Source organism: Rana temporaria, chromosome 9, assembly GCF_905171775.1.
Source record: "Rana temporaria chromosome 9, aRanTem1.1, whole genome shotgun sequence".
NCBI lineage: Eukaryota > Metazoa > Chordata > Amphibia > Anura > Ranidae > Rana > Rana temporaria.
Window position 1 is genome coordinate 113,170,076 of NC_053497.1, and position 72,089 is coordinate 113,242,164.

Genomic DNA, 72,089 nt, shown 5'->3' on the forward strand with positions numbered 1-72,089 from the left:
ACCATTCAAGAGCATGAGACCGCAAGCATAAGCCAAAAGTTTGGCTTGAAGTTGCAGCACATTAGTCCCACTGAAAATTGTCCTTTGGCAAAAAAATACCAAATCGCCTTCTGAATGCCTGCCACACTAAAAGGTGATCCACCATGGATTGTTTTCCAGAGAATAAACAATGGTCTATTTTATAGGTAAAGTTGATGCAGGTAATATCCAATTGCTTGTTAGAGGATCAGGAAGGATTCCCCCCCCCCTGCTGGAGCAAATAGTCCATTACCAGGCCCTTTTGGTCTGGTATGAATATTAAGGGGAACCTCGAACCAAAATTAAAAAACAAAAAATTAGTGGGGGTCCCCCCCAAAAATCCATACCAGACCCTTATCCGAGCATGCAACCTGGCAGGCCCCCCCCCGAACAGTATACCAGGCCACATACCCTCAACATGGGGAGGATGTCCCCATGTTGGCTTCATCCCCACAACCCTTGCCCGGTGGTTGTGGGGGTCTGTGGGCGGGGGGCTTATTGGAATCTGGAAGCCCCCTTTAACAAAGGGGACCCCCAGATCTCGGCCCCCCTATGTGAATTGGTAATGGCGTACATTGTAACCCTACCATTTTACAAAAAAAAAAGTGTCAAAATTTTAAAAACCACAGGAGACAGTTCTTTATTAAAAAAAAATAAAAAAGGTTCCAATGATGTAATCCAGTCTCGAGCGATACAGAAAAAAAAAACGCAGATACGAACAATACCGCCTCTATAGGAGGCGCCCGGCCGAATGACGCTCTCCTGGTGTGACAGCTCTTTTATAGCTGAGGGCAAGGCCACCCGTCACGTGCGCGGGTGACCCCGTCCCCTCTCTAATACAAGGAGAAAGCCCGGGGGTTTCCCAAGACACGTCAGAGGGGGCGTGGTCACCCGTACACGTCAATGGGTAATCCTGGCCTTTCTCCTTGCGTCAGAGGGGGCGGGGTCACCCACGCACGTGACAGGTGGCCCCGCCCTCAGCTATAAAAGATCTGATACACCGGGTGAAAGCGTAAATTCAGCCGTGCGCCTTATACGGTATCGTTCGTAGTGGCGGGGATTTTTTTTTACATCGTTGGAATCTTTTTAATAAAGGACTTGTCCCAAACTGTGGTTTTCAACATTTTGACACTTTTTTTGTGAAATGGTAGGGGTTCAATGTACCCTGTTACCAATTCACATAGGGGGGGGCGGGATCTGGAGTTCCCCCTTGTTAAAGGGGGCTTCCAGATTCCGATAAGCGCCCTGCCCACAGACCCCCACAACCACGGGGCAAGGGTTGTGGGGATGAGGCCCTTGTCCCCATTAACATGGAGACATCCTCCCCATGTTGAGGGCACGTGGCCTGGTACAGTTCAGGAGGGGGGCGCTCTCTCACCCCCCCCCCCTCTTTTCCTGCGGCCTACAAGGTTGCATGCTCGGATAAGGGTATGGTATGGATTTTTGGGAGGGAACCCCACACCATTTTTTTTTGATGCAGGGTTCCCCTTAAAATCTTCAGGTCTGGTACGGATTTTTGGGGGAACCCGCCATTTGAAAAAAGAAATGCCGCAGGGTTCCCCTTAATATCAATACCAGACCAGAAGGGCCTGGTAATGGACTAAGGGGGGAACCCATGCAGGTTTTTTTCAAAGACTTATCTGTATTGCCGGGACCCGACAATTCATTATAGCCGCGAGTAGTTTTAAATGACTTTTTTTCCTTTAGAAATTTCATTTTGTGCAGGGAATTTTCTAAGCACGGGAAACATGTGCTACTTTACAGGCATACTATAGACACCCCCTAGGTACGAAATTGAAAGGAATTTTTTACTTTTATTGTTTCACTTTAAGCACTATTAACCTCCCTGATGACGGTATGATTATTTCAGATTTTAGGTGCTGAAAGCAGTACCATTATTTTGCAAGGAAATTTGGCGTTTTACATTGTAGTCCTGTAATTCTTAGGAATAACTCACTTAAATCTGTCCGAACAAGAGTCATGTAGACATCCCGGGTATGAAAAAGTTTGAAAAACAAAATCATAAATTATAAATAATAATTATAAATAATTATAACAAATAATAATATAATTATAATAAAAATTATTCAATAATGTAATCAACTCAAAATCACTGAAATTTTTTCAGTTGCAGAACTGTCAATACTTTTATTTTTTTATGACAAATTTCCCCACAAATCGCTATCGCTCAATTCTGCAAGTGATTATAATTTATTATTGCCGTTTTCTAGCTGGTCTAAAACCACTTTTGACATAAAAGGGACACTTTTTGGTTGCTATGGACAATCTACAGTTTGCAGGCAGAAAGAACAGTTTTTATTATATAAAAGTACATGCAGAACACTGGGTATTTTTTACATACAGAACTGTAATCTGTAAGATTACAGTATACTGTATGTATTGTGTTTATTTACTTTTTTTATTTGGCGCCGTTCTCCGCCCCTGTGCGTGGTAACAGCGCAGGGAACGGAGATCGGCGGCACATAGGGACACTGTGAATCGAGCGAGGAGACACCGCTCGATCACACAGCGCGGCGGCATCACAGGATCCAGGGAGAAGGTAAGCAAACCATGCCTGTGGCTGCTGCGAGGTGATCCCGAGTCTGGCTCGTGGTTACCGCTTTTGGTAATGAAATACCACCCAGAGCCAGACTCGGGAATACCGCCAGGGGGGTTAAAATCACTGCTCCCGAAAGACGGACATTTTTAAAACTTTTTTTGCATTGATACATGTCCCCTGGGGCAGGACCCAGGTCCCCAAACACTTTTTATGACAAAAACTTGCATATTAGCCTTTAAAATTAGCACTGATTTTTCATGTTCCTGTCCCATAGACTTTAACGGTGTTCGAACAAATTTTTTGCCTGTTCGCATGTTCTGCTGCGAACCGAACCGGAGGGGTGTTTGGCTCATCCCTATATACAAGTCACTGCAGAGACATAAATCTTAGATCTTATGGGGGGGGGCTGAAAGTGTTAAAGGGGTTCTAAATCCAGAAGGTTTTTTATCTTAATACCTTCTATGCATTAAAATAAAAAACCTTCTGTGTGCAACAGCCCCCCTCATATTTAACTGAGCCTATCACAATGCAGCAATGTTGCACAAGAGACTTGGCTATCCGGCACTCTCCCTCCTCATTGGCTGAGACAGCAGTGGGGCGTCATTGGCTCCCGCTGCTGTCAAAGTCAGTGAGCCAATGAGGACAAAAAGGGGGGAGGGGGGGGGGGCAAACCGCGTCTCAATGTCTGAATGGACACACCAAGTAGTGGCTTGGCACTCGGCAGGAGGATGGAGCCAGGAGCGCTGGCGAGGGACCCGAGAAGAGGAGGATCTGGACTGTTCTGTGCAAAACCATTACACAGAGCAGATAAGTATAACATGTTTGTTATTTTTAAATGAAAAAAAAAAAAACAAGTCTTTAGTATCACTTTAACCACTTGCCGCCCGCCAATGACAAATTGACGTCGGCAAAGTGGTTGTAGAATCCTGACCGGACGTCATATGACGTCCTCAGGATTCAGAGCCGCTGCGCGCCCCCGGGGGCGCGCATTGCGGCGATCGTTGTTGCAGGGTGTCAGTCTGACACCCCGCAACACCGATCTCGGTAAAGAGTCTCTCACGGAGGCTCTTTACCACGTGATCAGCCGTGTCCAACCACGGCTGATCACGATGTAAACAGGAAGAGCCGTTGATGGCTCTTCCTCACTCGCGTCTGACAGACGCGAGTAGAGGAGAGCCGATCGGCGGCTCTCCTGACAGGGGGGGTTCGCGCTGATTTGTCTCATCGCTCCAAATGACTTTGTGCCAGAAGGTTTGCGCCTTGTCTCTGTGCTGTTTGGCGTATTGTAAGTGGGATACTTTGTGGCATTTGCGTAGTTATGGCTTACTTCTGGTGACTCGACCATGCAGCCCCATCTTTCTTCAAGTGCCTCCTTATTGTGCATCTTGAAATGTCACGTACCAGGCTGGAGGCTGAAGTGACGAGAGGGCCCCCCTTGCGGCTGAGTGCAGAGAACCTCTGGAGTTGGAAACAGAGGGTGCACAGTTTGCCTGTCTGTGAAGCTGCCTGATGGTTCCAGAAGCGGGACACCCAGAATCAGAGAAGGTGGTCACAGACGATAATTCTCTGGGGGTACTGGCGGATCTTGACAGATGGATAAGCAGAGACAACATCAAAAGCCAGGCCAATGGTCAAACACAGAAAGGCAGTCAGAAGCAGAGGCAGGAAGAGTAGTTGAGATCAAGCCAGGGTCAAACACAGAAAGTCCATCTGGAACAGGCAAGAGCAGGTCCAAGAAACAAGCTGAGTTCAGAGCCAGGAGAGAAGTCAGAGCAGGTCAGGGTAAGTCAGGTCAGTAACAGGTAATCAAACAGGAGCAAGGAACACATGAACACAGGATACAGAGCTGACGATAATCTAGCGATTTGTGAGAGCCGCTGGAGTCCTTATATAGACCAGCAAATACTGGTAATTAGGAAGTTTTGTGTATGTACGTTCGTCGTCACAAACGTACATTTGCCTTTGCGAGCCGGTTACTAATGCGCATGCGCAGACTGGCACGCCCATATTGGATATATATAGAGTTGCCGATGAATGCACAAACTACAACTACTGTCAACCTTTGCGGCTGATGGCTTGTAGTTCTGACTGCCAGTTTGCTGATGAGCGGCCTCATAGTTTATTCACAAGCCCTGCAGCTCGTAAACAGTCAGCCCGTATGGAGGTGCAGGCTGAAAGCTGCAGGGCTTGTCTGCAGAAGTCTGGCATTGCATTCCTGATCCACCGATCACAACTGTAATGTTTTCCAGGCTACTTCAGGAAAAAATATTAATTGCACTTTTTTTTTCCTGCAAAAATATGTGCATTTATAATTTTGGCCCAAAGGGTCTGTACTTATCCTTTAAATTATTCTTTTTTTTATTTGGTACATGTCACCCTTGGCAGGGCTTAGCTACCCGTGCCTTTTTTAACAAAAACTTGCAAACTGGCTTTGATAAAGGCTGTAAACAAATTAGTAGATTTGGCTCCTATAGACATTAATGGGGATGTTCAGGATTTGTGGATTTTCTTGCTGGATTCGGTGAACATCCAGTGAACCAAGCTTTTGGTTGGTTAGTTACATATTCCTGACCCCTATACCCTATATGCTACATTGTTCCTCACATACTCCTGACTGAAGTGTTAATTTTCTAGTTGCTGATTGCTAAATAGTCCCCAACCAGTGGCGGCCCATTCATTAGGAGTGCCGCCCCCCATCCTTGCATCCAGCCCCCTGATACAGGGCTCCAAATGGGCTTGGGCACAGAGCACTGGGCTCTAAACCCACCCAGTTATGTGACAACTGGGTTGTGATCCTATTGGCCGCCTAGCTCCTAGGAGGAAAAGAGAGGAGACGCACGGCGGAAGCCTCCACACTGAAGGAGATGACACAGAAGCTGCTGCCCGCAGACCGCCACCTAGATGGGATAAGTGCCGGACCCACCGGCAGACAGCCGCCCTTAAAAAAAAAAAAAAAAAAAACACACACCAGCCGCCACTGTCCCCAACTATTTTAAAGTGGTTGTAAAAGCTAAAAATAAAATTTTCTCTAAAATGACAAACATGATACACAAAACAGCTCTGCGCAATGGTATTGCACAGAGCAGCCTCAAATCTCCTCTTCTGGAGTCCCCCGCTTGCAATCTTGGCCCATCCTCTTCTGTGTGTACCACAAAATCAAGCTGCTTGCTCTTGATGCACTTGTGTAGACTGAATCCCGAGCTGGGCTGAGTGCGTCCTTAAACACACACAGTGCAGTTTGGTCCTCTCCCTCACAGGATTTGATTGACGGGAGCAGGAGCCAATGGCTTCTGCTACTGCCTCTGTGTCCCGTGAATGCAGGGAGAATGTCCTAGAACAGTGGTCATCAACCCTGTCCTGCAGGGCCCACTAACAGGCCAGATTTTATGTATTACCTTGGGGAGATGCAGTCTAGAATATTGCAATCACTGAGGAGCAAATGATATCACCTGTGATTTATTTCAGTTATCTTGCAAACCTGGCCTGTTAGTGGGCCCTGCAGGACAAGGTTGATGACCACTGTCCTAGAAGACAGGCACAGAGCTGGATCAAGTGAGGTAAGAATTTCTTAAAGGTGGGGGGGGGGGGGTAAAAAATATCTCAACTTTGCAATCACTTTAATGAGGTAGTTTTTAATGGAGAAGTAGGGCCAAAGCTATGACATCACTCAGCCGGCAGGCTGGGGAAAGATTACAACTTTACAGACAAGATCCACTCAGATGCATGGACCGGCTGCTGGCTCAGCCTCCCTTAGGAAAGAACTAAGCAATCAGCGGTGTTTGATCGCCCAGTTCTCAGTGCAGAGGCAGCAGGGGACAGATGCAGCCCTGGATCAATGCTGCATCCACAAAGGTGAGTATAAAGTTTTTTTTTTCTAACACCATACTTCTTTTTTAAGGTAGGCTCAGACAAAGCATTAGCTCTATATTCTGGGTGTACAAAAGCATATGTAATAAGGTTTTTTATTTTTTGAAATCATGATTCGTGTGTCTGAAACACTTGCTTGTGGCAAAGCTTTTATAACTACAACGCTATGCACATATAGCGCCCTTTAGTGTGTGCTATACACACTATGCATATATAGCGCCCTTTAGTGTGTGCTCTTTTCTGGCCAGAGATAAACCTGAGTCACTGAATTGGGTCAGGGTTACTAGAGGCCAGGACTGGGTGACACATCCTGGAAGCTCTAGTGCCTGCCCCTGGTATCTGGAATGTTAGAGAACCGTCTAGTACTAGTGGGTGGAGGTTAGGAGGGGCTGCCCTGAATATTTTCGGACTCTCAGCCAATCCCCAGAAGTGGGCTGGCAGGGAACGGAGATAACCCATAAATAGACATGCCAGCGAGGGAAGTGGTGTGGAAGATGGAGAAACATTGCTGAGGAGAGGCCGTTGGTGGCCCTTGAGGGACCACTGCCGGTGAGGGGTTTTACTGTGGGCTGGGAGCTCAGGAAAGCTGGCCTGGAAGGATCCTAACACAGGAGGCAGTGGAAGGATTCATGCCAGAGAGGCAGTGAGAAGGAGCCAGCAAAGACAGTGAGTAGATCAACATGGTGCAGGGACAAGACAAGGGGAAAGCTTGTAACAGGTCAGTTGTAACAGTGCTTTCTTGAAGACCGCATTGTGCCAAGTCTTTATTAAACCTTGCCCTTGGAGGTCTCCATGTGTGTGTGCCAGTTGGACAGGACTGGGGCAGTCAGTCGGGAGGACTGGAAGGAAGACCACCAGGCGTATCTGGTGGCAACCAGGTGGGCAGCATTCTGCAGGCAAGTGGAGTTGGGATCAGTGGTCACAGGAACGCAGAAGGAGAGATTTTATGCTGTTCACTTCATCTGTGCTATTTTGTCAAGTGGCTGAGAGTTGCTGCCTGTAACGAGTCTTTGCTGAACTAGCAATATTACTGCTAGTTCCAACAGGAGTGAGCAGCAGCTACTGTACACAGGAAACCAAGTTTGTGCAGGTGGAAGTAAGAAGTGAACTTTTTGTAAATAGGGAGAAAGTCATCGCTGGTTCAGTGTTTTTGACATTTTCAAGTTGGGAATTCCCTACCCCATCCAAGTTATCGTCCCCTATTAGAAAACAAAAAAAAGCCAAGAACTTTTTTCTGAGTTGGAGTAAATGAAGGAAATCCTATGTGACTGCCTGTGCAGCAGTGGGGACCCGGACATCAGCGACTCCTATGGGGTTAGTGCTACACATACTGGGCCAGATTCACATAGAGATAAGACGGTGTATCTCCTGATACACCGTCGTATCTCTGACTTAGGCCGGTCGTATCTATGCGACTGATTCATAGAATCAGTTACGCATAGATATGAATAAGATCCGACAGGTGTAACCGTGTTACACCGTCGGATCTTAACTGCAATTTAAAAATGGCCACTGGGGGCGTTCTCGCTGATTTACGCTGAGAAATATGTAAATCAGCGAGATACGCCAATTCACGAACGTACGCAGGCCTGACGCAGTGTTGTTACGACGTTTACGTAATCGTTTTCCCGGCGTATACTAACTTACCCCTGCTTCTATGAGGCGCAGCCAATGTTAAGTATGGCCGTCGTTCCCGCGTCAAATTTTGTTTTTTTTATGTTGTTTGCGTACGCCGATTCTCAAACGCGCTGGACGCAAGTTACGCTCACGCCGAAACCAATGACGTCCTAGCGACGTCATTGGGAGCAATGCACGATGGGAAAATTCGCGGACGGCGCATGCGCATTTAAATCGGCGCGGGGACACACCTGATTTAAATAGTACACTCCCCCTAGCCGCGGAGTTTGAATTCCGCCGGGGGATTTACGATCCGCCGCCGCAAGTGTGGAGGTAAGTGTTTTGTGAATTACCCACTTACCTCTCAAACTTGCGGCGGCGGATCTTAAATCACATAGGTCACGCGGATCTAAAGATCCGCTGATCTATGTAAATTTAGCCCACTGTATGCAAGTTTTTTATATAGTAAATAAGCTCAGGTTCTTTTCAATTATGCTCCTACTCCATTCGGGGTGCCCAAAGGTGCCACATGTCTTTCAGAATGATAGCAAAACTGCTAAGAATCAGTAGCGTGTTATACCATGTCAACCATTGATAGCAGCAGAAAGTTAAAATAGACAATAGCTTTTATTGCCCAAAATAAATACAGTTAACAAATTGCTTACTTTTCTTTCTTTCCTACTGATGAGAGTCAAAAGAGGACGGGTCCCTACCATACTAGTGCCAAGGTACCCAGGTAATGCCTACCATCAGAACTGCTTCCATCTGTTCTCTGCCCTCTATACAATAAACTGTACGTTGTTCGCACAATGTTTCCTGGCCATGTGAGATGTCTGGACAGCTGTGGCAGATACGACATGGGGCCTCTAGTGTATCTTTCAGCTGTTCCCTGTCCTGCTCGCCTAGATGACAGAGGACAGAAGGTGTAGCCCCATTCACGCAGCTGCTTCCTACAGAAAAACCTTTCTTTCTGCGAGACGCTTTCCCCTCTCTATGACTGCAGACTGGGACAGACCGTATCTGCTCTCAGCCAGAGCCGTCTGCGGACCAACGCCGAGTGTTTGCGCAAAGACACCTGAAAAGGATTAGAGCCTGTAGCGGGCTATAGACAGCTTTCTGCATTGCTAACATGTGAGGCTGTCCTGCTATTGTACATTCTTACAGACATGTTATGTAGGGATATAGACATCGACTAAAGCCGCCAAACCCCGGTCCAAAATTCCCAGCAGCAGCTACGGGCAGACGAAACGAGACGTGGCTAGGCTCCATCTTCATGTGCTGCGTCTGGCTGGAGAGATAGAAAGCTGGAAATCACCAGAATTTAAAGCAGATCTCCAGGTAACAATGAAAAAAAAAGTAGCCAAGTAAAACAAAAAATAAATCACCTTCAGGGCTGGTTCAAACCATAAACAGTGTGTCCGAGTACACATGTTTCTGCGTGACACATTTGGGACAACCTATTAATTTCAATAGCCTGCCAAACATGCAGCAACACGCGAAAAATACTGCAGACACGACTTTTAATATTGTGCCGCACCAAATAGCAAGGGACTGCGGTACCATGTGTTTTGCTGGCCGTGAAAGCACCTGTGTTTGTTAGCTGCCCCCCCAGGCATTACTAGATACCAGTCTTCTGAGTTGAAAGACAGCCAGCACTATTTAATCCTTTTCCTCTGAGCCCAGGGTGTCATTGACAACCTCTGCAGGAGCATCATCATGGTTGCCTGGGCTCAGAGTACTGCTCTAAATGGCTCACACACATCATTACATGGGCCCTATTCTGTGCAGTATTAAGGACTGCCAACCCACGTCACTGGACCACACAGAAAACCCTTGCAAAAAAAGTTTGGGGGCGAACCTCAGGGAAATAGATGAGAAAGTGGAAGGGCACAATAGGCACAGTAAATTAGTTTAGCTCTTCAATAAATTGTTGTCAGTGCCCGCTCTTTTCAAGGGTTTAAAGGGGTTGTAAAGGTTCGTTTTCTTTTCTTCAAAATAGGTTCCTTTAAGCTAGTGCATTGTTGGTTCACTTACCTTTTCCTTCGATTTCCCTTCTAAAATGTTTTTTTTTCTTTGTCTGGATTTCTCACTTCCTGTTCCTCCTCAGTAAGCTGTTCTGGCTGACTAACCCCCAGCTGATGATGGGGGCAAGCTTACTGAGGAGAAACAGGAAGTGAGAAATTCAGACAAAGAAAAAAAGACATTTAGAAAGGAAATCAAAGGAAAATGTAAGTGAACCAACAATGCACTAGCTTAACCACTTAAGACCCGGACCAAAATGCAGCTAAAGGACCTTGCCCCTTTTTGCGATTCAAAACTGCGTCGCTTTAACTGACAATTGCGCGGTCGTGCGACGTGGCTCCCAAACAAAATTGGCGTCCTTTTTTTCCCACAAATAGAGCTTTCTTTTGGTGGTATTTGATCACCTCTGCGGTTTTTATTTTTTGCGCTATAAACAAAAATAGAACGACAATTTTGAAAAAAAAACTATATTTTTTACTTTTTGCTATAATAAATATCCCCCAAAAATATATAAAAAAAAAAATTTCCTCAGTTTAGGCCGATACGTTTTCTTCTACCTATTTTTGGTAAAAAAAAAAAATCGCAATAAGCGTTTATCGGTTGGTTTGCGCAAAAATGTATAGCGTTTACAAAATAGGGGATAGTTTTATTGCATTTTAAAAAAAAAAATTTTTAACTACTATTGCCGGCAATCAGCGATTTTTTTCGTGACTGCGACATTATGGCAGACACTTCGGAAAATCTTTACACATTTTTGGGACCATTGTCATTTTCACAGCAAAAAATGCATTTAAAATGCATTGTTTATTGTGAAAATGACAGTTGCAGTTTGGGAGTTAAGCACGGGGGGCGCTGTTGGGGTTATGTGTTCCCTGAAGTGTGTTTACAACTGTAGGGGGGTGTGGCTGTAGGTGTGATGTCATCGATTGTGTCCCCCTATAAAAGGGATTACACGATCAATGACGGAGCCACAGTGAAAAACGGGGAAGCCGTGTTTACACACGGCTCTCCCCGTTCTTCAGCTCCGGGGACCGATCGCGGGACTCCAGCGGTGTTCGGGTCCGCGAGTCCCACGGTCACGGAGCTTCGGACCGGGTCGCGGGCGCGCGCCCGCGACCCCACGCCTGGGCTTAAAGGACAACGTACCTTACCTATACGTTGATGTGCCCAGCCGTGCCATTCTGCTGACGTATATCAGCGTGAAGGGGTCCTTAAGTGGTTCAAGGAACCTATTTAGAAAATAAAAAACAAACCTTTACAACCCCTTTAAACTTTCTAAAATTGGTACTTCAGTCTTTGGTAGATGATGGATAGCTAAACCACCTGATATGGTCTCCCAAAAGAGAAGAAATTATTTGTGAGATCTCCACCCAGGGTTTATTTGGTCTACATTTTTTATTTCCTTTTCCAATAATTTTATTAAAAAAGGTTTAGACAAACAATAAAATACTAAGTAGAAGAGTGGAGAGGAACATAGTTTGCCTTATATAGGGTACAGACGTCTGGGTTTATTCCTAAATAAGGGAGGGCCTGCATTTAACATAGAAAAGAAAAAGAGGCATGTATAGAAGCTAAAGTGGATGCAGGAAGGTTAATGTCCATTGCCTCCGATTTAGATTGGTAGACCTTAAGATTCAAAATAGCCCCAAAGTTGAAGAGGCCCCATTTTTAATAACACCATCACCTTTGAGCAGATGCCTTTATGATCACTACTAATAGGGCCTTGTACACACGATAGGATAGCCAGAGGACAACGGTCTAAAGGACCGTTTTCATCGGTCAAAACCGATCGTGTGTGGGCCCCATAGGTTAGTTAACCTTAGGTTAAAAAAAATAGGAACTTGCTTTAAAATTGAACCGATGGACTGCTAAGGATACGTCAAAACCGATCGTTAGTAGGCACGACCATCGGTTAAAAAACCCATGCATGCTCAGAATCAAGTCGACGCATGCTTGGAAGCATTGAACTTCGTTTTTTCAGCACGTCGTTGTGTTTTACGTCACTGCGTTCTGATACGATCAGTTTTTTAACTGATGGTGTGTAGGCACATCAGACCATCAGTCAGCTTCATCGGTTAACCTAAGACAACGGTCCTTCAGACCGGTGTCCTCTGGCTAACCTATCGTGTGTACGAGGCCTAAGTGAGCAGTGTGTCTTGTCTGTGCCACCCTCACCACCAACATCTATGACATGGGGCATTACATTTTCAGATTATATACAGCAAGCGTGTTTGTTGTTTTGTGTGTGTTTTATTTAGATATGCCCAGTTAAGATTTAAATGTTGCTTAGATAAACACGCCTGTAATAAAATCGGTAATTAAGTAAGCCTCGTAGCGGCGTGGCCTTCCATGCAAACGTCACTGTGCTTTGCTTTCTCTCTCCTCCAGGGACTTCCGGCTCAGTTTCTCGTGTCTTCTGCTCGGCAAGTTGCCCAATCTGTTTTATGGTGTTTGCAGACACTGCTCAGGGAGTCTTAATGTGTTCTGTTTGTCAGGGAAGAGTGCAGAATCCAGCTGTCACTGATATGATAGGCTTTCCTTCTAGAGAGGACTGCTAGAAATCTGTGAGGCACACAGCGATTATCAGAGAGTCGGACAGTAAGCTTAAAGTGGTTGTAAACTCTTACAGACCACGTTTACCTACAGGTAAGCCTAGATTAAGGCTTACCTGTAGGTACAACAAATATCTCCTAAACCTACACGATTTAGGAGATATTTGCAGAAAAGACTGCACCGATGTCTACGGCACGTGCGCGCCGTAGACAACAGCGCAGGCGCACTGAGCGTGCTGTTAGTGAAGGCGATCGGGCCGTCACTGATGGCTCCCGTAGATGTGCAGGAGTGACGTCATCATGGCTCCGGCCCAGGGCTCAAGTCCTGCGGGAACGCGTGGAAACGGAGTTCCTGCACTTTTTTCACAGCAGGAACGCAGTTCCCTTTGCATGACTAGAGCACCTGAGAGCAGCCGAGCCGATCCTTCACTAATCGGCGATGCCCAGCTCGAGTCACTGTCAGGGGCAGGCGAACCTTAGTAATCCTTTGTGTTACTGGCCGCTTCCTGTATATGGATTTATCGGGTAGTGTGCGGGTATGCCGCCACTTCCTCGATGCCGCAATGTCTCCTGAGAGCTTTTGTCATTGTTCCCAGGAGACATTGCAGAGGTCTGCCGCGAGTTATCGCGGAATTTAGAAAGAACGTGCTTCTTTTTTCGAAAAAAATAAAACATGCGGTTTAGTAATTATGCATATGAGCGTATCATTTTTATTTTTTTGGTGGGGTAGTGGATCTTGAGTGGGAGTTCCCACACTTTTTTCCCCCAGGACTTGACCCCTGCTCCGGCCAATCACGTCGCCAGAGTCACGATAGCCGGAAGTCACTCCGGGAGTAATAGTGGCGACGGAGGAGGCGGACGAGGGCCACCTCAGGGGCTTCGATCTCAGGTAAGTACCTCATAATGAGCTAGTATGCTATGCTATGTCAGGATTTTCTGATCATGTGTAGGTGGCATTAGACCTTTTTTATGCTGCTTTTGATTCGGTTGACCACCCCCTCCTCCTCAAAAAACTTAATTACCTTGGCCTATGCTTGTGCTTTTTGCTGGTTCACCTTTTACCTATCTCACCACACCTTCAGTGCCACAACTCTAACTCATTCCTTTTTTGTCAGGGTCCCCCAAGGTTCTGTCCTCAGACCTCTTCTATTCCCTATCTGCTCCCCCTCCCTGGGTTAGGTAGACTCCCACAATTTCTAATACAATTTCCATGCTGATGACACCCAAATCTATCTTTCTACCCCTCAGCTCACCTATCAGTCCCACCTGCAACACTAATTTATTAATTGATATATTGGTATGGATGTGACATCACTTACTCAAACTCAATCTTTCCAAAACTGAGCTTATAATATTTCCTCCTCTCCATGCCCCATCCCCTGACTTCTTCATCAAGATCAATGGCACAACTATCAGTCTCTCCTTGCATGACAAGAAGCTAGGTGTGTTCCTTGACTCTGGACTCTCCTTTTGGCCCAAAATCCAATCACCTGCCAACTTAAAGTGGAGTTCCACCCATAAATATAACATTACATCAGTAGTTTTAAAAAAATGTCATTAGTCCTTTAAGAATTTTTTTTTTTTTTTTTAGATGCCTTCAAAGTGTTGTTGCTAGGCAGAATAGTTAATCTTCCCTCTTCCTGCACCTAGGTGCTTAAGCTTCCTAACCTACACCGCACAGACTCCTGGGAATGTAGTGGGTGTAACTTTCCAGGAGTCTGTGCACAAAGAATAAAAATTCAAATTACTAACTACAACCTGAAAATCCATCCTCAACACTGCTCACAGCTACATCACCAACCTCCTCTCAAAATACCAACCAAACCATCCACTGGCATTGAAATAACCAATGACGTTATCGTGAAGGACATCGGGAGCCTGCACAGCATCCTTTGTTTGCCGCTCTCCTGCTCCTCACTGTCAGCACTGGAGTCACTTTGCAAAGGTGTTTTTGTATCTGGAAGAATAAATCACCTCTAATGTTGGGTGTCCTACTGTGTTTCCCCAAAAATAAGACCTACCCTGAAAATAAGACCTAGTGTGATTTTCAGGGATGGTTGCAATATAAGCCCTACCCCAAAATTAAGCCCTAGTTTTAAAGTGGTTGTAAAATCCTATAATCCATTTATAGTATCATATAAAGTATAATGTGTGCGTTTCTGTATTATAATTGTGCCAAATAACCTCAGTACAGTGCCGCTCAGCTGACCTCCTGCTGCTCTCCTCCTCTTCTCCCAGCTGTCAGTGGGGGATCTGGTCCCTCCCTCTGCAGTGCTCGGAGCAGGGAAGAGAGCTTTGGCTTGTCACAGAAGCACAGACCGGTGCTGTAACAAAGGTATTTGGCACAATTATATTACAGAAACGCACAATTTGTACTATGATGGAGTGGATTAAAGGATTTTTCAACCACTTTAACTTGGTTCACACTGGGGATTCCTGACAGGCAGGGAGGAAGAGGGGGAGAGAAGAGAGCACATTACATAAGACCTACCCTGAAATAAGCCCTACAGTGTCTTTTGATGCCAAAATTAATATAAGACCAGGGCTTATTTTCGGGAAAACACAGTATGTGTGTAGATGTTGCTACATTCTGTAAAACTATTAGTTTAGTTTTTAACATTTTAGGATGGGGTGCCTCGAGATTGTGCAGAATTTTAACAGGTGCCTTGACTGAAAAAGGGTTAAGAAACACTTGTTTAAACACTTCAGCCCCAGAAGGATTTACCCACTTCCTGACCAGGCCATTTTTTCCCGATACGGCACTGGGCTGCTTTAACTGACAATTTTGCGGTTGTGCGACGTTGTACCCAATTGAAATTCATGCCCTTTCTTCACACAAATAGAATTTTCTTTTGGTGGTATTTGATCACCTCTGCATTTTTTTGCGCTATAAACAAAAAAAGAGCAACAATTTTGAAAATAAAAACAATACTTTACTTTTTGCTATAATAAATCCCCAAAATAAATAAAAATGTAAGAAAAATAAATAAAATGTCTCCCTCAGTTTAGGTCAATATGTATTCTTCTACATATGTGTGGTAAAAAAATCCCAATTAGCGTATATTGATTGGTTTGTGAAAAAGTTATCGCATCTACATAATAGGGGATATATTTATGGCATTTTTTTTATAATTTTTTTTACTAATAATGGTGGTGATCTGTGATTTTTAGCGGGATTGCGGCAGACAGATCGGACACTTTTGACACCAGTGACATATTGGCTGCTTTCACACTGAAGCGCTTTGCAGGCGCTATAGCCCTAAAATTAGCACCTGCAAAGTGCGCTGAAAGAACCCCTCCTTTCACTCCTGTGTGAAAACCCTAGGTGGGTCTTATATCTAAAGCCTGCAGTTCCTAATGAAGCATCTCCCAGGGATTGCAAAACCACGTATCTCCACAGCAATGCAGAACATGTGAGGTTACCAGTGAATATCCTGAATAAAACACAAGTGACTAGCAATGCTAGACCTATGTCAGGATTGTAGGCGGAGAGGATTGTGGCAAAGCAGCTGTAATAATTTAAGGTTGAAGAAGGATCTCATGCATGTGATATGCTGGAGTCTTTATCATCATCTATATAACAGGTCCATGATAGGCCAGGACAGCCAATGGATTTTCAGGAAGCTCTCTTGTGGACACCACAAATCAGCTTGTGGCTTGGCCTAAAATAGTTTTAAATTGCACCTGTCTACAAAATATGTAGCAGAGATGGATATCTACGAAATCAAAATACAATCCATTCCCTGGGATAGAGATGGTTCTGCAGTTCCAAAGTGTGCATTTTCCCAATTCAAGTATGCTATCAGGGAGTTCTGACTTCTAAACAGTGAAATTCTTGCGAGCTACCATGTGATACCTATTAATTAATCAAGTCAGCTGCTCGCACTGATCACATGATCTCATATGATCATGCACAACAAATTGAAATATAGAGAAGAGTGCCGCGCTGTCTTAACCTAAAATTGTGATACCTTATTAACCATTTCAGCCCTGGAAAAAATTGGCTGCTCAATGACCAGAGCATTTTTTGCGATACGGCACTACGTAGTTTTAATTGACAATTGCACGGTTATGCGATGTAGTACCCAAACAAAATTGACGTCCTTTTTTTTCCCACAAATAGAGCTTTTTTTTGGTGCCATTTGATCACCTCTGCATTTTTTTTTTTCACTATAAACGAAAAATTTGCAACAATTCAAAAAAATATATATATATTTTGTACTTTTTTCTGTAATAAATAGCCCCATTTAAAAAAAAAAAAAGCCAATTCATTCCTCAGTTTAGGCCAGTGGTTCTCAACCTGGGGGTCGGGACCCCCTCAGGGGTCAAATGACGATTTGCCAGGGGTCCCCGGATCCTGGGCTGCTCCTGAAGCCTGCACCGCTCTACCAGCCTTTTCGCAGCTGCCCCTGGAGTCTGTGGCGGTCCAGCTGGGCTGTTCCTGGAACATGCGGCCGCCCACTCAGCTTCATTGCAGCCGCCCATTCAGTTCACAGCATGGCTGGGGGGTAGAGAATAGAGGTCAGCTGACTGGTGAGGAATGTGAATTTGGAGGGGCTGGAGGAGACCCTATCTCCTCATTTCGGCATAGGTGTCATTGCTACGAGACACCACAAAGTCAGAGACACAGTGAGTAACACTACCTGTGATTATAGTTGCCATTAAAAGCCCCCACTACAGTTCTCAGATCAAGAGCACCAAAGTTGGCTGATGAGAACCCCCCGCTGCACTAGTAATGGCAATTTTTATCAGGACTGCGACATTATGGCGGACACTTTTGACACATTTTTGGGACCATTGGCATTTATACAGCAATTGGTGCTATAAAAATGCACCGATTGCTGTGTAAATGTCACTGGCAGTGAAGGGGTTAACACTAGGGGGCGATCAAGGGGTATGTGGAACTGTGTTCCCTAAGATGTGTTCTAACTGTGGGGGGAGGGGACTCACTATAGGAGATGACAAATCATGGTTTCCAGCTTGTAGGAACTCACGATCTGCATCTCCTCTCAGAACAGAACAGCGCCTTTCATGCCCATGATCGCCAGTCACGAGCATCAACACCCCTGCTGTGGGCGACCGCTCCATCACACTTAAAAAGGGACTGACGTACAGCTCCGGCGGTCCGCTGGAACCAGCACACCTGCCGCAGTATGATGGCCGCTTAAACAATAGATGCTCTTATTGCAAATCATACAACTATTGCCTCGTCCATTATTTAAAGTGTCCACGTGATGAAAAGTGCTAAAGTGCAAAAATATATTACAATGTGTATGTTTGTTCAGTCCGTTACTCTGCCTTTCAACCCCATTGAACTGTCCCAGCCCCTCTGGCACACCTAGCAATGAGATTAATGGAATAACTCGTCAGGAATACACAACACAGTTCTTCTTGTAGTTTACTTGAAGAAAAGTAAAATTCAGGTTAACATTAGTCAGCCAGGACCTGTGTAAGTACCCAGGACTTGGTTGAAACAGTTTAAAGAAAACAGTCAGGAACTCTATGCAAACAACGAAAGCAATAGGTAACAATATGTACAGATTAGACTCCCCAATAACTTTTGGTGTGTGTGGAATGCTGTGGCTAAAGGGGAACTCCAGGCTGGCCTACGATGCTTCAAGTACACAACCAGTGAAATGATCTCAATACCCATGGTGTGTCCCCTTTAAGAGCAACCGCGGTAATGTCCTGGAAGCAAAGCTTTGAATTTTATTATGTTCACCGGCAACGTAGGAGCTCTTTGGACAAAATTTGGATGTGGTATTCTCTGAAAAGCATTAAAGGTTCCTGGGCAAAGACCCCTCACCAAATCCTGTACACAGTCAGCAGTCCTCCCCTGAGCGATCGATCTCAGATGCAGGTGTGTCGCAGTGGCATTCAGTCCTTGAGCTGTTGCAGGGTGTCCTTCTTTAGCATGGACAGTCTGTTCCTCTGGGCTGGAGCTGCATGAACAATCTGTTCCTCTGGACTGGAGTTGCAGGCTGTGTGCCCCTTGGTAGGCCGCAGTTCCACACACACAGATGCTCTCCTGATGGGGTGCAGGCAAAAAGAGGCTCTGGCCTAGTTCCTCTGGCTTTTTATCTCCTCCCACACAGTCCTTTGCTGCTGTCTGATGATTGGCTCAGGCTCTCCGAATAGGGAGTTTACAGACAACCTCCAATAGGGAGTTTACAAACACGCAGTTCTGAGAGTCTGTGTGTGAAGAAAGAAAGGGGGGGTGAAAAAGCCCACGCTGCTGCAGCAGACAGCTGTCCCCTAATAGATTAGATCAGTCTGGAGAAGTACCTGCATTTATATATATATAAACAAAGTCCTTATAAAAATGATATCACAAAAAATGTGTTCTAGTGCACTAAAGTGCTGCGTGCGATTTTCTTCTTTCATGTACATATAAAGTCCATTTCAATTCCATCAAATCCATAAATTCAGTTCATAAAAATCAAACGTGCACGTGTGTCCACTCTGGTGCTCCCCCTTCAGTTGTGCGCCCTTGCGGCTAAGCTTGGTCAAAACACGCTTCTGAACCACCTCTGGGTTCAATGTGCATGCTGGGATCCTGGGCTGGTTTATGGTACGTTTTTCCACATATGGGTATAATAGAAGAAACTCGATAGTGTATTATCATTTAAAAATATTTATTAATATGCAACAACAATCTATATATTAGGGTACTCACATTTAATGGGTGCTATAGTGCACCAATCTATACAGGCAACGAAAGCCGTTTGTAGCCGCTAAAGTGGCATGTCCTCTCCATGCTGAGAACGCTCTGCTGCCTTCTGCACCGTCCCCATCCCCTCCCCTACATGTTTTGATACTTGGACTTTTGTCGTATCTTCCTTTAGAGGGAATGCTATTGAACGGTTGTAGTGTCAATCATTATATGCATCATTATATGCAGTCATGGTGGTCATTTTCTGTATCGTTACCTTCCGCCCTGCAATGGTATGGAGACGGGTGGGGGCCACCTTCCCCTCACTCGTCTCCATACCTAACAGGACCTGATCGCCTCCACCGCTACCGACGGCTCCGGTAAGCAGCGGAGGGCATCGGAGCTTGGGGGGAGGGCCCTCTCCCATCGTCAATAAAAGTGATCTTGCGGCGAATCTGTCGCAGATCACTTTTATCTGAAAGCAGACCGACCGCTGAAGAAGAGAAGAGGATACCAAGATTATGGCAGCTAGCTGCTGCCATAACAATGAGATCCCTCTTAAAAGTACCGACATATAATGGCGGCGGTCGGTCCGTAAGTACTTAATGAACACCTAGGCGGCCAGAACGAAAGTGGGAGCTCGGTACCTGTCAAAACTAGGTACCCCCCCCAAAAAAAAATTGGACATACCAAAAGTGGCATTTAAGGAGGTGAGGAGTCCTTATACTGAAAGTTACAGAGAGCTAACGTTTATGGAGGAAGGGTAGCAAAGGCAGCCTCCATACATCTCCCACAACAGGCATACTTAAAGGGGTTGTAAAGGTACAATTTTTTTCCCCTAAATAGTTCTCTTTACCTTAGTGCAGTCCTCCTTCACTTACCTCATACTTCGATTTTGCTTTTAAATGTCCTTATTTCTTCTGAGAAATCCTCACTTCCTGTTCTTCTGTCTGTAACTCCACACAGTAATGCAAGCCTTTCTCCCTGGTGTGGAGTGTTGTGCTCATCCCCTCCCTTGGACTACAGGAGAGTCAGGACGCCCACTAACACACAGCTCCTTTCTCTATCTGCAACGTAGAGAGCGTCCTGAGGCCTCGTACACATGATAGGTTAACCAGAGGACAACGGTCTGATGGACCGTTTTCATCGGTCAAAACCGATTGTGTGTGGGCCCCATAGGTTTTTTAACCATCGGTTAAAAAAAAGCCAACTTGCTTTAAATTTAACCGATGGATTCCTAACCGATAGGTCAAAACCGATCGTTAGTAGGCACGACCATCAGTTAAAAACGACGGACCATCAGTCAGCTTCATCGGTTAACCGATGACAACGGTCCTTCAGACCGTTCTCATCGGATAGACTGATCGTGTGTACGAGGCTTAACTCTTTTGAAGTCCAAGGGAGGGGTCGAGCATGACACTCCACACCAGGGAGAAAGCCTTGCATTACTGTGTGGAGTTACAGACAGAAGAACAGGAAGTGAGGATTTCTCAGAAGAAATAAGGACATTTAAAAGCAAAATCGAAGGATGAGGTAAGTGAAGGAGGACTGCACTAAGGTAAAGGGAACTATTTAGGGGGAAACATTTGTACCTTTACAACCCCTTTAAAGCGGTTGTAAACCCTTACATATATTCAGTGAAGTGGCTGCCCTCAGATGATACGCAGAGATGAAACAAATCCTCCTACAAAAATTGTACCTGTTTATCTATGGTCTTCTTTTCTCTACATCCATTCAAAGTGCTGAACTTATAATGCTTGTCTAAAAAAATAAAAAAAGAGGCAGGGAGCTGAAATTACACACTTCAGAGCTCAATGAGGAGAGATCTGAGTGATGATTGAAGGGAAATGACACACCCCCTTCACACAGGAACAGAGCTGAGGCTGTCAATCAGCTGGAGCTTCCTCCCCTGTCACCATTGGTCTCTTGGTGTCAGGAAAACCTGTCAAAAATGACTTATGCTGATAGCAGAGGATCAAAGCAGCAGACAGAAATGGCCCTTAGTGCTCTTATTTAAGACAAGTACACATTATAGAGGGATATGCTTTGTTCCTATTTCATGTCTGAGGTTTACAACCACTTTACCCGATAACCTGTGTAAGACGTTAAATTTTTTCTCTGAACGTCTTTTAAAAGAGCAGCTTAAAAAACTCACCTAAAGCTTAGGCACACCAAGCGTTTGAGCGTCCAGGGGTTCCTTTGGTCGGAATATTAATTTGTTCTGAACACTGGAATAAATGGTGGTGGTGGGGGGTTGGTAAAAGTAATATAACCCTCAGAGGGTCAACAGAAAAGGAAGGAAACTAGCGTTTTCATGAGGTCAGCAAAGGCAGTCTCTGTATTTCTCTCGGTCCATTTAACAAAGTGAAGACAGCTAGCTTGCTGTAATGTATTCCTCTGCCACTAGCAGCAGAGAATTAGGTTGAGAAGGAATCAAAATGCATATGTTTACTTTAAATAATTAAATATGATGATATTGTAATGTTTACAGATTAAGAACATGAGGGGTAGTATGTGCTGAATCCTGTACCAGCTGTAGAGGAGCCTGCCATCAGCTGTCACAGTCCCCCACCCTTCCTCTTGTAAAGCACCTGTTGTTGTTGGTCCCTTTAAATTTTAAAACCCCCCCGGCCCTGCACTCAGTCAGTCCCCACGTGCTGCTTCACACAAGTCGCTGTCTCTGATTATACCATAATATTTCATCGCTATGGGCTCTATATTGGCAAAGATTCTCTTACCGACCATCAGCAGCCTGGCACTGGTGCCCACCATCAGCATTGCAGCCAAGAGGCAGTTCCACATGGAGGCTATGGTATATTTTTTCACCATGTTTTTCATTGCGGTAAGCCTTCTTTTATTCTGGTTTCTTACTGTTGTCCATTGTGTGTTGACTAGAAAGGCAATAAACATAACGTAAAATGTGCTAAAAACTGTAGAAGCAAGTCATATATCTCATGCAGTTAAAGTCAGTAAAGGTAATCATTTGGCCTCTGAGACTGTCTGCAAGATCTACTGTCTGCTTATTGCCATAATTCACCTTCAAACCTGAAATGAAAAATGCGGAAGTTGAAGTTTGAGTGGGTACTATGGGCAACACATATAGTTTGCCCTTCACCCACTTAAATAAGACCTTATACAGCATGGCAGATGTAGTGCATAACAAGGTAATAGTAACACAACAAGGATCCGGATGGCTGCACTCCTAAAAAAGATTTAATATTCCAATTGCAGACTTAAAAGCATTATGCGACAGTGTAAAGCTTTTTTTTGCAGACATTCGGATCCTTGTCGTGTTACATGAGGCTGGCAGCTGGGCTAGCACCCCCAACACAAGCAGCGGCCAGTGTTCACAAGTAGAGAGGAGCACAGATACCTGCAGTGCCAGTCAAGCAGAACAAGGTACTATTTAACACCGAAGGAAAATAATTCTAGGAAAGGATGGAAACTATGGAAAGGAATCTTCACTGTAAGAGCAAGATAGGGTTTGAGTTGTAGATTGCTTCAGTAAGAAGCTGGATTAATTACTAAATGCATATAATATAACTATCTACTAATATTTATAAGACACAAAATTTCAGAATGTTGATTAAGGCCCTTACAACACTTGTGCGACTTGTGACTGAGAGTTGCATGACAAGTCGTACCCAATGAGTACCGTTCATATATGTGCGACTTCAAGTCGCAGCTACTTCAAAGTAATCCCTGCAATACTTTGGTCCAACTTTGATGAAACTTGAGGTCCATAGACCTCAAGATTACACAGGCATAGCTTCAAGTCGCATCAAAGTCACACGACTTTCGGGTCGTACAAGTGCGAAAGGGGCCTTAGGAGTATTTGATTACCTTTGGAGATCAGAAAGGTTTTCTGCCATTCTCTGGATCAACTTTAGGATTAGAATTTTCTTTTGTCTATTTGGTGAACTCTTTTTGTTTTCAACCTTTTTACCTTTTGCAGCTTTCTTTACAAAGACAAGCAATCAAACAGGGCAGAAAGCATAAATATTTTTATATGTACATTCATTATGTTCAAATATTTATTGTATCAATTATTAATCACATACTGTAAGAGATCAATAGGAGATAGGATTAAGTCGAACAATCTCACATGCGTGTTGTCAAAAAACATATTCACCATTGATTAATATTGATTGCCAGTTGCCTCTATGACTGATCGAACCATTATGTTTATGGCCTGCAATAAGGATATATACAGTACATTGCTCTTCCCATTTACCAGAAACTGTTTTAAAAAAAATTACATCCCTTTCCCCAGATTAGATACACCCCGCAGTGTATCTAATCTGGGGAGAGAATGTGCGCACCCCCACAACATGATAATGTGCACAGGGCTCAGGCCGCGTACACACGATCAGTCCAAACCGATGAAAACGGACTGAAGTTCAGTTTCATCGGTCCAAACCGACCGTGTGTACGCCCCATCGGTCAGTTGTCCTTCGGTCCAAAAAAAGAGAACTTGCTTTAAAATCGAACCGATGGACGCCTGACCGATAGGTCAAAACCGATGGTTAGTACGCAAAAGCATCGGTTCAAAACCTGCGCATGCTCAGAATCAAGTCGACGCATGCTTGGAAGCATTGAACTTCGTTTTTTTCAGCACGTTGTGTTTTACGTCACCACGTTCTGACTCGTTTGGTTTTGGAAACGATGGTGTGTACGCACATCAGACCATCAGTCTGCTTCAGCGGTGAACCGATGAAAACGGTCCGTCGGACCACTCTCATCAGATGGACTGATCGTGTGTACGCGGCCTCAAAGTTTTTTTTTTTTCAAAAGCTTAATTGAACAAGCTGATTGGCTACCGTGTACATCTGCGCATAATTTAGCTTTCTTCAGTTTTAGTAAATCAATCCCACTGGACACAATTCCCTGCTGTCTGTTCCTTGTATGTACACATGTCACAGCATTCTTTTTAAGAAGCCACACCTTACAAAATGTCACCACACCCAGTTTTTGCCACATTGTATGCTCTAACCCAGTGTTTCTCAACTCCAGTCCTTAAGGCGCACCAACAGGTCATGTTTTCCGGTTTTCCATTATTTTGCACAGGTGATTTGATCAGTTTCACTGCTTTAGTAATTACCAGACCCGTTTCATCTGAGGGAAATCCTAAAAACATGACCTTGAGGACTGGAGTTGAGAAACACTGCTCTAACCCAGTGGTTTCCAAGCTGTGGATCGGGGGCCGGATGTGGCCCTTTGCGTGCCTTTATCTGGCCCTTGGGGCACTATTCCACCAACTGACACCAATAATGGGACATCATTCCCTCCATGGACACCATCAATGGAGCACAATTCATCTCAATGATACGGAACATGCACTGCTTCTCCTCCCGGCCAAACAGGAATGTGGTCCTGAGATCCGATTGGCCAGGAGGAGAAGCAGGAAGACATTAGTGAATATTAATTTGCTAATGTCACACCATTGCATCCCGAGCCCACCCTTTTTTGAAGCCTCAGGTTCTAATAGGGTTGCCACCTCATCCCTTTAAAACAGAACACATATGAATAACACAGGTTCTGAGGCTAATTTAATGCAGGTAAGGCACCAAATTAGTCTAATTACCACCTTAATTAGCCACAGAACCTGTGTAATTAATATGTGTTCTGTTTTAAAGGGATGAGGTGGCAACCCTAGGTTCTAATCACGTGCTTCAAATAAAGTAAAAAAAAAACATTGAAATCCATGTGTCCGGCACCCTGCATGTAGATAAGGGGTTGGGCACATAGATTGGGGGGGGGGGGGGGGCAATGCCTCTGCGCCCCAAATGGAGTTGCCACCACTAGTTGGGATGTTTGCACCCCCCTTTTTATCTATATACTGTATAAAACATCAAGAGGAGGATAGACACTTACGTGGAAATCTATTGATGTTCCTTATTAAAGGCCTATTATAGGTGGAGTCCAGTGGATGCATAGTAAACATTGTACCTGGCACGCCTTTCCTGCTTCCTCCTTTTCTACATTCTGCCTGCTAAACCCGTTCACACTATGTGCAATCACCTGTGTTTTTCCCTACACAGAAAACAATGCTCATACTAGAATACAGTGTTTCCATAGTTGTGCGATTTTAGACAACATGTTTATAAAATCACAACACACTGATCACCCACACCAATTAGGTTTCCTCTAAACCTGCCTTTGATAAAAAAAAAAAAAGAAGAAGAGCTATGCATAAAAGCGTATGGAAACGTGCATGAAAACACATGGAAATATGCATAAAAAACCCGCAGAAGTGCAATTTTATGTGCGTTGTGTGTAAATGGACCCTGAGGCTCCATGCATGTGGACTTATGTAGGCAATAATTATGCCAAGAGTTAAAAAAAACTCACAGCTGGGGAACTGCAGATGGGTATACAAATGACCATAGAACTGAGTGTCTGTATGTCCCTGTATCTGTGGAATCGTTGAAGCTTTTACGCATTGGCGCAAACCTGCGCATGTGTGTAAAACAACATGCATGCAGTACTTCTGCATTCCAAAAATTACATTATACACACATGGGGCTGTGGTCGGCAGCATACCCCAGCTGTGGTGGGAAAACAATGTATATTCATTGGTGTCCCTCATTCCCATCTCAAAAAGTTGGGAGGTATGTTTAAGCAGACAGTTAATAGTAGTTTCAATCCTCACTTCCTGTTCTTCTGTCTAACTCCACACATTAATGCGAGGCTTTCTCCCTGGTGTGGAGTGTCGTGCTCGCCCCCTCCCTTGGACTACGGGAGAGTCAGGACGCTGTGTGCTCGTTTCTCTGTCTGCAACGCAGAGAGCGTTCTGACTCTCCTGTAGTCCAAGGGAGGGGGGGGCATGACACAGGGAGAAAACCTTGCATTACTGTGTGGAGTTACGGACAGAAGAACAGGAAGTGAGGATTTCTCAGAAGAAAGAAGGACATTTAAAAGCAAAATCGAAGGATGAGGTAAATGAATATTGATAGATAAAAAGTGCATTTTATATACAACTCTATAGATCAGACCAAAATGAGGGACAAATGAGGAGGAATGAGGGACAGAGGGACATTGCTCCAAATCAGGGACAGTTGGGAGCTATGGCTTAAACTCCCCTACTAATCCCTCCCTTTGCCTTATTCTTCCTCTACCCCCCTCCCCCACCTTATAAAATCTGAAATCCTGCTGGTGTCTTTTGGTACCCTATGCTGAATGTTCCCATAGGACATTGATTTAAACAGATACTGTGATATCTTGACTTTTTCCTCAATGTGCTGTTACAGTACATAGTATCTTTGCATCCTTAAATCTGTCTCCTGAGATGTATAAATTAAAAGAAAATTGCCCAATATAGGGAAGAATATTATTCATACACGACATTCCTAAAAGAAAAACCTTTACTCAATATAGATGGATCCCATATCTAAATGAGTCACACGCACTTTTTTTCAGTGGCACGCTAAGCATGCCGGTATTATATCTTACTGGTGGTCTTCTGCACGGGTTGACCATCACCTTTTAAAGGGGTGTTCCAGTCATTTTTTATGTTTATTAAAAGTCAGCAGCTACAAAAAGTGTAGCTGCTGGCTTTTAATAAACATACACTCACCTGCTCCACGTTCCAGCGACGCGCTGGCCGGGGCTCCGCTCCTCTTCCCCCCTCTCCGGCCGGCGTCTGCATTCTAAGTGTGGGCACCCGGCCGTAACAGCTTTCGGCTTAACGGCCGGGCACCCACTGCGAATGCGCGAGCAGCGCCATCCGATTGGACAGGCGATCGCCTGGGACCTGTCACATGTCCCAGGCGATCGCCTACAGGGAGGGGCTGCCAAAAGGCGATATGACTATTCGCCTTAGCAGCCCCTCGGCGAAAGGAGGAAGTGGGACCGGAAGTCCCACTCCTCCTGAAGCCCCCACTCCCCCAAAAAAAAATTCATGCCAAATGTGGCATGTAAGGGGGGGCGGGGAGTGGATTAAGCGGAAGTTCCACTTTTGGGTGGAACTCCGCTTTAAGCACAGAACACTCTGTGCAAATAGTGCACCAAATGTGAAACATCCATTGGCAGAAGATGTCGAATAGGTTCTCTTAGAAGAGAACCAGTGCTGGAGAGAATGTGGTGTAGAATTCGCCATTTTCTCCGCCGCAGCCCAGACCTTTCATCCGGGAAAGAGGCTGCGCCTGCCTATACACAGATGACGTGATGTTGCTGGAGGCAATACTGAACACATTCAGTTCCAGTGCCCCGGAACCAGCATGAGGAAGACCCACCCGTAGTCATCCCCCATTCCACACTGCTCAGGTGAAGGGAGGCATGGTGGCTGTTTTTCCTATTTAAGACCCCATACACACTATTAGATTTCCTGCAGATTTTTGTCTTTACCAAAATCATATACTATGAGGTCAAACCTTAATGCCGCGTACACACCATCACTTTATGTGATGGAAAAAAAACTACATTTTTAAAAACGTCAATTTAAATGACCGTGTGTGGGGGAAAACGTCATTTTTATGTGTTGTGAAAAACGACCAAAAAAAATTGAAGCATGCTTCAATTTTTTGTGTCGTTTTTCAAAACGTCGTTTTTTGTTTCACAAAAATTGACCGTGTGTAGCAAAAAATGACGTTTTTAAACCCGCGCATGCCCAGAAGCTAGTTATGAAGCTAGCTTCAATGGAAAAAAGTGGTGAACGTAACCTCGCTTTGCTAGAGCATTGTGAAAAAACGATGGTGTGTAGGCAATGTCGTTTTTGAAAATTGAAGTTTCAAAAAACTTCATTTTTTACTTCACAGAAAATGTCGTTTTTTTCCATCACATAAAGTGATGGTGTGTACGCGGCATAAGAGTTTCAATGTGTATGCAATCAGGCAGGCCCTTGCACTACGTGGTTTTGATAAATCTGAAGACAAAAATCTGCATAAAATCTAATAGCGTGTATGGGGCCTTAGTGAAGTTCAGGCTGTGACAAACAATGAGGCATTTCATTGAGGGCCATGACACGCTGTCATTGCAGCTCAGACGCTTTATGTACGCAGCTGACGCCTTTCATCCTCGCGTTAGGATTTGCCTCTTGCATTTTACATCAATGACTCTGCTGGGCTCCAGCAGATGACAATGAACATTGGCATTCCTGAGTATTTTGGGACACTGTAGAGTTCTTCTGACAGTTGATAGTAAAATGTCTTTCAGGCCTTTTAACCATTTGCCCCTCAGCTGTGACCACTCTTAGATCAACAACAACTGTCGCTCTACACCCTTTCACTGCTGTGGAATTTTTAGGATCTGCAGCATTTACTAATCATCTGTCATCTTGTCTCTGTAGATGTACCATGTTTGTGAAGGCCCCGGCTTCTCCATGATCTGTTTCATGAGATACGATCTGCTGGAATATTTCAGTATCTATGGCACAGCCTTGTCCATGTGGGTGTCACTGATAGGTAAGTTTGTCTGTCCCATAGATGATTTTATCTTCTAAGAAACAGAAGAAAATAGCTAAAGGGTGCCAAAAGTTTAAAGAGAATCCGCTGCATTTTAAAGGCTTATTAAACCTCCCTGATGGTATGATTATGTCAGATTTCTGATGCTCAAAGCGGTACATTGTTTTGCATAGAAATTTGGTGTTTTATATTGTAGGCCTGTAATTCTTAGGAATAACTCACTTAAAGCGGAGGTTCACCCTAATTTATTTACATCTGACCAACTTCCTTATAGTTGTAAGAAGCACAGTCCGCATTTTTTTTTTTTTTTTTTATGCCGCACGTACCTTGTAATCAATCTTTTCAATCTGCTTCTGCCCGTGAGAGTAGGCGTTTCTATGCCTAGGGGGATCGTCATCTGGGAGGTCGGCCAGATGATTGACGGCTGTTCCCCCGGGCGGATAAGGCCCCGCCCCACGTATTTCGTAGGCGCGCACTAGTCACGGCTTTACCGGAAAAAGCCGAACATAGAGCGCAGGCGCCGTATAGAGCCGACTCACATCTCTGCATGTTCGGCTTCTTTCGTAAACCCCATAACTCGTGCACGCCTACGCAATACGGGGGGCGGGGCCTTAACCGCCGGGGGGATCAGCCGTCAATCATCTGGCCGACCTCCCAGATGACAATCCCCCTAGGCATAGAACTGCCTACTCCCGCGGGGAAAAGTACATTGAAAACATGGATTACAAGGTACGTAAAGGATAATTTTTTTTTTTTTTTTTTAAGCTGTTCAGATATACATGTCAATTAGGGTGAACCTCCGCTTTAAATCTGTCCAAACAAGAGTCTAGTAGACATCCCGGGTATGATAAAGTTTGAAACACAAAATCATAAGTTATAATATAATAAATAACTATAAATAATTATAAAAAAATAGTAATATAATTAGAATACATTTTATTCAATAATGTAATCCAGGCGTCTCCAAACTTTTTAAACAATGGGCCAGTTTGTTGTCCTTCAGTCTTTTAGAGGGCCGGATTGTGGCCAGCAGGGGAGAAAATGCCCGGGCCCAGCATCAGTAAGAATAAATATGGCCTCAGGGTTGGTGGTCAGTAGGAGGAGTAGTGCCCCTAATAGTAAGAGGAATAGTATCCCATCATTCGTATCGGTGAGAAATATTGCCCCATTGTTGGTGTCAGTGGGAGGTATAGTGCCCCAAGGGCCGGATAACGGCTAGCAAAGGGCCACATCTGGCCCTCAGGCCGCAGTTTGGTGACCCCTGATGTAATCAAATCAAAAACACAGAAATTTGCACAGTTGCAGAATTGTCACTGTCATCACTTTCAGTGTTTGATGACGAATTTCCCCACAAATCACTATCGCTCAATTTTGCAAGTGATTCTAATTTATTATCGCTGTTTTCTATCTGGTCTAAAACCACTTTTGACATAAAGGGGCGCTTTTTGGTTGCCATGGACAATCTCAAGTTTCCAGGCGGAAAGAACAGTATATATAATATAAAGTGCATGCAGGGCATGGGACAAAGCACTAGGGACAAAAGGGAACTGAACTGATTTAATACAGTAATGTAATCTTACAGATTACAGTGTATTGTATGTGTTATGCATTTTTCACTTTTTGAATTTTCTGCCGGACTCCGCCCCAGTGCGTTGCGATGCTCTCAGGGAATGGAGCCTGGAACAGTAATACGGGCAATCGGGCGGATGATCCAGCGAAGTACACAGCGGGGGGCGGACATCGCAGGACACACACGTCTGTGTGTGTGTGTGTGTGGAAGGGCTGTGCAGGCTTTGGGCAGTGTTAAAGAGAGTGCAACCGACACTCTTGGCTTAGACAACTGCAGCCAGCAACCCTGTTGGGAAGCCATAGTCCGGTCTGAATAATGTGTCTGGGTTTCAAGCAGTCGGAGATCTGGATGCACGATTCAAAACCCGAAATTTCCGGGTGAATCCCGGACAGGTGGCAACCCTAGTGTCCTATATAGGGTGCATTCCTGTACATGTAGAAATATTGAAGTATGCATTAATAAACGTTTTTTTAACACTGTTGCTTGTTTAGCCTTGGCAGAGTTTGATGAGCCTAAGAGGTCAACGCTGGTCATGTTTGGCGTTCTTACCATCGCAGTGACAATATATCAAGATCGCTTTGGATATGGTGTCTACTCAGGGCCTATTGGCACAGCAGTGCTGGTAATTACTGTCAAATGGGTGAGTAATACTACCAGGCATTCAAGATATATCTGCCAAAAACATAAATTTTTCAGATATAGGTGGATTACGGCCTAGTTCTGATCTTTAGTGCTTTGTGGAACTCTTTCATTTTCCATAAGAGCAATTTAAATTCCAGCATTGAGAGTGGGAGCCCCTCATAATGTCCACAGCTGGCTTACAACCTAAGAATCCACCAATAGAGTTCCCAACAGATAGTATAAATTGTCAGGTAGTTTAGGAAGGAACTGAACTTTGGAAGCTGTTCTCAGAAAGGGCAGGCAAAAGGCAAAGGACAAGCCAACAGAGCAGTGACCTAATGAACGGTGGGGCAATATTCAAGAAGCAGTAGGATAGATGCAGAAAGCAAACATCCACTAAATGAAGGAAGCACAAGCAGGGAAGTCCTTGCACTGCAGGTCCTCAGGTACTTCTTCCTCTCCAGCAATGGAAACAGTGAGCAGTTCAACAATGACATCATAAAATTTTACTCCAAATCTGGTGTGACCAACATTCATGCCTTGTACACACGATCGGTTTTCCCGGCTGTAAAAAGTCCACGGGGAAAACCGAGAACCTGCTCGGTAGCTTTTTCCCCTACACACGGCCGGTTTTCCTGACAGGAAAACTGCCATGAGAGCTTAGCTGCCCCCATGCTTTCAGTGTGAAAGGGCTCTAAAAAAGCTATGTTCAAATCTAATTAATAAACATAAGGATACAATTTGTTTTATTGCAACAAGACAAGTACTGATAAGTCCAATCAGAGATAGTGCTGCACCTGCTTGTTTTATAAAACATTTCTGCTTTGTAACATCAAATGTCTTGTTACATTTTTTCACAGCTGAACAAAATGAAGGAAACAAAAAGCCTCTACCCAGACAAGAGCGTGTACACACAGCAGATAGGTCCCGGATTCTGCTTTGGTGCTCTGGCATTAATGCTGCGTTTTTTCTTTGAGGTAACAAAAGAAGTTTTCTTCTTCTCCATTGCTTATTTTATTTATATATTATACATTATATTCATGGGGATGAGTCAATACATTTTGACATATACGCAGCAAAATTTGTGATTTTGCCAAAATACTTTTGAAAATGTCCACCAATGACATTTTTCCTAGCTTGTGTGACAAAGTTTTGTTGATTAACAATAGGATGTTATGTCCATGTCATCGTGGACATGGTGATCAATGGCTTTTATAAACAAAGTCATGTAAGCATGCACCAAGTCTTAAAAACATCAAATTATTATAAAGCCCTGTACACACGGCCAAGAATCCCGTCAGGAAAAAAACATCGGTTTTCCTGACGGGATTCCTGGCACGCTTGGCTTGCCAAGCCGTGCATACAGACGGGCATTCAAAAGAACCGCCGTTCTTCTGAATAGCAAGAACGCTGTGACGTCATCGACTACGATGAGCCGGTGCTTGTCACATTCGATGCTGTCGCCGTCATCTTGCTACACCCCACACTATCGTTGTATGCGCAGGTTTACCATGGACAGGTAAGACGAACGGTTTTCTTGGCAGGAAACACTCTGCCGGGAATCCTGACGAGAAAATAGAGAGCCAGGTTCTCTATTTTCCCATCGGGATTCCTGGCTGTTTTCCTGATGGGAAAACTACTAGGGAGCATACACACGGCTGGGATTCCCAGCCAAATGCTCTCCTGGCAGTTTTCCTTGTGTGTACGAGGCTTGAGTCCTTTCTCCTGTTATTTTAATTTTATGTATTTTGTTGTGTATCCTGTGTTTTGTTGTTGAAAACAGTTTAAATTAACCACTTTTGTATCTTCAGGAATGGGATTACACCTACGTGCACAGTTTCTACCACTGCTCTCTGGCCATGTCCTTTGTGCTGCTTCTTCCCAAGATCAACAAGAAAGCAGGAAATGGAGGCACTCCCGCCAAGATGGACTGTTCCACGCTGTGTTGTTGCGTCTGCTAGAACGTACAATGCTTTGACCAAATTAGACAATTTTAGCTGCTGCGACTCAGGGGGAAGGCACCAAAAATTTGGCACACAGCCAGGGGTTATACTTAGCTGTATTTTGCTGCCAGCCAAAGACCCTGTGTTTTCTTGTGTGTTGGAAGGGCTGGGACTGTACTTCTAGGCTGGGTACACAAGAACAATGACTACCACATTTAGTGCCATCAGTGCTAGATGGGCAGTTGAAGAATGAGCTAGGTGCTTGGTTTCAGTGTTTGCTCTTTAAGGTCAGAAGAGACAATTTTATGTCAATGGTGGGAAGATTTTAAGTTATTCTCTTTTGGCCTACTGTAGGTTTACGCGTTCCACTTATAGTGATTCTAAAGGCTCAAGGTTACTTACCTTAATGCAGTCTAAGCATTAGGGCAGGGGTATGCAACCTTGAAGAGGTGGAGATCTACCCAAACAACATGGGAGAAGTCAAAGATCACCGGGGCACAGTGTCGCCTCCTCACACCCGATTTAAATCTGTCATACTACCATGTCGCAATCGCGTGCATTGCATGGGTTTAAATCAGGTGATTAGGAGGCAATATATCACCACAGCAAGAATTAAACCGCCTGTTGCTTTTGATTGGTGCTACCGCCTGCCAAACACAACCCATTCAAGTAAATGGGGACACTCTGCAACAACTGCATGCCTTCTGCGGGGTCCAAGGCGTTAAAGCAGGTGATGAGAGCAATACAATGCTGCCAGCTTTAACCCCTTGTTTGCTGTACGGCACAAGGTTGCAGGGCATCTGCAGAGTATCCTCTTTCACTTGAATGGATCATGCTTGGCAGTTGCTACACCCACCAACCATGACTGAATGTATAACTTTTTTTTGTTTTACCACCCCCCAAACTGCAAATGTAAATGAACCCTTACTGTTCTGAGCCCCCTATAAGGCTGCTTTCACACTGATGTGCTGCAGTTTACCTGCACCGCGGGTGCGGCACAGTGCATCTGATACCTTCCTGGGTTAGCTGCTCTTTGCCATAGAATTCTATTATATCCTGCAAATGTGGTGCACTTTGTGAAAGCACAACAAAACTCCTGCATTCATAAAGTGCGCTAAACCTGCAGGATATATATGAAGTCTATGGCCAAGCACAGTAAACTCACAGAAAAACTGCAGGAAAATTGCCCTGCAACTGCAGTGTGGGTAATCTGCAGCACATCAGTGTGAAAGCAGCCCTATACTATTATGCCTGGTGTATTTCCTCACACTGACCTGAAGATCTCTTCTTTCCTGCTGCTTGCACCACTCTGAAGACCGCTAGCCAGAATAAGAAGTGGAGTGCAGTTGGTATAACTCCACACGGGACAGGAGTCAGCACTACAGAGGAGGCATCGGCTTATGTGGCTTTTGCTTCCTACTACAACTCCAATTTACAGATAGTCCTTCTGCATTGCACTCTGTTTGATGCTCTGAGATAGTGGATCAGCAAGCCCAGACCACGATCTATCAGTCACCTGACCGTTATCTACTGGTAGATTGTGATCTACTGGATGCTGACCCCCGCAGTAGGGTAAAAAACCTTCTGTATGCAGCTCCCTCTCCAGCGCCCCCCATACTTACCTGAGCCACATCTTAATCCAGCGATGTACACGAGGGCAGCAGTTGTCTGGGGTCTCTCTCTTCTCACTGGTTCACACAGCAGCAGGAGCTATTGGCTCCTGCTGCTGTCCATCACAGCCAGTGAGCCAATGAGGAGAGAGCAGGGGGTGGAAGCCATGTGTGCTCTGTGTGTGAATGGACACACATAGTGGGGCTCAGGAGCGAGCCTGCTCGAGTGGCAACAGGCTTGCTATCGGAAGCGTTTAGCAGAGGGGAGGAGACAGGACCACAGGCGGGGGACTAAAAAGAAGAGTATCGGGGCTGCTCTGTGTAAAACCATTGTAAGTATAACATGTTTCCTTTAGAATCACTTTAAAGTAGATCTAAAGGCAAAACGTTTTTCATTTTTAATAGAGAAAGGGAGGGTGATAGCCCCTGTCAATTTTTTTTCTTTTTTACCATCCGTGTCCTATTGAGGAAGACTTCCCTTTACTTCTTCTCTCAAAAAATAAAGCCTTTAGTTATACATTGACCCAAAGCAATAAAGGAAAAATGGCTTGGGCCGAAATTCTGCTTTAAATTTACTGAATGCGGCTTAGCATCTGATTAGGAAGACCTGAGACACAAAAGCAAAGATTTATAGATGGTAGCCTATTTTGTATAAATAATTTATTATAAATAGTCTTGTAACTAATGATGTCTGTACACTTTAGTTTTGTATTTTGTTTTTTTCTTACATTGTGATGTGTGAAATTCTGTGCGCTACTTTAATATTTTTTTAACAAGAATTTAATAAAAAACACTTTTTGTTGCACTGTTATTCCTTTATGGTATTTATATATTATTCAATATACATCTCTAATAACTTTTGGAAATGGTTTCTAGGCAATGCAAACATCTTTTCCCACAGGTAAAGGGAGTCTCACAGAAGGAAGGCTACCCTAAATAACTTAAAGGGACAGTGCAATGCGTTTTGAGCAGGGTTGAGCAAATATGGTTCAATTTGTGTCAGTGTTGTGAAATGTCCTAAAAATTCACAAAATCGATTTTTTTCTCCAAACCCCATTAAAGTTTATAGGGGGGGGGGGGAGGCTGAAATCTTGATATTCAATTAGTTCCTAATAAACTATTCCCAAAAAAAAAAGAAATAGGAGGGTGGGCACCCCAGTGGTTGACATGTACCAATGCCAACATTTAAAAATTAAATTAAATAAAATACAGCACGGTCCGGATAGGATTTTTTTTATGCAGCTTCGAGCTGTAAATATATAAGACAAATATAAATCATTTCAGAACTTATGCCACCTTTAATGTGACCTATGAACGGTACAACTCAACAAACTGAAATCTTTTGGGGGGGGGGGGGAATAAAAATAATAATAATAATGTGGTTGCATAAGTGTACACACCCTCTTCTAACTGGGGATGTAACTGTGTTTTAAATTAATGCCACGTACACACGATCCGAAAATCGCACGACTTTTTCCGTTTACTAGTCGCAAGTAGAAATTGAATAGGTTGCTAAAGTCACGAAAATTCTCATACGATAGGAAAAAAATAGGAAGTGATGTCATGTGTTGTAATGTATTTGTGTTGTATTTTCGGACGACAACTGTACTGACCAAATGAAAATCGTAGGATCTGGTATCGTATGAGGAAAATCTTCGTGCATGTCCCATATAATAATATCGGATGAACTGTCATGATCGGCTCATGGAAGCCCTGTACTAATGATTCGATTATCGGACGATTCTTCCTCGGACGACATTTTTCACATTAATCACATTCAAACTCATGTTAAATAGGAGTCAGTACACACCTGCCATCATTTGAAGTGCCTTTGATTAACCCCAAATAAAGTTCAGCTATTCTAGTAGGTCTTTCCTGATATTTTTTTTAGTACATTCTACAGCAAAAGTCATGGTCCGCAGAGAGCTTCCAAAGCATCAGAGGAATCTCATTGTTAAAAAGTATCAGTCAGGAGAAGAGTACAAAATAATTTCGAAGGCATTAGATATACTATGGAACACAGGGAAGACAATTATCATCAAGTGAAGAAAATATGGCACAACAGTGACATTACCAAGAACTGGACGTCCCTCCAAAATTGATGAAAATTCGAGAAGAAAACTGGTCAAGGAGGCTGCCAAGAGGCCTACAGAAATATTAAAGGAGCTGCAGGAATATCTGGCAAGTACTGGCTGTGTGGTACATGCGACAATAATCCCCCGCAGTCACGGAGCTTCTGACCAGGTCGCGGGCGCGCCCAGCCATGCCATTCTGCCGACGTATATGTGCAGGAGGCGGTCCTTAAGTGGTTAAGGAGATATTTACGGTACCTATAGGTAAGCCATATTCTAGGCTTACCCACAAGTACAAATTATACAGGAAGGTATATTTCCTCATTAAAATTATTGTAAACGGTCACTTTTTAAAACAACCCATTCAGTTTAAAATAGAAAGGCATTCATACACACATACATATATATATATATATATATATATATATATATATATATATATATATATATATATATAGTGGCAGAGCGAGGCTCTGTCCCAATAAAAATAGTGTTAAAATGGACACAGGGTATGCACATTTGCTGGGTGCAACTCTACAGAGCGTAGATGTGGACTGGAGAAGACTGCTGGTGCAGCTTTCTCCAGGTTTCAGGTACTTTGTCATGGAGCTCTGTAGTTTGGAGATTCCACAGTGTCTGGGGTGGGACGGAATCTCCAACCCTGTATCCAGACTTTGTGATTACCAGCACAGCCCTTATAATGAGAGTGTGCTAAGACCTCATAGCTCCCAGTTGGAGACAGCTCCTGGAAGAGACAGGAGGTCTCCAGAACAAGTCAGAGAGGCTGTAGGAGACAGCCAGAAAGTTGGTAACTACAAGAGGCAGAGCTATAGACGCTGAAGGGAAGCCGCCTATGTTGAGGAATCCGCTGGTCTGGGTGACCAGGATAACGTGCAGAAGTACTGCTACAGCGAGCCAGGTGGGCTAGCATTTTCTGTTTGCATTCGATGGAGAAGAACCCCCTGCGTGGGAAACCTTTGATTGAACTTTAATTTTTGCCCTTTTAATAAAAATGGGCTACCATGCCCTTAAAACATAGTTCCTGACTGGTGTGAATCACTGAAAAAAACGCATACCACGAGAGTTAATAAATATATATATACACACATATATATATATATATATATATATATATATACACACATGGCTCGACAAATCCCGGGCGCCAGGTCGCCATGGCGACTAAAAATAGGGTCCTGGCGACTTGAATTGGAAAGGGGGGCAAAGAAAAAAAAAAATTTTTTTTTTTTGTGAGCTGGGGCCATCTGGTGGCAAGCCGTTGGTATTACAAGTTATTACCACCAGATGTGAGCTGGCGCCATCTGGTGGTGGCCGTTGGTATTACAAGTTAAGCATTACAAGTTAAACAGCAATTCTAATGTTGTTTTTCACTATTTTCACTGCCATCTTCTTCCCTCTAATTAGAACCCCCAAACATTATATATATTTTTTATCCTAACACCCTAGAGAATAAAATGGCGATCGTTGCAATACTTTCTGTCACGCCGTATTTGCGCAGCGGTCTGACAAGCGCACTTTTTTTTGTGAAAAAATTACACTTTTTCTAATTAAAAAATAAGACAACAGTAAAGTTATCCCCATTTTTTTTTATATTATGAAAGATAATGTTACGCCGAGTAAATTCATACCCAACATGTCACGCTTCAAAATTGCGTCCGCTCATGGAATGCCGACAAACTTTTACCCTTTAAAATCTTCATAGGCGACGTTTAAAAAAAATCTACAGGTTGCATGTTTTGAGTTACAGAGGAGCTAGAATTATTGCTCTCGCTCTACCAATCGCGGCGATACCTCACGTGTGGTTTGAACACCGTTTACATATGCGGGCGCTGCTCACGTATGTGTTCGCTTCTGCGCGCAAGCTCGTCGGGACAGGGCGCGTTTTCTGGCTCCTAACTTTTTTACCTGGCTCCTATATTCCAAGCAAATTTGTCAACCCCTGTATATATATATTAGGGCTGTTACTGATCTAAATTTTTGTGTTAGATTAATTGTTTTTTTTTTTTTAATCGATTAATTTCAATTAATTATAACGCACATACAGATCCAACTACTTTTTAACTGATCTCCTTGCAGGCTGATTCCCAGTGCAGCTACCAACCACTGGAAAAATGGATAGCAGGATACAAAAAACACACCAAGGCAGCGCTCGATGGGAATAGCATTAAAACTTTTATAGACTTCAAGTAGGTAACAAAATAAATATTGCACTGGAGAAAAAATCGATGTAGCTACATAAACTGTAAAAATGGTGCAAGTAATACCAAACGGTAGCAAAAGCAGTCATAAAAACATGTAGCCAAGTATGATACTGGTATAAAAATGTGTACAACGATGCCACTGCTGAATCCAGATGAGGAGGGGTTAACTTCAGTCCGTTGGCATGTAGATGTCCCGTGAAGGGAACTATCACAACTCCCAGTGGATGGTTGTAGAATCCCAGGTTAATAGAGGGAAGTGATAGAGGGAAGTGTAACAGCCCTTGCGTACTGTGGCAGATAGTAAGGTCCCGCCGGCATGCAGATATGAAGGCACAGCAAAGGAGCCCTTCAGATGAACACGGCAAGCACCGCCGGTGTCCATGACGTCACTGTATCTCCGACAGAACTCCCTGAAGCCGACGGAGAGGTGAGTACCAATCAAAATAATTTTGATCGATCAAAAAAATTAAAGATTAATCGATGAATTAATAGTTAATTTCAACAGCCCTAATTATATATATATATATATATATATATATATATATATATATATATATATATATAGATATAGATATAGATATAGATATAGATACACACACACACACAGGGCCAGATTCTTGTAGTTTTGCGTAACGTAACCTGCTGTATTCTCAAAGCACTTGCTCCGTAAGTTGCGGCGGCGTAGCGCAAATAGGCCGGTGTAAGCCTGCCTAATTCAAATTTGGAACAGGGGGGCATGATTTATGTAAATGTTCTGTGACCCGACGTGATTGACGTTTGTCACGAACGGCGCATGCGCCGTCCGTGGAAATCTCCCAGTGTGCATTGCTCCTAATACGCCACAAGGATGTATTGGTTTTGACGTGAACGTAAATTACGTCCAGCCCCATTCATGGACGAGTTACGCAAACAACGTCAAATTTTCAAATTTCGTCGCGGGAACGACAGCCATAATTAACATTGGTAAGCCGCACTTACGCCACCATATAGCAGGGGTAACTTTACGCCGGGAAAAGCCTAACTTAAATAACGTATCTGTACTGCGTCGGCCGGGCGTACGTTCGTGAATTTGCGTATCTAGCTGATTTACATATTTCGACGCGTAAATCAGCGTACATGCCCCTAGCGGCCAGCGTAAATATGCAGTTACGATCCGACGGCGTAAGAGACTTACGCCGGTCGGATCTAATAGAAATCTATGCGTAACTGATTCTATGAATCAGGCGCATAGATACGACCAGCCGGACTCAGAGATACGCCGGCGTGTCTGGAGATACGCCGTCGTCTCTCCTCTGAGAATCTCGCCCACAGTATATATTAAAAACACATTATAAATAGCTTTGTTCCCTTTTTTGTAATTGATCACATTCCTTCTGTTCTCATCTGCATAGGAGCTGGGGGGCAGCAGCAGCAGCAGCACACCGAGCTTCCCAGTGAATGGTTGTGCAGCAGGGGCATATCAGGAAAAGTCTGATCATTGGAGTAGAGCACACTGAGGTCCCAGCAGAACTGATCAGTGTGTTCTCCTGCTTAGTGTGGTCAGTTTTTAATAGGAAAGCAGAGGGGAAAGCAGAGGGTTTGGGAGAACACCAGGGATTTCACATAAAGGAAGTAATACAAAGAAAAAGGGATACTTTCTCATACAAGTACATGGTACAGCAGGCATCAGGAATATAAAGTGTTTTTTATAACAAATGGTTTAATGTTTGATTCTTACATGACCGCAGTACCCCCCCTTGGCCTGGGCAATTGTAAGCGTGTTCATGGCAAAAGGTACCCCCACATGCAGAGCGAGTTGGCACAGCCCATATGCGGCTTACTGTGTGCACTGAATACAGCTCACATTATATCACTCATAACACTCAGTGGGTGGATTTACTGAAGGGAAACGGATTGTGCACTTTGCAAGTGCAGTTGCACTCATTTTCCCCAGGGCTCTACTGATTTCCATCATTCAATCGTATGCAAGCAAAAAAGCTATTTTTTATTTTCCTTACATCTAATTAGGCATTCTTTACAAAGGGAAACGTTGCCACATTTGCTAAGCTCTAGGAAAAATGAGTGCAACTGCAAAACTGTCCACTTTGACTTTGTAACATTAGCACCATACAGTGGCATCACTAGGGTTGGTGTCACCTGGTGCGGTAAAATATGGTGTCACCCCCCCCCCCAATAACATTTTTCAAATATTTTTTACCCTACTGTTTGCTCTCTGTTCTCCTTTCTTCCCCTTTTCTCTCTCTCCCTATCCATCTTTCTTGTGCGTTCTATCCCTTCTTCTTTCTCTCCATTTTTCTTTGTCCCCTCCCCCCACCTCTCTTTCTCCAGAACCGGAATTCACATCTCAGGAGCTAATAGGCCAGGGGCGTACCTAGAGCATTTGGCACCCGGGGCGGATCCAATATCTGGCACCCCCCCCACGTTAAAATGTAAAAACACCCCACTGTGCCCCCTGCATCCTTCAATATCTTTTTGTTACTACTGTGTACCCCTCTCCACAACTGCACCACTGGGCCCCTTTACATTACACAGCCCCCTGCATCAATGGACCCCTTTACATTACACAGCCCCCTGCATCAATGGATCCCTTTACATCACACAGCCCCCTGCACCTCTGGACCCCTTTACATTACACAGCCCCCTGCATCACTGGACCCCTTTAGAATTACACAGTACCCTGCATCACTGGACCCCTTTACATCACATAGCCCCCTGCACCCCTTTACATTACACAGCACCCTGCATCACTGGACCCCTTTACATTACACAGCACCCTGCATCACTGGACCCCTTTACATTACACAGCACCCTGCACCTCTGGGCCCCTTTACATTACACAGCACCCTACACCTCTTTACATTACACAGCCCCTGCACCACTGGACCCCTTTACATTACACAGCACCCTGCATCACTGCACCCCTTTTACATTACACAGCCACCTGCACCCCTTTACATCACATAGCCCCCTGCACCTCTGGACCCTTTTACACTACACAACCCTCTGCACCCCTTTACATTACACAGCACCCTGCATCACTGGACCCCTTTACATTACACAGCCACCTGCACCTCTGGCCCCTGCATGTTACACAGACCCCCTTCAGTGCAGACACCCCCTTAGTGCAGACACCCCCCCCCTTAGGGCAACCCCCCCCTCAGTGCAAACCCCCCCCCCCTCAGTGCAAACCCCCTCGGTGCAACCCCCCAGTGCAAACACCCCCAGTGCAAACCCCCCTTAGTGAAAACCCCCTCAGTGCAAACACCCCCTTAGTACAACCCCCCCCTTCAGTGAAATCCCCCCAGGTGCAAAAACCCCCCCCCCATCCCCATTCAGTACCTCAGATCATTGCAGGCAGCGCCACGGCACATGGACAGAAGGTCCCCTCGGCCCCTCCCCCTCTGTACACACAAACAAAGAGGAGGGGGCTGTGCCTGTGTGCCGACTGCCGAGCACCACTAACAGCCCATGGCTGTGAGAGGAGGGGATGGATGGTGCTGCAGTGTCACCCCGCAACCCCCCCTCCTCTTGTACCGCGGCGCTCCGATTCCGCGGCACTCATCGCTGCAGTCACGAGGGTGGAGAGCCGCCCCCCCCCCATGTCAGCTAAAAAAACATTTTTTTTTTTTTTTTAAATCGGGATGGTGTCATCCCTCTAGCGGGTGTCACCCGGGTGCGGACCGCACCCCCCTAGCAACACCTCTGGCACCATAATAGCAATACAATTCAATATTTGACATTCTAATATAAGCTTACTTGAACAATCTCCTTTCATGCTGTGAATGCTGGCTGTCTCTTTCCACAACTTCATAGATTCCCTTCATGCTTTGCAGCTTCTCCTCTGCTGGTTACTTTGACTTTCTAAGGACTATATATCCCATGGTACTCCGCTGCCTGCAAGCTGTGATTCCTGTACTCAGAGAAGGCAGAAGGGAAACGTGCCCCAGGCACAGTTTTGAGGTATGGAGGATTTGGTCTCTCTGTTCCTTCCTCTGCACCTCACTGACAAGGGTTAACTGCAGTGCCATTCCTGTCTTCAGTAGATGCTGAAGGAAGGATTCTCCCTCCAATAGCTGTCTGCTTTCAGTGAATGTGAGAGGGCCCTCACCAAGAACACACCTCCATCTCTGTGTACAGCATAGTAAAGGAAGGAAGACTGACCTTCTTCCTGTCTCCCCTTGTCATGTGACAAATCACATGACCAGAACCAGGAAATAGGAGAAGCTGCCTTCATTCCCATTGGGCACTGGGCTGAGAAGCTGAGTGAGTGAAGTGAATTGAGTGAGCATACAGAGGTGAGTGGGGGAACAACAGCTCTAGGTCTCTCCTCCTCAGAACCCCACCTGGAGTCCCTTAGCCCCCTCCCAGCCTCAGGGCCCACAGAGGCTAGCTCTCCTCTCCTTCATTTCACTGGCATAGCCGTTCTCCTCAGACAAGGGGTCCATTCGCATTTTCCATATTTGGCTGTAGTTAGCAGCTGTAAGGGGCGGTAAGTTGAGCATTTCAGGGCATCACACTGTTTATGATTTTATTACATTTTTTTTAAAACTTTATTTGAAGTGCACAAAGTGACACTTTTTTCATTACTTCGCACAGCATTGTGGTGACATGTGGTTCTACGTGTGCATTGCTTTAAAATGCTACATGCCCACATTTTACTGCACCGCACTTCTGGCTGTGTGAACAGGGCACATGTGTCCTAGTGGTGAGTGGCATTTATCCAGTGCAGAAAATCAACATAAGGGCATTTTTCCTTCCAGTGACACCACCGACGCCGGAAAATCTTTTTCCTATAGTGTCACCATCGAAGCGGGAGGGGATTTTTTTCCTTACCAGTGACACCAACAACACTGGGCTATTGTTTACTTCCAGTGACCCCACAGACACAGGCATGTTTTACTTTCCTGTGATACCGCTGATACAGGACCATTTTTTCCATCCAGTGATACCACCAATCCATGGGCATTCTTCCTTCCCGTGACACCACTGATGCAGAGACATTTTTCCTTCCAGTGACACCACTGACACAGGAGCATTTTCTTCTTCCAGGGACACCATTGATGCAGGGACATGTTTGCTTTCAGTGACACCACAGACGCAGGAGCATTTTCTTCTTCCAGGGACACCATTGATGTAGGGACATTTTTGCTTTCAGTGACACCACAGACGCAGGAGCATTTTCTTCTTCCAGGGACACCATTGATGTAGGGACATTTTTGCTTTCAGTGACACCACAGACGCAGGGGCCTTTTCTCCTTCCAGTGACACCACTGACGCAGGGGCATTTTCTCCTTCCAGGGACACCATTGATGCAGGGACATTTTTGCTTCAAGGTGACACCACAGACGCAGGGGCATTTTCTCCTTCCAGGGACACCACTGATGTAGGGACATTTTTCATTCCAGTGACACCACAGATGCAGGGGCATTTTCTCCTTCCAGGGACACCATTGATGCAGGGACATTTTTGCTTCCAGTCACACCACAGACGCAGGGGCATTTTCTCCTTCCAGGGACACCACTGATGTAGGGACATTTTTCATTCCAGTGACACCATTGATGCAGAGACATTTTTGCTTCCAGTGACACCACTGACGCAGGGGCATTTTCTCCTTCCAGGGACACCATTGATGCAGAGACATTTTTGCTTCCAGTGACACCACTGACGCAGGGGCATTTTCTCCTTCCAGAGACACCACTGATGTAGGGGCATTTTTCATTCCAGTGACACCGCAGTCGCAGGGGCATTTTCTCCTACCAGTGACACCACTGATGCAGAGACATTTTTGCTTTCAGTGACACCACAGACACAGGAAAAAAAATTCTCTACAGTTTCACCACTGCACATGTGCATTTTTTTCCGTCCAGTGACTTTACAGACGCAGGGGCATTTTCTCCTTCCAGGGACACCACTGATGTAGGGACATTTTTCATTCCAGTGACACCGCAGACGCAGGGGCCTTTTCTCCTTTCAGTGACACCACTGACGCAGGGGCATTTTGTCCTTCCAGGGACACCATTGATGCAGGGACATTTTTGCTTCCAGTGACAACACTGACGCATGGGCATTTTCTCCTTCCAGGGACTCCACTGATGTAGCTGCATTTTTCATTCCAGTGACACCGCAGGGGCATTTTCTCCTTCCAGTGACACCACTGATGCAGAGACATTCTTCCTTCCAGTGACTCCACAGATCCAGGAAATAAATTCCCTACAGTTTCACCACTGCGCAGGTGCATTTTTCTTTCTAGGGACACCAACCCAGGACCATATTTTCCCCAGTCGTCTTCCAGCAGCTAGATGGAGCTCCTCCTCACAATCAGGAAACACATTGCCACTAATTTTCCTCCCTTCAAGAGGCGGTCCCTCAGGTCCCTGGTCAGTTAGTGTTTCCTCCATCCAGAGGAGACATGTTGCCAGAGGACCTGAAGGAGGGGTTCCATCTCTCAATGGCTGACTGGGACAGGTGTCTGCGGGGGCAGCAGTGGTGTCAGCGGTGCTGACTGGATGGGACCTCTGTGCGGCAGGGGACCTTACCAGAGCCATGCTGTGGGAATGGAGGAGGACGGCTATGTGGCCACGGGCAACCCTCTGGCAGCGTGCAGGAGGTGTCCCGATTTTGGAATTTCTCTTGTGCCCAGGCGTGGAGAAAAACGCCGTTCGCATCGTCCCCTTGGCGGCTTCAGTGAGGGGGCGTGTACCCGGAGCTGACGCCGTTTGACCCGGAAGATGCGGTGCATAGTTTCAGGGACGGGATGACTTCATCGGCGTGCGCCGGGGAGCTGGTCCTTCCCCTTAAAGGCGTGGAAATTTCAAAACGCCCAGCTGGTGCAAATAGCCTGGACGAGGCTGCAGATGACAGCAAGGACGCCATTGCAAGCAAGGATGCTAGAGGAGGACGAGATTCCATCGGCCCAGGCTCCAGGAGGCGAGAGCACCAGCAGGATGCAGGCAGGCACCAGTGGGTGACCTTTGTATCCGTTTAAAGTGGTTGTTAACCCCACTTTTTCACTTTTACCTACAGGTAAGCCTATAATAAGGCTTACCTGTAGGTATAAAGAATATCTCCTAAACCTGTACGGTTTAGGAGATATTCCCCTTGCAATGCGCCGCTGATTGCAGCGACGCGTGTGCAGGGGGGATCCTCGGCTGAAGGGCCAGCCGCCGCCGGCCCTTACCGGAATAATATCTCCCGCGCGCATGCGCGGCTGTGACGACATCGCCGCTCCAGCCAATCACAGCGCTGGAGCGGCGATACCCGGAAGACACGCCGAGTCAAGATGACATCTCGCTCGGCGTGGACCAGGTAAGTTCCCTACACCTCGTTCCGAGGTAAGTATTTCATAATGCGCTAATATGCGGTGCATACTAGCTCATTATGGCTTTTGCCTTGCAGGTGTAAAAAATAAATAAATGTATATGCAGGTTTACAACCGCTTTAAGGGGGACAGCAGCTAGATGGTGGTGGTTACTAGCTTAGCTGGGGCTTACAGGGGTACTAGTGTCTCTGGGTGTGCACTGTATGGTGGAGTGTGCTGAAGTTTCACTGCCATGGGACCCCTGTGTTTTTTTGTCTCTTGGCAGGTGAAAACACCTAAAGAGCCAAAGCCCACTCCCAGGAAGAGGTGTGCAAAGTGTAATGCCAAGATGCCTTTGGAATACACAGAGCCCCTATGCCAAAATTGCATTGACAAACTGGTACAAAAGCAGTCTGACGCAGTTTATGCAAAGATTTTTGGATCCGTGAGGGATGATATGGCTAACATCTTTAAGGATCTTACACAGTTCATTACAGAGGTTAAACCTCCAGCAATTCCTTCTGGAAATTCCTCTCCCATGGCCTCACCCAGATCGGAAGTCGCATCAGGGTCTCATGAGTCAGTGAGGGAGCGAGCAGGCAGCAGTGCAGCTAGCATTATGGCCAGCGATGACTCAGAACAGGAAGAGGGGAGAGAAGAAAAAAGAAAGGGACCCACTTATAAATTATCGCTAGAGGATGTGGATGATTTTCTTGGGGCCATTTATGAAACTTTGGAAATTGAGCATGAAAAAGAGGAACCTTCCAAACATGACCTAATGTACCAAGTAGGGTTGTCCCGATACCACTTTTAAGACCGAGTACAAGTACCGATACTTTTTTTCAAGTACTCGCCAATACCGAATACGATACTTTTTTTTTACCTCATGTGACAGCGGCACATGTGTCAGTAGTTTTTTTTTTTTTATCTTTAACCATTTGTTTTTAATTTTTTAAAATGTTTATTTTATTTATAATGCTTTCTTTTCTCTAGTCGTCTTCCAGGACGGCACCCTGAGAGATGACTGGCTTCTCCTGACAGGAAACACAATCAAAAAAGAGGTTAAAAACCCCGCCCCTTCCCGTGCTCCTCAGTTCTTGATTGTGTTTCCCCACAGCGAAACGTTTATTTTTTTCCTGACCTAAGGCCTGGGGCTGGTGGTCTCCCCCTGGGAACTAAACCGCAGGCACTGGGTAGCCTTTGGGTTTGGCAAATTGTTTTCCTTCCTAGGGGGTCCCTTTTATGCTCAGGAGGACCTCACCATGTGAGATGAAGAAACCCCCCTGAGTACTGGAGTCTCCTGGGGATAGGTGGCTATCCTGGAGCTCCAGGGGCGAATCCACTCTCTCCCTGAGCTTTCCCCTTACCTTGGAGGTTTGAGGGTCACGCTCTCTCCGGTGATGGGGGTCTTTCTGTGCGGCTGGGGCTGTAACTGGGCCGTCCTGGAGGCATCATTGCCGTTTTTTCGAAATTCGGCGCCAAATCCGGCGTCCCTCAGAGCCGGCGGCGCAGGGCGATGACGTCACGCGTACGCGTGTCACTTCCGGGTCGGCTCAAGTGAAAGATGGCGCGCTCCAGCACCAGCACGCCAGTCTCGGCTTCCTCACAGCACCGGAGACACCCGTGTACACACGGCAGCAGCCAAGAGAGAGCGGCGCCTTCATCCTCACGCGATGGAGCGAGAGGTTCGGTCTGCTATGGCCCTGGCTGCGGAGGAGGCCACAGGGGGTGAGTGCTCCTGATTACAGGTATGATGGGCTGGGACTTTGTAATTGTTCCTTAGTTATTACAAACATGCCTGTGTACTCTTCCTTTTTCCTTAGGGGAGGAATGTGTTGCCCAGGGGGGTGCTAGTCGATCGGCTAAGGACACTAGTCGCTCCAAAAAATGTGGCTACTGTAGTGGCAAGCTACCCTCAGATTATTCCAAACCCTTTTGTGCCAAATGCATTGTTAAATTAGCAGGGAAGGAGACCTCTGAAATTCTTAAAGGGTTTCTAGAGGTCCAATCTGAGATGCTCTCTACACTCAAAGAATTCAAGGGGTCTTTAAAGAGCAAAGAACCTGAACCCCCTATCGCAGGGCCCCCCTCGCAAGAGAGTTCCTCTTCACAGGTTTTTAGAGTCCGTCAGGAATCCCACGGTTCCTTAGTGTCGGACTCTGAGGACTCAGAGATTCCTCCTCAGGAGGATGGCTCTGTTGGCCAGGCAGAGGAAGAAGGCGAGGATGCTAGGGCAGGCAGATATGTCTTTGCTGCTGACGATATGGAAGGCCTCCTAGAGGCAGTGTACGCCTCTGAGGAGATTCCTCAGCCTGCGGAAATAATTTCTACACAGGATAGGTTATACCAGGGCCTGCTTAAACCTCAGGCCAAAGCAATTGCGGTACACCAGTCCCTGAAGGATATCATCCTTAGGGAATGGGCAGAGCCAGAGAAAAAACTTTTAAGGTACAAGACCTGGAAAAGACGTTGCCCCTTTAAGGAGGAGGAGGAATCAAGATTTTTCAAAGTTCCTAGATTAGACGCTCCACTCGCGCAAGTTTCCAAGCAGTCGGACCTCTCCTTCGAGGACACAGGCAATTTGAGGGATCCTATGGATCGGCGGGCAGAGACCTCCTTGCGTAGGGCCTGGGAAGCTAACGCGGCTGCCTTGAGCCCCGCCTTGGCTTCGGCCTGTGTTGCTAGGAATGCTAATTCCTGGATCTCAAAATTGCTGGAACATGTGTCCCAGGGGTCAGATTCTAAGGAAATATTAGAATCCCTTCAGCTCATAGGGAGCGCAGTAGCCTATCTAGCGGACGCCTCTGTAGAAACAGTCCGTTCTACCGCAAAGACGGGAGCCCTCCTCAATTCTGCCAGAAGGGCAGTGTGGGTCAAAATGTGGAACGGGGACCTGGCGTCTAAAAACCGCCTTTGTGGTCTTCCCTTCGAGGGCTCCCTGCTCTTCGGTTCAGGCCTGGACCAGGCCCTGACCAGATCCTCAGAAAAAGGGGTACGTTTCCCTACCAAGCCTAGACAAAACAAGAAAAGATTTTTTCGAGGCCCCCAGGGTGGATTTGGAGGTAAGAACCGTCCCTCAGAAAAGAAGCCCCCTTACAACAGACGTTGGGGTGCTGGGAAGGAAAAGCAAAAGGGAGGTATCCTCTTTTCCAATCCCAAACCCAGCGACAAAGACGCCAAATGACGTGAAGGTCGGGGGAAGACTCTCCCAGTTCCTTCCCAGGTGGGAGAGTATTACTCAAAGTCCCCATATTCTCCAGATTGTAAGAGAGGGGTACAGACTAGAGTTCCGTCAGCCTCCCCCTCCCAACTTTATTTTGACTCATTTACCCAAGGACCCTCTCAAATCAGCAGGCCTTCTGCAAAATGTCGCAGAATTGGCACAACAGGGGGTCATAGTTCCAGTCCCTGTGTACCAGAGAGGGTTGGGAGTGTACTCCCACATCTTTGTGGTTCCCAAGCCCTCAGGCAAATTCCGTTTAATTATAAATCTAAAGCCCCTGAATACCTCCCTTCTCCACAAGAAGTTTCGTATGGAGAGTATTTACAGCCTCAGGAGGCTCCTACTGAAGGAGGTTTTCATGGTCACCATCGATCTACGAGACGCGTACCTCCATGTCCCGATTTTCTTGGGGCATCAGAGGTTCCTCAGGTTCGCGATCGCCTCCGCCCAGGGAGTGCAGCATTGGCAATTTGCTGCCCTTCCTTTCGGACTGGCCTCCAGTCCAAGGGTCTTTACCAAGGTCCTGGCGGAGGCGATCGCCTTCCTGCACCTACAAGGGATAGCGATAGTCCCCTATCTCGACGACTTGATACTATACAATCAAAGTCGGGATCTCCTTCTTGCGGATCTGACCACTGCAATGACTACCCTCGAGTCCTTGGGGTGGATCATCAACAGGGAGAAATCCTCTCTCCTTCCAGAACAGCAAAAAGTCTATCTAGGTTTTCTGATAGATTCCTTGGAAAGGAAGCTCTTTTTACCCAACGACAAGATCCGGGGTCTCATGTCAGTGGTCAGATCAACGTTGGAAAGAGCAGAGTCCTCCTTCAGGGACATCATGAGAGTCTTAGGTCTAATGACTTCCTGTATTCCAGCAGTCCCGTGGGCTCAGCTCCACTCCAGACCCCTCCAATTTTTCCTTCTTTCCTCCTGGGACGGAAAAAGGGAATCCCTAGAGCTCAGCGTCAGTCTCCCAGAACCAGTGAAGCTCTCACTGGACTGGTGGCTCATCCCACAGAACCTACAGCAAGGTCTGTCGTGGGGCCAGACCAATCCGGTCAGGATTACCACGGACGCCAGCTCATGGGGGTGGGGCGCACATCTGTACGATCTCCGTGCCCAGGGTACCTGGGGACAACGACAGAAGGGGGCCTCTTCAAATTACCGCGAGCTATTAGCGGTCGGAGAGGCTCTGAAGGCATTCGAGGACAGAATCTTGGACCAGGAGGTCCAGATCATTTCCGACAATGCGACCGCGGTGGCCTTCCTCAACCATCAGGGCGGCACCAGATCTCGCACCCTTCTAGACTTGTCCCTAGAGATCCTGGGCTGGGCCGAGCAGAGAGTTATCTCGCTCTCGGCGGTACACCTGAAAGGGACCCTCAATCTGGAAGCAGACTATTTAAGTCGCCATCCCATTCTCCAGGGGGAATGGGAACTAAATGCAGAGATTTTCAGTCTAATATGCCAGCACTTTGGCAACCCAGAGATAGATCTCTTCGCCCGCAGGGCAAACCGGAAGGTGAAGAGGTTCTTCTCTCTCTCCCAAGAAAACGGCTCGGAGGGGGTGGATGCATTGGCACAGATATGGAGGTTTCAGCTAGCCTATGCCTTTCCTCCGTTGAGCCTGATTCCGAGAGTCCTACAGAAGGTAAATCTAGCAGTAGGGAAGTTCATTCTCGTCACACCCTGGTGGCCCAAGAGGGCCTGGTTTCCCGCTCTAGAGCGAGGGTCAGTGTCGCCTCCCCTACTTCTCCCTGTCCGGGCGGACCTTCTTCATCAGGGTCCGATTTATCACCCAGAGCCCAGCTTCTTCAAACTGACGGCCTGGTGCTTGAGAGGCGGAGCCTGAGGGAGAAGGGCTGCTCCGAGAGAGTTATTGACACACTTCTAGCCAGTAGGAAGGTAGTCACTAGACGTATTTATGCCAAGACCTGGGGCATCTTTTCTCGCTGGTGCTCAGCGAGACAGGTTTCCCAGCAGGAGACCTCAGTCATCTTAGAATTTCTCCAAGATGGAGTAGACAAGGGGTTAGCCACAAGGACTCTAAGGGTTCAGGTGGCAGCCTTGTCGTATTTTTTGGATAGACGTCTATCCCTGGACCCCCTGGTCAAAAGGTTTCTTATAGCCAGAGACAGGTTGTCCCCAGTTCATATCTCTAGGGTTCCACCCTGGGATCTTTCTTTAGTGTTGAATCAACTTACCAAAGCTCCGTTTGAGCCAATTGACACTATCCCCATCAGGTTACTCACCTTTAAATTCGCCTTCCTCTTGGCAATCACGACGGCCAAGAGGATAGGTGATATGCAGGCGCTCTCTATTAAAGAGCCATTTTTTCGTTTATTTGAGGACAGGGTAGTTCTAAGTCAGGACCCCCTTTACCTTCCTAAGGTAGTGACAAAGTTCCACAGGTCACAGGAGGTAATCCTCCCTTCTTTTTGTTCAAACCCCCAGAATGAAGGAGAAGCTTCCTTTCATTGTCTGGATGTTAGACGATGTCTATTAACTTATTTAGAGAGAGTCACGGCCTTTAGACGTTCTACTCATCTTTTAATTTGTTTTTCGGGACAGAAAAGAGGCCTTCAGGCGTCCAGAGCCTCTATTGCAAGATGGATTAGGCAGGCTATTTCCTTAGCTTATGTACAAGCCTGTAAGGTAGCTCCTAATATTAGAGCACACTCCACACGGTCTCTAGCAACCTCCTGGGCAGAAAGGGCCGGAGCTTCGGTGGAGCAGATTTGCAAAGCAGCGACGTGGTCAAGTCAGAACACGTTCCTGAAGCATTACAGAGTCGACCTACTGTCACCTCAGGACTTGGTTTTCGGGAGAAAGGTCCTGCAAGCAGTGGTCCCGCCCTAAGGTAGGCCTGAAGCTACTTGCTTCTCTCTCAGGGTGCCGTCCTGGAAGACGACTAGAGAAATAACCAGTTACACTTACCGGTAGCTGTATTTCTGGTAAGTCTTACAGGACGGCAGGCCTACTTCCCACCCTTGTGATACATTATTGGTTTGTATTATATTTTTTTGTGGTGTTTTTTCCGTGCACTGGTGGGTTCATACTTTATCTCAAACTGAGGAGCACGGGAAGGGGCGGGGTTTTTAACCTCTTTTTTGATTGTGTTTCCTGTCAGGAGAAGCCAGTCATCTCTCAGGGTGCCGTCCTGTAAGACTTACCAGAAATACAGCTACCGGTAAGTGTAACTGGTTATTTTTTTTAAGAGGGGGGGGGGGGTGGACCGTGTCAGTGTGTTTTTTTTTTTTTTTTTTTTTTATTTTTTTTTATTATTTTCTACAATAATATTTTATTTTATTTTATTTTTTTTAGCCCTGTTGGGGGGCTTTGGTGAGATATCAGGGGTCTTAACAGACTTCTGACATCTCCCCTTTGAGACAGAGAAAGGGACTAGGGACACAGATTCACCAGTCCCTTTCTCAGCAGCCTCAGCTGTGCTGAAAATGAATGCAGAGAAGACAGCGTCTTCTCTTCATTCATAAACTGAAACATTGTAATCACAGTTTACAATGTTTCAGTTATGTGAATAGACAGAGTCAGTGATCACTGACTCTGTCCATTAGGAGCAGTAAGGAGTTGGATTTGGTATACACGGAGGAATGCACGGAGGAATACACGGCGGGATACACAGAGGAATACACGGAGGGAGAGAGAAACACGGGGGACACGGAAAGAGAGAAAAACACGGGGGACACGGAGGGAGAGAGAAACACGGCGGGGGACACAAAGGGAGGGAGACTGCAGCAAAATGGAGAGGGGCTGGGGGAGGACACGGGACAGTCAGCGGTGATCGTGTGTGGGGGAGTTACAAGCACAGAAGAGGAACTTGTAACTTCCCCATGCACTGATCACTGCTGACACTACAAGTATCGGGTGAAGCATCGGGAGCATTTGCCCGAGTACAAGTACTTGGGCAAATGCTTGGTATCGGTCCCGATACCATTACTAGTATCGGTATCGGGACAACCCTAGTACCAAGGTCTGAGGAAGAAGAATTCCAAGGTGTTCCCAGTTCATCAGGTGATGTCCGATACCGTGAAAAACTAATGGACAGATCCAGAGAAAAAAAACATTTTTTGCGGCTAGTCACAAAAAGTGATTTCCTTTTAGTGACGATCCAAAGGAGGTGTGGAACAAAAATCCAAAATTGGATACACCACTTTCCAAAATCTCAAAATTCTTCATTAGCTTTTGAAGACATGGGGCACTTAAAAGACGCCATGGATAAGAAGGGTGATATCCTAAAAAGAGCCTGGGAGACAAGTGTCGCTAGCCTAAAACCAGCGCTAGCTACCACCTGTGTGGCCAGAAATCTGGAATTCTGGTTAACCCAGTTACAAGATCATATCAAAAATAGGACACCTAGAGAGGAGATCCTGAAGACGCTTCCAGTGCTCTCCAAAGCAGTAGGTTACATTGCGGATGCTTCCGCAGAGTTCCGTTAAACTGGCAGCAAGGTCAGGTGGACTAGCTGTCGCAGCAAGGCGTGCGATTTGGATGAAAACCTGGACAGGTGATGCTGCATCCAAAACAAGATTATGCAATTTACTGTTCACAGGAGATTTGCTTTTTGGGTCAGGCCTTGGAGAGAACAGCAGATAAGAAGAAGACCTTTCCTGCTGAAAATTCTAATTTCCACAAAAAAGTTTTTTTTTCGTGGAAGAAGAGATCATCCCCAAGAGGGAAAGAAAGAGTTCCCAAAGAAAAACTGGTCGGGTCACAAAGGAAAACAAAAGAGTAATCAACTCTTTGGCGCTGCTAACCAGGCCACCAAACAGTGACAACCAAGTGCCAGTAGGGGGAAGATTGGCTACCTTCCTACCGCAGTGGCAGAAGGCGACAGCCAATCTGTTTATTCTAGAAATAATCGCAAAGGACTATTCTCTGGAATTAAATGGCCATCCTCCAGAGAGATTCCTATTGACGAAGCTTCCCAGAGATTCAGCAAAAGCTCTTCCTCTGTTGCTAGGGGAGATGGTGGATCAAAAAGTCCTTATCTCAGTTCTAGAGAAGGAAAAAAAAAGGGTTTTTACTCTCATGTATTCGTCATCAAGAAACCCTCCGGGAAGTTTAGTTTAATACTGAATCTCAAGCCCTTGAATCAAACGATTCAATACAAAAAATTCCGCATGGAATCCATTTTTTCAGTCAAGAACATTCTGCAACCAGAAACATTCATGGCGACCATGGATCTCAGGGACGCATATCTTCACATTCCCATCAGAGAAGAATCCCAGAGATACCCAAGGTTAGCAGTAGAAATAGAAGGGAAGGAATACCACTTTCAGAGCAGAGCTCTTCCGTTCGGGTTGTCCTTATCACTGAGGATATTTACCAAGGTGTTGGCAGAGGTTTTGGCCCCTCTAAGGTTGAAGAAGATGACCGTAATACCATATCCAGACGACCTTCTGTTCGCAGCATCATCAGAGGCGCAGCTGGTAAGGAACCTCAACGAAGCACAACTGTGGCTGAAGTCTCTGGGGTGGATTCTAAACTTAGAAAAATCAAACCTCTGTCCCACCCAGGACATTCGGTTCCTGGGGTATCTACTCAGCTCCATAGAGCAGAAAACATCTCTTCCAGAGGAGAAAATTCAAAATCTCAAAAGGGTGAGTTCTATACAGAACAACCTACCGATAACTGTCAGAGCGCTGATGTCGGTTCTGGGTATGATGACATCATCAATACCAGCAGTCCTGTGGGCAAAGTTTCATCTAAGACCGCTTCAAGTTTTTCTCTTAAAAAATCAAAGAGGAGATCTGGACAAGTCGGTATTATTCCCGAAATCGGTAAAGAGGTCACTGCGGTGGTTGAGGGTCCACACAAACCTAAATCAGGGTCTGGCTTGGTTATTTTCCGACCTCCCAGAAATTTATCACAGACGCAGGCAGTCGGGGTTGGGGAGCTCATCTAGCAGGGCAACCTGCTCAGGGGAGGTGGTCCCCGGAGGAAGCCAAAGCATCCTCAAACTGGAGAGAACTCACGGCGATAGCCAAAGCCATAGAATTTTTTCAGAACCAACTGAGAAGTCGTCACATCCTGGTACTCTCAGACAACGCCACAGCAGTGGCTTATCTGAACCAACAAGGGGGCACAAGAAGTCCATCTCTGAGCCACATCTCCAATCAGATATGCTGGTGGGCAGAAGGGAACCTGCTGTCACTAGGTGCAGTCCATCTAAAAGGAGAAGACAACCAAGTGGCTGACTTTCTCAGCCGCCAGGAGATCTCCCAAGAGGAATGGGTATTACACCCGGAGGTGTTCAAAGAAATTACAGCCCGCTGGGGAGTCCCAAGCATAGATCTGTTTGCCTCTCGGAAGAATGCTCAGGTGAAGTGTTTCTTCTCGCTAAACCAGCAAGACCAACCTCTTGGCATAGATGCTCTCCAGAACCCTTGGAACTTCAAAATGTGCTATGCCTTCCCTCTGGTTCATCTGATTCCACGGGTGGTAAAGAAGTTTCTACAGGAACAGACGAAACTCATACTAATTGCACCATACTGGCCCAAGAGAGCCTGGTTCTCTCAACTCCTCAGTCTCTCGGCAGAAGAGCCGTGGCTTCTACCACACAGGACAGACCTGATGTGTCAGGGTCCACTAACAGGCCTAAAACAGGAAAATTTCAAGTGGGCGGCCTGGTTACTGAAGAGGACCTTTTTGAGATCAAAAGGACTCTCAGAGAAGGTTGTGGCAGCACTTCTGAGCATCAGAAAGCCAAACACCAGGGCCATTTACAAAAAGATCTGGAAAAAAATCAACAGTTGGTGCACTGAAAACCAAAGACAGAAAATAGATATACGACTATCCTTGAGTTTTTACAGCAAGGCGCTGACAAAGGGCTAGCGCTCAGTACACTGAAAGTTCAGATTGCAGCGCTGTCGGTGTATCTGGAAAGGACATTACAAGTTGGTCTCTCGTTTTTGCAGGGCATTAGCAAAATACAAAAAGCCCAGGACACAAAAATGTCCCACATGGGATTTATCGGTGGTACTTAGGGGGATCATCAAACCTCCCCTTGAACCACTGCAAGAAACATCTTTAAGATTATTGACTTTAAAGACGTAGCCATCACAACGGCAAGTAGGATAGGAGAAATACAAGCTTTATCAGTTAAAGCGGGGGTTCCGCGGGTTTTCATATTTTTTTTTTTTTCTGGATCGTTCTAGCGCTCTTACCTTTTGTACTCGGCAACCCCTGTGTCCCAATCGTTTAGCCGGCTGGATCCGTTTTGTCCCGCAAACTATATTTTATAAAATCCAGCGATGGACGTTTCCATCTTAACGCTGGGCACTCTTGAAGCCCACAGGATAGTCTTCCGGGATACGGTGAATGCTCCCCTACCAAAAATGGAGAATTAGTAGCCGCCTATGTCGCATGACCAGCTTGCCGACACACATGGACAGTTGAAATTGTCTTGAAGAGCACCCCTTTCTGTCACGGAATATTTGTGCACCCTCTGATCTCTTGAGAACTTTCTTACCTTCATTTATCTCTTTGAATGTGAATGAGTGATCGGATTTGAACTGTGTTCTGATCACTAGCGCTGCTGTATTTTATTGATAGACTTTTGATGATTTTTATCATTATTTTTATCACTATTTTACTATGTATACATGTTTTGTTTTATTTTGAGCAGCTGCTTTATCCATATCCTAGCCATAGGACATAGATAATTTTATTTGCAGAGTTGTAAATACCTATAGCCCCATAAGCGCCGAGAGTGTGAAATTAGGCCTATTTTCCCACAATTTGTTTTGCCGACTCACATGACCCACTTGCCGAGTCACGTGACCCGCGAGATAACGCGGTATTACAACACAGCGCGTCTCCTGGGAGGATCAACACTCACTCCCAGGAGACCAGCGCTCTCTCTCGGGGAAAATTAAATACACGCCCACTCCCGCGGGGAAAGAATGATTGACAACACACTCAATGCTGAATAACAAAGGTAAAGAAACATCTAAAAAAAAAAAAAAAAAATGTAGTGCGCTTACACGATGGCTGGTTGTTAGATTGAGATAAACATGTAATATAGGGTGAACCTCCGCTTTAAAGAACCTTTTTTGAAGATCTATGATGATCGAATAGTCCTTCAAATGGATCCGGGATTTACTCCAAAAGTGACGTCAATTTTTCATAAATCCATTCCTCAAATTGGAGGGAATTGAAAACGGTTGCCCTAGCCCTAGTGAAGTTTGCTCCATTTCTCTGGGGTCACCATGTTCAAGTCCTGACGCACAATGCTACGACTGTAGCATACTTAGACAGGGGGGTACGAGAAGCCGGTCTTTCCAGTCCCTTGCCGCAGAGATTCTGTCCTGGGTAGAAAGCAATTTGCTCTCTGTGACGGTATCGGTATGATATCCCCGCCAAGCATTCCCTCCTCTCCATACAAGAACATCACAGGATCATCCACACGTGAGTCAAGACTGAATGCTGGAACCAAGACTGATTTATTGGCAGCTTGCTGCTGGTTATAAATACAGTTTTACAAGCTAAATCCTTAATCAAGGAACAATGGGAGCTCCACCCCCTTTTCACACACTCTGGAGTTTCTCATACAGAATATAGCCAGACAATTCGGAGCCGACCTGAGACACATTTTCTTTAAATAATGACATCAGGGAAGTTAATTACAAGGTGTACAGAACACATTAGCTGGGCAGCCTGGCACCGCATAATGAAGCAATCAGAATACATAACATGAGTCACCTCTAATCACACTAAACAGGATTAACATCCCTTTGAAATAAGGAGCTAGCTGCAGACGGGTCATTAACATGTCAATAGCTTGTAACACATGAATCCATTTTACCTCTAACCCACAATTTAACCAAGCAGGGAGAATTACACTGACATATCCTTCACAATGGCCCCCCTTTTTCTCCCTGCTACGGCAAACCCGGTTGGACCTTCCCTGGTCCAGTAGGGTTGACGGGTTCAGAGCTTTTAGTCCGAGGTTAACTCCGTTTGGCGTGACTGACCTCCCTTGGCAACTGCTTCAGACTCGGGTATGCCACCGGGTCGTCAGATCACACGCCGGTCAGTCCCCAAGTCTTTGTGCGATCTGCAGAGTCACCAGAAGTCAGTGTGAAGACGGCGAATGGGTCTGTGCGCCGCCGTCTAGGTGTCCCGCTATGGGAGGGGCAGGTTATGGCTCTGAAGTGACAATCACAGGAGATTCATAAAAAGGAAAAGTTATATTTGTTGAAATGCTGTAGCACTGGTGCTCAGAGTCCGGGGGGGGGGAATCAGAGCCCCATAAGGTCAGCCACCCCCTGCTCCCTCCGCAGCCGCCGGTTCTCCTCTTGGAGCTTCTCCAGCTCCATCTCCAGTTCATGGAGCCTGGGGGGGTCGGCCTGCTGTGACCTCAGGCGGTTGTTCTCCTCCTCCATGCGGCTTATGCACTCCTCCAGCTCCATGTATTCACGGATCAGCTCCTGCTTGCTCATGTCCTGCAGGCTTTCCACGTGGTCCTTCATCATCAGGAACTGGCTGGTGGTGTAAGGGGCCACCGGTGGGCCCTTGGCGAACATCTCGGCCCGCATCTGGGGCGCCCGTTGCGATTCCATCTCCTCCAGTCGCTTCTTCTCCTCCCAGGTCCGCTGGTTATATGACTTCCAGGACCTCTTCTTCTTGGAGGGTAGCTGGCGGTGCCTCTTTCTGCCCAGCTCCCTCCAAGGCCCCTCCGGCTCATGGCTGTCGCCCATGACCAGGTGTTCCCTGTTGTCCGTAATAACAGATTGTACCATGAGGGCTTCGTAAGGGGTGCCCAATGGTTCTTCCTGACCCAGCTCCTGGGGATCCCAAGCCGAGTCTACACAATGGGCTGCTGCTGGTGGGCGGTACCCAGGTTGAGACCAATTTGATCTGGTGTTGTCATTCAGGGGGCAATTCTGCTTGAAGTGACCCAACTGTTTGCACCGGAAGCAGCGTTGTTCGTTGTCCTCCTGGCGTGGATAGCGAGGGCTCGATGTCATCGGTCTGTTAGGCGGTTGGTATCTAGCGGCTGGTGGGTGTGAGGGCGTCGTTGGTCGTGGAGGTTGTACCCGTGGTGTGACCTGGTTTGTCTTGCGAGTATCCGCATATTCATCCGCCAACTTCGCGGCCTCTGGTAGAGTCATGGGCCTGCGATCTCTCACCCAATCTTTGACATCCGTCTGGATGTGATTGTAAAATTGCTCCAGGAGCATTAGTTGCAAAATGTCCTCTGCGGTGGTGGCCTGGCTGCTGTTAACCCAGTTAGAGGCCGACAGGGACAACTGGCATGCCCATTCCGCGTAAGAGTCTTCCGTGGTTTTGCGTGAGTCCCTGAACTTCTGTCTGTGGGACTCTGGGGTTACTGCATAACGAGCCAGGAGCACTTCTTTAACCCTGGCGTAGCTATGGATATCCTGATCTGGCACGGTCCGGAAAGCATCAGAAGCTTTGCCTGACAGTTTGCCTGACAATATTGAAACCCACTCTCCTCTAGCTATTCGGTGCAGGTTACATTGTCGCTCAAAATCTGCCAGGTAGTTATCAATCTCACAGTCCTTTTCATCAAAAGCTTTAAAAGCGCTAAACGGAATCTTCCTTGTGTCTGCTGTGCTGTACTCACTGTTTGGAGAATGTGCGGCTGCTTGTTGGACTGCTGCCAGTTTTAACTGTAGTTCTGCGTCTCTTATTTGTTTAGCCTCCTGTAGTTCTGTGTCTCTTATTTGTTTGTCTCTTATTTGTTTAGCCTCCTTCGCTAACAGGTCCATCACTTTCAGCACCACATCCGGCGTTGGGTTCGGGCCGAACCACGCTAGCTTCTCTCTCATTAGCTTGTTGGCTGGTGATTCCTCTTCCTGAATCACTGGTGTCTCCATCTCTTGTACTGCTGGCGTTGCTGCAATCCCGTCCTCCTGGTCTAGCTCCATTAATTCTGCTATGATGACCCGCTTGGTTTTGTTGCTAGCAATCCTTCCACGAACTTCCAGTAGTTCTTTCAGTGTATTTCTTTTAAGCAGGGTGTAGCAGCCTTCCATTCACTGTTCCCAGTGTCTGCTTGGAATCCTGGTGTAAGGGAGAGTAGAAGGGAAAATCCCTCTGCTGCCAACCAATTGTGACGGTATCGGTATGATATCCCCGTCAAGCATTCCCTCCTCTCCATACAAGAACATCACAGGATCATCCACACATGAGTCAAGACTGAATGCTGGAAACAAGACTGATTTATTGGCAGCTTGCTGCTGGTTATAAATACAGTTTTACAAGCTAAATCCTTAATCAAGGAACAATGGGAGCTCCACCCCCTTTTCACACACTCTGGAGTTTCTCATACAGAATATAGCCAGACAATTCGGAGCCGACCTGAGACACATTTTCTTTAAGTAATGACATCAGGGAAGTTAATTACAAGGTGTACAGAACACATTAGCTGGGCAGCCTGGCACCGCATAATGAAGCAATCAGAATACATAACATGAGTCACCTCTAATCACACTAAACAGGATTAACATCCCTTTGAAATAAGGAGCTAGCTGCAGACGGGTCATTAACATGTCAATAGCTTGTAACACATGAATCCATTTTACCTCTAACCCACTAACATGAGACACGAACAACTAGCGCCCAGAAGCGATTCAGTTCGCATGCGCCGCGCTTTATAAGTTTTTCATTCATTCATTCAATTTAACCAAGCAGGGAGAATTACACTGACATATCCTTCACACTCTCCTTAACGGCCTTACACCTAAAGGGGTCCTTGAACACGGTGGCGGACTTTTTGAGCAGACACCAGATTCGGGAATCAGAGTGGTCCCTAAATGCGGAGGTGTTTTTAGAGATCTCCAGCAGGTGGCAACGCCCAGAGGTAGACTTGTTTGCCTCGAGGGAGAACTCCCAGGTAGGAAAATTATTTTCTCTGAGCCGGGGGAATGGGTCCCTAGGGGTAGATGCCCTGGCGCATCCCTGGGAATTTCACCTCTGCTTTGCCTTCCCCCCCGTTTCAATTAATTCCCCTAGTTCTGAGGAAAGTTCAAAGAGAAAAAGTTCCGGTCATTCTCATTGCCCCGTTTTGGCCCAGGAGAGCATGGTTCACGACGCTCCTGGCTGTCAGCCGAACAATGTTGGCACCTGCCCCTCAGGCAGGATCTTCTAACACAGGGCCCGATTTCTCATCCAGATGTGGCCCGGCTTTCCTTTGTAGCATGGCTTCTGAAGGGGAAATCCTAAAAGGAAAGGGGTTTTCCGACCGCCTGGTATCCACCTTGCTCAATAGCAGGAAAAAAGTAACCCGAGCCATTTACACCAAGGTTTGGAAGGTTTTTTTCTACTTGGTGTAGTTCATCAGGTCAGGACCCTAAAGAATTGAAGTCCATCTTGGAATTTTTACAGGAGGGGGCTGATAAGGGTTTAGCTGTCAGCCCCCTAAAAGTACAGGTGTCCGCGCTTGCAGTATTTTTAGAGAGGTCTGTGGCCACAGAGCCTTTGGTGGTTAGGTTTTTTAGGTCTCTCTTGAGGTCTAGACCACTAAGGTTAAAGGGTTTCCCGAAGTGGGAGCTCTCAGTGGTTCTGAGATCTCTGGCAAGCAAACCTTTTTAACCCTTAGGGGAAGCTTCACTTAGAAATCTTACCTTTAAAACTTTATTTTTAATCGCTATAACCTCAGCACGTAGGATCAGCGAGTTGCAGGCCCTGTCAGTGAAGGAGCCTTATTTATGTTTATTTTCAGATAGGGTAGTGCTTAAAACTAACCCAAAGTTTTTGCCCAAGGTAGCTTCTAATGCCAATCGTTTGCAAGACATTGTACTTCCCACTTTCTGTTCTAATCCTTCGGGAGAAAAAGAGAGTTATTTTTTCACATGTTAGATGTCAGACGGGCCTTGTTATGTTATTTGGAAATAACAAGTCCATTCCGACATTCAGATTCTTTGTTTGTCCTTTTTGGGGGTAACAAGAAGGGTCAGCAGGCATCTAGACGGACCTTAGCTAGATGGATGAAACTGGCTATCCGGGAGGCTTATTTGCAGGCAGGCCTGATCCCGCCAGAAGGGATCCGCGCCCATTCGACCAGAGCTCTCGCAACTTCATGGGCAGAAAGAGCTGGTGCCACGCCGGAGCAAATCTGCAGGGCAGCGACGTGGTCAAGTTTTCACACGTTTGTGCGACACTATAGGTTGGACCTCGCCTCGGCCAGTGACCAGGCTTTTGGCAGGAAGGTCTTACAAGCTGCCGTCCCGCCCTAAGGTAGTAAGTCTCTGTTATCCTCTCAAGGTGCTGTCCTGAAAGACGCTTTGGGAAAATTCAAGTTAGTCTTACCGGTAACTTGTTTTCCAGAAGTCTTTCAGGACAGCAACGACCCGCCCTATTAGTTTTGATGTATTATGCTGTGACTAACGTATGTGTTTATGTGTTCCAGCCGGGGCCAGAGGTTTCTCTATAACAACTGACTAGTGCAAGGAGGGGCCTCCCTTTTTAAAAAATTGGAAGAAGGTGTTTCCTGAAGGAGTGGGAGGAGTCACCATATCTCAAGGTGCTGTCCTGAAAGACTTCTGGAAAACAAGTTACCGGTAAGACTAAGTTTTTTTTTTTTTTTCTTTTTAAAATTTTCAAAACCTTGTGACAAAAAGCGAGATCTGCAAAATACGCACTATACCTCTCAGCAAATAGCTTGGGGTGTCTACTTTCCAAAATAGGGTCATTCCGGGGGGTTTTGTGCCATCTGGGCATTCAATGGCCTCCGAAACTGTGATAGGCAGTGAGGAGTGAAATCAAAAATTAACACTCTTAGAAAGCCTAAAGGCGGTAAATTGGTTTTTGGGGTCCCGTACGCGGCTAGGCTCCCAAAAAGTCTCACGCATATGGTATCCCCATAATCAAGAGAAGCAACAGAATGTATTTTGGGGTGTAATTCCACATATGCCCATGGCATGTTTGAGCAATATATCCTTTAGTGACAACTTTGCGCAAAAAAAAAGAAATTGTCTTTTTCCCGCAACTTGTGTCAAAATATTAAATATTCTATGGACTCGACATGCCTCTCGGCAAATAGCTTGGGGTGTCTACTTTCCAAAATAGGGTCATTTGGGGGGGTTTTGAACTGTCCTGACATTTTATGCACAACATTTAGAAGCTTATGTCACACATCACCCACTCTTCTAACCACTTGAAGACAAAGCCCTTTCTGACACTTTTTGTTTACATGAAAACATATTTATTTGAACCCCCAAACATTATATATTTTTTTAAAGCAAAGGCCCTACAGATTAAAATGGTGGGTGTTGGATTTTTTTTTCCCACAGTATTTGCGCATTACGCATTTTTTTGGAAAACAATACACTTTTTTTATTTTAATGCACTAAAACACACTATATTGCCTAAATTATTGATGAAATAAAAAAGATGATCTTAGTCCGAGTACATGGATACCAAACACGACATACTTTAAAATTGCGCAGTGGCGACAAACTACATACATTTTTAAAAGCCTTTACAGGTTACCACATTAGATTTACAGAGGAGGTCTACTGCTAAAATTACTGCCCTCGATCTGACCTTTGCGGTGACACCTCACATGCATGGTGCAATTGCTGTTTACATATGACTCCAGACCAACGCTTGCTTTCGCCTTCGCAAAAGCAGGGGGGGGGACATGCTTTTTTTTTTATTATTATTATTATTATTATTTATTTAGCTTTATTATTTTATTTGTAAGCTATTCCTTACATTTTTATTTTATTTTTTTACCATTTTTATTGTTATCTCAGGGAATGTAAATATCCCCTATGATAGCAATAGTTAGTGACAGGTACTCTTTTTTTGAAAAAAATGGGGTCTATTAGACCCTAGATCTTTTCTCTGCCCTCAAAGCATCTGACCACACCAAGATCGGTGTGATTAAAATGCTTTCCCAATTTCCCAATGGCGCTGTTTATATCCGGGGGGGGGGAACATTCCCTCCCACTGCTTGTAAAAGCCGCTAGGATTGCTTTTACATGAAAGCCGACCGCTGGCTGAAAAGAATGATACCAAGATGATACCAAAACCTGCAGGCATCATTCTGGTATAACCAATCAATTCCAGCAACATACCAGTACGTTGATGGTTCTTGTTGGACATGTATTGTAATCTTTTTTTTCATGCAGCCTGTTGGCTGAATGAAAAAAAGAGATTGATCGGTGGGTATGCCCACCATTAGAATACCTCCCTTCATCCACCCACTTCTAATGGTGGGCATACATGCACCATTTATATATGCCAAAGCATGGGGGCATCCTCCCGCAAAAAAGTTATGCCGCGCACACACGGTTGGACTTTTCAACAGGCAAGCCTCCGTCGGAATTTCGATTGTATGTACGCGGCATAAAAAGTTATGGCGCATACACACGGCCGGACTTTTCCATGGGCAAGCCTCCATCGGAATTTCGACCGTATGTATTAGGAGCAAAATCGCTCCTCCGCCCCTAATGACCCCATGCTTCGGCATATATGCTCTCTTTTTAACTGTGGTGGTGAAATCACCTCCTACAGCACTCGAGTCACGGCTTTATGTATCGTGGGAGCAAACGCTGTTGCTGCCAAGATAAATAAATTTGCGCAACAGCTGAATGGCGTACCTGACAATAGTAAAGTAAATTGCATACCTGAAAAGCAAGCATGATAAAACATAACAAAAAAACATCTATATATATAAAACTCAACGTGTGTGTGTGTGTGTGTGTGTATGTATGTATGTATGTTCCAGCATCACATCCAAACGGCTAAAGATATTAACATGAAACTTGGCACACATGTTACTTATATGTCAGCAACAAACATAGGATAGGTGGTTTAACCCTTACCCACCCCCATTTGCCATGGTCGGGGTTTTTCTTTAAAGTCCCATTCAACTCTATGGGAAATACATGTTACTTCATAACTTCCAAACGGCTGTAGATATTTCGATAACACTTGGTCACATGTTACTTATATGTCCACTTAAACTATAGGATAGTTAATTTATCCCTTAACTACCCCCATTTGTGAGGGTCTGGGTTTTTGTTTAAAGTCCCATGCAAATCAATGGGAAATGTATGTTCCCACATAACTTCTGTACGCCTGGAGATATTTCAATAATACCTGGTACACATATTACTTTTATGCCAAATAAAAATATATGACAGTTAAATTAACCCTTACCTACACCCTTATATAAAAGATGGGTATATTTATATTACTATGATTTTCCTCCCCAAAAGGTTAAGATAGGAAGACCGGGCAACGCTGGGTATTCAGCTAGTTGCAGAATAAAATACAGTAAAAAGGAGCAGAACAATAGAGAGAGAATAGAGAGGGAGAGAACAATAAAAGGACAACTATTTTTGCTTTTTTTATTCTATATTTTTTTTGTGTTTTTTTTTTAACACTTTTTTTGTAACTGTAATTGTTCAACTTTTTGAGAGACCCAAACCTGGAACCAAAATGCGTTGGCATCTTGGGAGACCCTGTGTAAGTGTGTCCTAGCCTGTGCAATGCTTTACCCTACGCTAAAAAACACTCCTGTGTGGAAGCGTAAAAAACACATGCCAATGCAAAGACCAGGATTGCCAGGACAGGCAGGACAATAATAACGGGTGTCATGCCTATATCCCTGCTTGCTACAGACACAACATCTTTTTTGGGAGGTTCGTTGGGTAGGGGTACTCTCAAGGACAAAAGGAAATTGCCTCTCATGCAGTCGGCTTACTGCATTTGGTTGGGCCCCGTACACACCAGCGGATCTGTCCGATGAATCTGACCGTTTTCATCGGACGACGTGCGCGACCCTGAAAGTTCAATGCTTCCACGCATGCGTCGAATCACTTCGACGCATGCGAGGGATGGCGGCCGATCGGACGTGTCCGGTGAGTCTGTACAGACGACCGAACACGCCCGACGGACAGGCTTCCAGCGGACATGTTTCTTAGCATGCTAAGAAACATTTGTCCGCTGGAAAAAGTCCGCTCGGTCGGGAATCCGGTCCGGTCGGCTGTACACACGACCAAACATGTCAGCGGACCAGTTTCAGCAGACATGTTCGGTCGTGTGTACGAGGCCTTAGGTGTAGAACCGCCTGGATACAGGAGTTCTAAGATGATCTCATCCTGGAATTTAAGGAAGGATCCAGCTCTGTATATATCACATGAGCATTCAGTGAAGCCAATTGAAATAAATACAGAGACACTTTTTTGTACCAGCGTCTCGCCTTACGGGCAATATGATACGGCGCCAACAACTGGTCGTTGAGGTCCACCCCTCCCATATTTTTGTTATATTGGTGGCCACAGAGGTGTTTCTCCACAACACCAGCCGCCGTACGAATTTGTACTGTCATGTCTGCGTGAAGGGTGGTAAGAACAAAAACATTTTTATTGTCCCGCCACTTCACAGCGAGCAAATTATTACACCTTGAGCAGGCTCTCTCCCCCAGCCTAAGATGGGAATTTACAAGCCTCTGGGGAAAGCCCCGGCGATTAGGTCGCACGGTGCCACATGCTCCAATCTGATAATCAAACAAGTGACTAAAAAGTGGCACGCTCGTGTCATAATTGTCCACATACAAGTGGTACCCCTTTCCGAATAAGGGTGACACCAAGTCCCACGCAATCTTGCCAGCACTCCCTATGTAATCTGGGAAGTCCTCCGGCTCTACCTGAATATCTTTTCCCTCATAAACCATAAAGCTCCATGTATAGCCTGTTGCCCTGTCACAGAGCTTTTAGAGCTTGACCCCGTATCTGGCACGCTTGCTGGGAAGGTAGTGCTTGAAAAACAAGCAAACAGACTTTTTCAAACTGCACCAAATTCGCAGGACAACATAGATTTCTACAGGAAAGAGCAGGAAACCCGCAGCTTAGCTACGCTTTGCAAAAGTGCAGCGGGACCGCAACAGGGGAGTGTAAAGCTGGCCTTAAGGTGTCAGTTATATTGCGCAGGTCATGTTGTGTTTCTGTGTTGTTTGGGTTTGTTCTTGGGAGCTGTTTATGTCTTCGGTGTTGTTAAATAAACATAAACACTGACTCATTCGGCCAGTCATCTGTTTTTCTACAAACTGACTGAATATTACTGTTCTACTGTCAATGTCTGTTTATATCCTCATCATAATCCATTAATTCTGTCCAATGATTTGACCTCCAACGTATAACCACTGAAAATGTAAAAATGTATTGCTCACTTGCTCAGATATTTAAAAGGAGCGTGTGCTCAGAGAATATAGGGGATGCCATTGCTGACCTTTCTCTTGGAAAATACTCATTGTCTGGCTGTTTTTGAACCACTGGCTTCAATGCTTTCTGATTCACTGATCTGGAACAAGTATGCAAATTGGGAATTCTGGTTACATTCTGACTTTCCTGATTTGCATGCTTGTTGGGGATTTAGGATTAAAAGCAGCTGGGAATTTCAGAAGAAGACCAGAAATGTCAGCCTTCACATTCCTCTTGGTATAAGTTTCTTTTAAAGGGGAGCACCGATCTTCTCCTACTTGCCTTTTTAATATTCTAAGCATTAGTGTGCGTAAGGGGTGTGCCTGGGCACGCCCTAATTACTCCGTGAGGCGCAGATTCCCAACAGGTAGGTTGTTCCAAACGTCTTGAAAAACTAACCACAGATCTGTTGATGTAGATTGCCTCAAATCCTTCTGTGTCTACATGCAATCCCAGACAGGCTTGATGATGCTGAGATCAGGGCTCTCTGGAGGCCAAACCATCACTTCCAGGACTCCTTGTTTTTCCTTATGCTGAAGACAGTCCTTAATGACATGCCGATCTTACAGTCATCCATATAAACATGAACTTTCTGCTATAAAATATCTGTAACTCAGAAAAACTTCAGCCCATATGACCGACGTGTTTCGAGGCTTGCTCTTCTTCAGCAAAAATCAGATGGACAATACTGTTCAAAGTAAAAAGAAATTATGAACATACAAAACATAAATAACAAATCTATTGAATATCTCCTAGCATTAAATTTTTGGGTCAATAGGTGTTTCACTCATGCTGTGTTGATTTAAACCAATAGATTACATATTATATTGATTTCTAAAAGCATTCCTTTTTGTGTGTGTGTGTGTGTGTGTGTGTGTGTGTATGTATATGTATGTATGTATATATATATATATATATATATATAAATATACACACTATGATATTGAACCTCCTGGCTTAAACATACAGCCCTGTGGTTCTGGTCTTAAGCCTCGTACACACGATCGGACATCAAACAAACTTTCCCTTGGATTTTTGTCTATAGGGAGTTGTCCGGTCACACCCATAGCATACACACGCTCTGACTTTTTCGGCAACAAACACGAACGTAGTGGCGTTTCAACGTACTGACGAGAGTTTAAAAGAGGAAGTTCCATTCTCCGGCGTCACCCTTTGGGCTCCTTCTGCTAATCGAGAGTTAGTAGAGGTTTCGTCTGTGTGCATTCGCGATTTTCAGTTTCGTGCAATTTTGTTCGTTTCCGAACGTCCGTTCGTCAAGCAGACATGTTGCGCAATGGGGTTGTGCTAACTTGACCCACAAAAACATATAGAAATATGTTGATTCATATAAACAAAATACACTAATCCAAAGCAAAGACATTTGTTTTTACTCCGTCAGTATCACCAGCAAAGCAGCTTTTAGTATTATCACATTATAAAGAAGAAGAGAATGTGCGCTGCTTTTCTTGATTTCAGAACTTGCCGCGTAACGAATGTGCTCTTTCAAATATGAACGTTATTTTTTCCAGACAGAACGCTTCCGGCTGGTCTTTGCTTCTGAGCATGCGCGTTTGTACTTTGTACAAAAGTCTGATTGCTTGCTGTACACACGGTCGGACTAGGCACCATCGGACTCTTGTTGACGTAAAGTTTGTCCGTTTGCAGACCAAACTTTTTGTCCGATGAAACCCGAAATAGTTTGTCCGATGGAGCGTAAACACGGTCGGACTATTTTGAAAACTTGCTCATTTTGAAGTTTGTTGGCAAAAAGTCCGACCGTGTGTATGGGCCTTTACTCTTCAAGCCCTTGTCTGTTTCCTACCAATTGTCTTCTCACAGACACACAGCTTTTTCAGCTAACAGCCCCTTGTTGCTCTGACTCCCACCCCTCTCCTAGGTGAAGACCTCCTGTCTGCCGGTGTGGAGTCCAGAAACATGGTCAAGTCACTACTAAAAGCCCAGCACACACCTGACCAATAAGTGTACTGGTGATTCCAAAAACCTGTACCCAGGATTGGACATTTTATCCTACCTGGATCTCTAAGTTATCGCCAGGCTCCAGGTCTACTGGAGACCCTCAACCTGTCTGGTTGAGAATCCTGGGTTATAAACTCTATTTAGACCCTGGCAGGGTACCACACTGCCACAATATATATATATATATATATATATATATATATATATATATATATATATATATATATATATATATATATATATATATATATATATATATAATATATTGTAGCAGAGCATCCCAGAAAGAGCCTGGAAAAGTCCTGTTCGGGGTTTACACCTCTCCCAGGCTCCTCTCTTACAGGTTCAGGGATCTCTGAGCTCTGATCCAGTACGGGTGTTGGCCCTCTCCCCCAGGCCAATTTAAGCTCACCTGAGCAGACAGTCTTTGCTCTGCCCTGGGACACACAGATAGTGTTGGTCTGTGAGAGCAAGAAGGTTGGTAAACAAAACTGTTAAGCAATCTATGTGGAAGCTGACAAGCTGTAGGTTTGTTCAGCCTGGTAGTGAGGGCGTGCATATTGTATAGTTATAGCCGGGACACGGCTAGGCTTCTGTTTAATTACTTTTGTTTTGCTTTTCTGCACACTGTACAGCACCTGTAAAAAGACTTTGTATATAGCACCAATAAACACCCCACTGTTTGTCACTTGTATTATGGACTTGGTATCTGTGCCTGCTCATCCCAGGGAGCTTTTGTACCTGCTACCTATCCCCCAGCTTACAATATATACACACACTCATGTGTGTTTGAGCTCTGGGGTGTGCACACCTATGATTCTAAGCAATGTGAAAATCCATTCTGGCCCCATCCGGTTCAGAATTATATAAAATATACAGTTATATACAATATTTAATGACCAGTATAAAATGCTCAGCCTTCAGCAACTAGAATACAATGCTAACCTAAAAAGATAGACAGATCTGACCAGAGCCCCCCCCCCCCATCATTCGAGCCCGCCACTGCACACCATTGCCATCGCCCACCCCCCCCCCCCCCCGTTTGACAGCTCGCCCTCTCGTCCGCCAGGCCCACGTCAGCCCTGCACTTTCCCCGTGCAGGTCACGGCTGTGGGGGTGACCCCCCCCCCGTCTCCTCCATTCTAAATTGCCAAGCCTCTAGAGACCACTTTAAAATGCTCATCATCCAGATAACAATATAAGATGCTTAGCCCCTAGAGGTCAGTATAAAATACCCAGCCTCCAGACACTATAAAATGCCTAGCCACCACAGACTGCTATAATATACCCAGCCTCCAGAGATCAGTATAAAATGCCAAGCCTCCAGAGACCACTTTAAAATGACCATCATTCAGATATCATTATAAAATACCCAGCCTTCAGAGAGCACTATAAAATACCCAGCCTCCGTAGACTACTATAAAATGTCCAGCCGCCAGAGACCGCCTATCCTCCAAATATAAATATGAAATGCCCAGCCTTCAGAGACCACTATAAAATGCCAAGCCTCCGTAGACATATATGCATTATTTAGAGTCTAGAGACCACTAGACAATGCCCAGCCTCTAGAGACCACTATAAAAATACCCAACCTCCACAGACCACTATACAATGCCCATTTTTCAGGAGACCAGTATAAAATGCCAAGCCTCGAGAGACTGCTTTAAAAATACCCATTATCCACATATCGCTATGAAATGCCAAGCCTCCATAGACATATACTGCATGATAGCCTAGATTTTAGAGACCACTAGACAAGGCCCAGCCTCCACAGGCCACTATACTACCCAGCCTACAGAGATCATTTTAAAATGCCCATAATACGGATAACAATATAAAATGCCTAGCCTCCAGAGACCATTATAAAATGCCACGCCTCTAGAACCCACTTTAAAATGCTCATCATCCAGATTAAAATATAAAATGCTTAGCCTCCAGAAATCAGTATAAAATAACCAGCCTCCAGATATCCAAGCATCCGTAGACATATGATGTAAGATAGCCTTCATAGACATAAATGCATTACCTAGAGTTTAGAGACCACTAGGCAATGCCCAGCCTCCATAGACCACTAAAAAAATGCCTAGTCTCCAGGAACCATTTTAAAATGCCCATCATCCAGATATCATTATAAAATGCCCAGCCTCCTGAGACCACTATACAATGCCCAGCCTCCAGAGACATCTCTGCATTGCCCAGCCTCCAATGGAAGAAAATAGACATAGGGGCAGATCCATGTACCTCCGCGCCGGGCGCAGCGTATCTAAGATACACTACGCCGCCGTAACTTTTTTTTTTTTAATCCACAAAGAATTTGCGCCGTAAGTTACGGCGGTGTAGTGTATCTTTGGCGGCGTAAGGGCGTGGAATTCAAAGGGATGTAATGGGGGCGTTTTTTTTGTAAATACGTCGTGACCCGACGTAAACAACGTTTTTATTTTAACTGCGCATGCGCCGTCCGTGGGGGTATTCCAGTGCGCATGCTCGAAATTAACCTGGAACAAGCCAATGCTTCCGACGGTGACGTCATTCTAATCAAATCCCTATTCGCGAACGACGTAAAAATTTCAAATTTCTACGCGAGAACGACGGCCATACTTAACATTTGAGTACGCCTCATAACAGCAGCTTTAACTATACGCCGGAAAAAGCCGAACGCAAA

General features: G+C 45.5%; 1 protein-coding gene across 1 annotated transcript; it reads left to right on the forward strand.

The window, feature by feature from the left end:
* The first annotated feature begins 21,980 nt into the window (after positions 1–21,980).
* Positions 21,981–35,244, forward strand: MYMK (myomaker, myoblast fusion factor). Its single transcript, XM_040324167.1, has 5 exons — positions 21,981–22,130; positions 28,575–28,689; positions 30,751–30,899; positions 31,741–31,857; positions 32,692–35,244. Exons 1-5 carry the CDS (start codon positions 21,996–21,998, stop codon positions 32,839–32,841), a joined length of 666 nt encoding a protein of 221 aa, XP_040180101.1. The 5' UTR covers positions 21,981–21,995; the 3' UTR covers positions 32,842–35,244.
* The last annotated feature ends 36,845 nt before the right edge of the window (positions 35,245–72,089 follow it).

Coding starts and splice junctions, on each gene's coding strand:
- MYMK (XM_040324167.1), top strand. CDS start 21,996: ATGGGCTCTATATTGGCAAAGATTCTCTTACCGACCATCAGCAGCCTG. Junction 22,131..28,574: donor TCACCATGTTTTTCATTGCG/GTAAGCCTTCTT, acceptor TTGTCTCTGTAG/ATGTACCATGTTTGTGAAGG. Junction 30,900..31,740: donor TGGTAATTACTGTCAAATGG/GTGAGTAATACT, acceptor ATTTTTTCACAG/CTGAACAAAATGAAGGAAAC.